The 72,089-nt window shown below is 43.6% G+C and overlaps 1 protein-coding gene across 1 annotated transcript; it reads left to right on the forward strand.

Annotated features, from left to right (window-relative positions):
- Positions 1-5,600: 5,600 nt before the first annotated feature.
- Positions 5,601-45,299, forward strand: CB4H12orf75 (chromosome B4 C12orf75 homolog). Its single transcript, XM_043564298.1, has 6 exons — positions 5,601-5,615; positions 6,719-7,233; positions 39,227-39,262; positions 40,315-40,394; positions 41,206-41,240; positions 44,428-45,299. Exons 1-5 carry the CDS (start codon positions 5,601-5,603, stop codon positions 41,208-41,210), a joined length of 651 nt encoding a protein of 216 aa, XP_043420233.1. The 3' UTR covers positions 41,211-41,240; positions 44,428-45,299.
- Positions 45,300-72,089: the final 26,790 nt, after the last annotated feature.

Consider the following 72,089-nt stretch of genomic DNA (forward strand, 5'->3'; position numbering starts at 1 on the left):
AGAGAGGGAGACACAGAATCGGAAACAGGCTCCAGGCTCCGAGCCATCAGCCCAGAGCCTGACGCGGGCTCGAACTCACGGACCGCGAGATCGTGACCTGGCTGAAGTCGGACGCTTAACCGACTGCGCCACCCAGGCGCCCCTAGATTACTGCCTTTAAAAACTACTCAGGAGGGGCGCCTGGGTGGCTCAGTTGGTTGAGTGTCCGACTTCAGCTCAGGTCATGATCTCATGGTTCTTGAGTTCGAGCCCCACATCGGGCCCTGCGCTGACAGCTCAGAACCTGGACCCTGCTTCGAATTCTGTGTCTCCCTCTCTGCCCCTCCCCCGCTCGTGCTCTGTCTCTCTCTCTCTCTCTCTCTCAAAAATAAATACATGTTTAAAAAAAAATTTTAAAAACTACTCAGGAAATGAACTCTCTCAAGTTTGGCGAAATCACCTGCTGTATTAGTCACGATGGGAAGCAGAGATCCCCACTTGTCTCTCAGCTGGAGGGAGGACAGCTTCTTTCTATCTCTGACCCTACATGGCATTTGGCCATGGCCCGTAGCTCAGTAAGGGTGGGGTTGGGTTTGTGACAGCAGCCGTGGTGGATCGAGGCAGTGGCAGCTGCAGTGGTGCTGATGGACAGGCACCGTGCACTGAGGCTATATTGTCCCCAGTGCCCAGAATCCAAGCTTCCTGACTGTTTCCCAGCCTTCGTATTAAGTCTGGGAACCATGCAACAGAACCAACGCCCGAGAGTTTTTACGAGGATTAAATGAGATAATTCATCAAAGTAGTCAGCATTGTGCCTGACTCATGGGAAGAGCTCAAAATGTTCATTATTATTGTTTTCAGAAAGATGATGCAAATTGTCTTGAAAAACCAGCCCTAGGATTAATAATGGCTGTTGGACAAAAAAATATTTTTATGATTCTGTCTCTCACTTCTCTCCGTTTACACCCACACAAAAACATTTTTACCTGCTTTCATTGTGCAGTAAGGAAACACACTGTGGAGGACACCATCCCTGTCCTCAAGGAGCTAACAGTTTAATTAGAGAGATACAACTTACCTACATTCAGCGTTGTCTGCTAAAACACATCATTTGTGGGCTGAACGATAGCCTGTGCCAGAAGAAAATGTGTTGAAACATGTTCAAATGTTAAGCATGGAGAATGGCGGGGGAAGTCCCTATATTTCAGACCATCACTTTCCACAGCCAGTAACTCTCTCCAAGACCATGGGTACATTTTAAAACGAAATTCATTTGGTAACACAAGCGTTCTCAATGACTCACGCATTAATAGATAATGGAAGTTACAAATTATAACTGAACAACAGTGAAATTAATGAAATATGAAAACTTTTGGATGCAACATAAACCATATTGAGGAAAGGAAGGAAGGAAGGAAGAAAAGAAAGGAAGAAAAAAAGAAAGAAAGAAAGAAAGAAAGAAGGAAAGACTTAAATGAGTTTGGTGTTTAACTTAAGAAGTTATAAAAATAGGGGCACCTGGGTGGCTCAGTTGATTGAGTGTCCAATTTAGGCTCAGGTCATGATCTCAGTTTGTGAGTTCGAGCCTCACATTGGGTTGACTGCTGTCAGCACAGAACCCCTTTTGTATCCTCTGTCCCCCTCTAGCTGTGCCCCCTCCCCTGCTCATTCGCCCTTCCTTCCTTCCTTCCTTCCTTCCTTCCTTCCTTCCTTCCTTCCTTCCTTCCTCTCTCTCAAAAATAAATAAACATTAAAAAAAGAAGTTATAAAAATAAGAGTATTCTCAAAGAATTTAGAAAAAAGAAAATAGGGGCGCCTGGGTGGCGCAGTCGGTTAAGCGTCCGACTTCAGCCAGGTCACGATCTCGCGGCCCGTGAGTTCGAGCCCCGCGTCAGGCTCTGGGCTGATGGCTCAGAGCCTGGAGCCTGTTTCCGATTCTGTGTCTCCCTCTCTCTCTGCCCCTCCCCCGTTCATGCTCTGTCTCTCTCTGTCCCAAAAATAAATAAACGTTGAAAAAAAAAAAAAAGAAAAAAGAAAATAATAAGATAAGGGCTGGAAATAAATGGAAAACAAAACCAAAAGAGATGGCCAAAAAAACTAAAAGTGGACTCTGAAAACTCCAATAAAATGGACAAATGTACAGCTAAACTAGTCAAGAAAGAAAAAGTGCAAGGAACACTATAGGAAGGCAGAAGGGGGCACAACCACACACATAAAAGAGACAAAAAAAATCACCGTGGGTAAATAATCAATCAATTTCGTGATCAGCTTCATGGCATTTAAAAGTGTCTAAGGAGCAGACACAGGTGCTACCTCATCTGCGTTATGATCCGTTATGAACCCTGTGCTCTGTTTTTATATGTTAATGGTTTGTCATGATAACACAACCCTAACATCTCAATGGCTTAAACACAATAAAAATTTCTTTCTTGCTCATTCTTTAGGTCCAGCACGAGTGTGGGTGGGGACCTGTTTGATGTAGTGACTTAGGGGTCCAGGCTGATGCAGGATGCAACCCTTTCACACGAGCTGCCAGGGTCCTTGAAACTGGAGAATCTAGAACTCTCAGTCAAGAGTGTCTTCCTGTGTGGACGGCTTGGAGATGCGCTGTTCAGATCGCCCTTCAAGAGAGAACTTGCTGTGAGGAGTGGGGTTGGCTCACTGCCCCCAGCTTTTGGCACCTTTGGATCTGCTGCTGTGCCCCAGCTGAGGCCAAGCTCTCTCTGGGCAGCTCACAGCCCAGCCAGGTCCCTAGGGCCTGGCCATCTCTGCCCAACAAGGGGGGCCCCCACAAACAATCTGCATTTGAAGTTCTCCCTGGCCTTGGTCAAGACTTTCTCAGAGCTGCATCGCAGTCTGGGGTTCTTCCTACCTAGTCCTCTTCAGTTATCCCTCTTTTTTGTTTTTTTTTTTAAGTTTATTTATTTTGAGGGAGAGACCATGGGACAAGGGCAGAGAGAGAGAGAGAGAGAGAGAGAGAGAGAGAGAGAGAGAATCCCAAGCAGCCTCCCAATTGTCATTGCACAGCCTGACGCGGGGCTCGAACTCATGAATCTCGAGATCATGATCTGAGCCAAAGTCGGACACTTAACCAACTGAGCTGTCCAAGCGTCCCATATACATATCCCTCTTCTTATTTCCCCCATGGGTGTTAGACCTCCAATGCAGCCTGAAGGCTTTCCCTGCTTACTTCTGATCCTGCCCCCTGGATCTTTCAGGTAGTACCCATAACAAATCTCTTCTACACCTGTCTACTAACTCCCAACAGACCAGAAGTCACAGAGCCTCTGACTCATATTTCACTTTTGTTCACACTTTATTGGCCAAAGCTAGTCATATGTCCGTGCCCATCTCCAAGGGGGTAGGGAGCCTAATCTAGAAGAGAACTAATCTAGAAGAGAGAGATAGTACAAAGGGACACATATGTTCTATCTATGACTACTACTGGTTAAGCAGCTACACTCTTACCCCCCCCCCCATGCCGGCAGAGCCCCAATTTTGTTCAGGTGTCTATCCTGCACTCCCTGTCATGACTCAGGGATAAATTGTAACTTAACCAGAGCCAATTACAGCCATCCTATTCACCTTCCCAGTGGTTGCATCAGGAAGAGTCATGTGATCCAAATCGTGGCCAAAGAAGTGGGAGAGGAAGCGTTCCCAGTGCCTCTCACCTTGGACCCAAAGGGGGAAAACAAAATCCCCCTTTTGTTGCTGAGTTCTGTTGTGTCCAGTGGCTGAGCTACCCAGAGCTGAGGCAGCTATCTTGCACCGTGTCCACAGGGAAAAGGAGAGAAACAAAAATAAAATTCGGGTTGCCAAACTTCTTGGTGGGGAACTCTTTACGGAAGAAAAACCATGAAAACAGACTATTTAGCTCCACATTCTCCTGTGTCTTGCTTTCTTTCCCTGGCCAGATCAATTTCAGCCATGCACATCTTCTCTCCTCCTCACACCACATCGGTTCTTGTCTGAAGAAGGAAAACAACAGCTCAATGGTGTGATTTAAAATTTTTTTTTTTAATTTTTTTTTTCAACGTTTATTCATTTTTGGGACAGAGAGCGACAGAGCATGAACGGGGGAGGGGCAGAGAGAGAGGGAGACACAGAATCGGAAACAGGCTCCAGGCCCTGAGCCATCAGCCCAGAGCCCGACGCGGGGCTCGAACTCACGGACCGCGAGATCGCGACCTGGCTGAAGTCGGACGCTTAACCGACTGCGCCACCCAGGCGCCCCTCAATGGTGTGATTTAACTGGCACAGAGAATTAAGCCAAAATTGACCGGTCAGGAAATGAGACATGTATTAATGATTTTCTTTTGACTCGTTGTTTTTGAAAACATCCAGATGCAATTAACTGTTATTTATAAAAAATAAAATAAATTCCTAAAAAGGAAAAAGGAGACACTAGACTTATTGATTGACATTTATGGGGCACTTACTATGTGCCTGACACTTTATCAGGAACTTTGCCTGTATTGTCTCATCAAACGACTTCGCATCGCCCTTTGAACACAATTTTAACTCCTTACAAAGCCCATCATACCCAGTGTGATCTGGCTTACCTCCCCAACTACCCCTCTCTATCTCTTCTCTAGACCTGTCATGCTGGCCTTTTGTTCTATTTGTGAACCATATTCAGCATGTTCCTGTCTCAGGACTCTTGCACGGGCCATTTCCTCTGCCTGGGATGCTCTTTCCTTGGTCTTTACAGGTTTGATTTCTTCTCTTCAATCACACCTCGGCTAAAATACCCCTTCTTTGGAGAGGTCTTCCTTGATGATCCTACCTAAAATAGTATCTCTCCTTCTACCCCTAGTCACCTATTTCAGTGCCCTGCTTTATTTTGTTTCCATCACACTTATAGTATCTAAAATTATCTTTTGTTTGATTCTAATCTGTCTCCTCCCACTGGCTTTTTCTTCTGTGCCTTGTTCACTGTTTCATCTCAAGCATTTAGAAAAGTGGTTAGCACAAAGGAAATACTCAATGGTGTTTGTTGAAAGAATGAATAGATAACACTCTCTGTAACCTTATAAGGCAGAGTACATATCATTCACAAGGGTCATTGTCCTCCAACCTGAGACCACCAGGAACATGCTGGTAGTTAGGCAAGTTGGGTTTACTGCTATTGCAGTGAAAGAGAAGCCACACCATAGGCAACCATCTCACTAACAGAATGTTAGGAAAGAATCCCTAGGACTTGGGTTCAAGTTAAATGATTATGGGTGGGATTTGAGAAAGCAGGACTTTTTGGGGCACCCGGGTGGCTCAGTCGGTTGAGCATCTGACTCTTGATCTCAGCTCAGGTCATGATTTCACGGTTCGTGGGATCGAGCCCTCCTTCGGGCGCTGGTATCACTTCCTCAGAGTTATAGAGTGTCCTGGTCTGATATTGGTGTTCTGTGTAACTGTGCTTAACAGAAGAACACAAAGGCCTGGCGTTGTCAGGCCGCTTACTAGATGTCAGGATCTGTTTTTCTCTTTGTTGCAAGTGTCCTAGGGCTGGAGTCCAGTGTCAGCACAGAAATAAACAAGACTGTTTCCTTTGGCTGTTTGATAGTTCTCCCCTCCTCCTCTCCCCACCAATTTTGGGTTTGTATGGGGGTAGCCACTGAACAAAGATGGCGGAGGCCAAGGTAGAGAAACAGTGCTTCTAGAAGTCAGACAACTCAGAAACACCTTTATTTGCCGAAGAAATTAGTTACCACCTCAGAAGGTGCCCAAATCTATTTAATTTTCAAATGAGGGATTGTGTATCCTGAATGAGATTACCCCATGTTTACCACTGCCTCAAAGGTCATGTTAATAGTCCACCAGGGTCTTGGTTCTAGTTCAGGGTTTTCTCTAAAGACAACTGTATTGTTTTAGAAAAGTGTTTCAACCAGGATCCCAGCATCCTCTGGGCTCCCGTAGCACCCTCTATTCCTTTGCTAACATCCCTGCTTATATTGTAATTAATCTGTTTATAATCTGTCTGCCTGGTTAGACTGTCTCCTACATGTTTGTATCACTGGAACTTAATTTTAACTAAGGACTTGGCACAGGCTACGTTCTCTATAAATATTAAATGGATTTAAAATGGAGATTTAATTCCTGGCTTGAATTCATCTCACAAAACATTTATTGTGTCTGTACTACGAGCCAGGAGGACACTATGATAAAACTGATAGTCCTTACCTTCAGGGAATTAGTATTCGATTCTAATAGACTTAAGAACAAGAAGAGCTGGCCTTTATTTAGGATTGGGCACCGGGTTACGCACCCGAGTGATTACTGCCATCTTAGAACAGCTGATACACTAATGGGTTAAGTAACTTTGATGAGGCCACACAATTATTAAGGGGGCAGAGCAGGGATTGTAAATCAGACAGTCTGACTCCTGTCACGCTTGCCCAAATGTTAGGCTGAAAGGTGCCAAGTACATTCAATTCTGTTATTAAATGAGTGGAGGTCCTTCAGGCTATCAACATTGCAGCAAATGCAATTAAAGTGGAGTAGGTTAGTAGCACCAAGCTAGGGAAGACTTTATGCTCTTTACCAAAGAGCTGCATTAGCTCTCTGTTTCAGCAGAAATGGATTTCGGTGTTGGCTTCGGATCTGAGTATCATTCAGTCAATAACATTTATTGGGCGCCCACTGTATGCAAATAGCTGTTTCTGCCACTTCCTTTCCTACCCACATCCTGAAGCAGGGAGGGGAAGTGGGGAAGAAAAGGCAAAGAGGGCGTTGAGGTCGGCAGGTGGGCATCTCCGGTCGCCTCCAGCCTCACCCCACTGCCGGCGCCGGCCACGCCCCCAGCCTCGCCCTAGCCCCCCAAACCCACTTTAAACTCCCGCCCCCTCTTAACGACGACCAATGCCCGGCCGGGGAGCCCGAAGGAGACCGAGGATTGGCCGGCGCGGCGGTTGCCGAGGTGACGGGTGGGTCCGGCGGGGACCCCGACCGCAGCGGGGGCGAGGGGTGCGGGGCGGCTTCCGCCCCCGGGCCCCGCCGGCTCCGCTCGCGCGCCCCCTCCCCCCGCGTCCCAGCCCGCACCGCTCGGCTGCGGGAGGGGGCGACCCGGCTCTGCCCCCTTCCCCCCGGCCCGGCGCGCCCCGCGCGCCCCCCGCCGGCCTCCGGCTCGGGGCGCACCGCCCTCCGCCTCCGTCTCCGCCCCCAGGACCCGCGGCCGCCCGCTCCCGAGCGCGGCTTCCCCGGCCAGCGGCGCGATGGGCTGCGGGAACTCCACCGCCACGAGCGCGGGCGCCGGCCGAGGTGAGCGGGGGCGCGGGCCGGGGACTCGGGGGCGGCGGGGAGGTCTGCGGGGCGGGCCGCCCGTGTGGGAGAGGCCGGGGTAGGGGTGGGGGGAGAGGCGGCGGGGCGGGGACCCCGCGAGGCAGGGCGCGCAGCCCCCCTCTCTCCCCGTCCCCATTTTCGGGCCGGGGGGCGCAGGCCGCCCGCTCTCGGAGGGACCCAAGGCAGGGCATTTCCCCACCCCGCGCGGGGGCGGTCTCGGCGGGACGCGGAGAGCCTGCGGGGCGGTCCTGCGGAGGGTGCGCGGGGAGGACGCGCGGCGGGGCTCCCCTGCAGCGGGTAGCCCGGCGCCCTCCGGGGGCAGAGGGCTCCGGCACGCGGTCCGCAGCCGCTCCCTCCGCGCCCCGCCGCCTCGCGGTCCTCGCCCCCAGCCCCTCGGACCCCTGGCGCTGCGACAGGCAAGTGCGGCAGAGCAATTCAGGACTTTCTCGGTGGTGCTGGTGGCGGCGGGGTGCGAGTGGGTCGGGCAGAGCCGCAGACGGGGCTCCGAAAATTCATCCGAGTCTGTCCTGACGCCTAAACCCGGCCGGGCTGCCCGAAGGATGTCTCCGAGAGGCTGCCGTTTCAAGGATGCTTTAAGACAAAGTGTGACAAAGCTTGCATATTCGCAGTGATCGCTTCATGTAGTTTTCACTGGAAAATCTATTGAAACTTCTTTTACTCCGCTTCATTTTGTGGATTGGCAGGCAGGCCACAGCTCCCGAGATTTGCCCCCTGTCAGCCACGCTTTCTTGTCGAGTGACTTATTCTAAAGCTCAACTCTTCTTCGCATTTAGCCCAGCTAGCGTCTCCCAGTTAAAGAGTCAGGATCTGTTTGGAGAAATGTCTGCTGGCCTGTTTTGGTAATTCTTCTGGTTAAAGAGCTTCTAGTCGCCTCCAGTTGAGATCAGTCAGATGCCACATCCTATCCCCACCGGCAAGTGCAAGCAGCAGTCTGATGCGGCAGTGTTTCCTAGCACGCTGGTGTGGGCGCCCTGTCAATAACTTGGTGACCTTGGGCCTGTCACTTCCCTTAACCCAGACCTCCGTGGAAGATGGAGTTTAAAATTCGAGCCCTGTTTGTTTATTTATTTTAAAGTTTATTTTGGCGTTTTGCTTAGTGGGATCAGATGTGGAAAGCTGCCCTGTTAACTGGCCAAGTTTGTTTTCTCCTGTTTGTGGGTAATCTCACATGGAATATTCCGTTTTCGGAGAAGGCGCTAAAATATGTGGGCTTCTAGTCTCAGAGCTGTGAATTAACCCAGGTGAAGGATTCACTGAAAGGTTGATCTGTTACAGGTGATCTTTATCATCTTGAATTAAATTCTTGTTCTTGGGATATGCAGAGAGCCACCAGGGACCAAATCTTTTCCATCCATGTAACAGTGAGACGGGTTAGTAAGCACCTTGTGCTAACGAGGACAAACAGGATTCTAACCTGAGAGTGGCCAGAATGTTCTGGTTGGAAACCTGGAACAGTGTCAAGGCCACATCCTGCACTATGCGTTGCGTCTCTCAATCCGACGTGCACCGGGACCCCATGCAGGCCACTGCAAGGTTAAGAACAGGGCATCTGGGTGGCCCTGCTGGTTGAGCGTCCGACTACTGATTTCAGCTCTGGTCATGATCTCACGGTTCTGGAGTGTGAGCCCCGCTTCTATCAGTGCAGAGCCTGCTTGGGATTCTCTCTGTCTTCCTCTCTCTCTGCCCTCCTCTCTCTCTGCCCCTCCCCCACTGGATCATGCACGTTCTCTTTCTCAAAATAAGTAAATAAACTTAAAAACTAAATAAAAATTTAAAAAAGGTCAACAATTATCCACATTAAAAAAAATCACAGGAAGGATTTGTAACATTTTCTTTAAAGTGGAGCTAGGGGCGCCTGGATGGCTCAGTCGGTTGAGCGTCCACCTTCAGCTCAGGTCACGATCTCGCGGTCCGTGAGTTCGAGCCCCGCGTGGGGCTCTGGGCTGATGGCTCGGAGCCTGGAGCCTGTTTCCGATTCTGTGTCTCCCTCTCTCTCTGCCCCTCCCCCATTCATGCTCTGTCTCTCTCTGTCTCAAAAATAAATAAAACGTTAAAAAAAATTAAAAAAAAATAAAGTGGAGCTATACGGTCAGTTAGTTCATTTGCGTTTTTACTTATTAATGAACTGCTTGTCAGATTTGGGGCCAGGAGGGAGGAATACCGTTGCTACATCAGAACAACCATAAGGTAATTTGGAAATGGTAATGTAAGAAAATGGGAAAACATGATTCTTTTTACAGATATTTGGTTGACCTTTTTTTTCCCTAGGTGCACATCCCTTATTACATAAAAGGAGGTGTAGTTCTATTGAACAGTACATGCAAAGTGCATGTCTTCTGGTTGGGTAGCCTCTCTTTTGTTTATGAAGAAGAGTTCACATAAGAGCATGCTGTTCTCTCCTCTGGCTTGCTCTTTGCTAAAAATTACTTTTCGTTCAGGGAAGAACAAGATAGCGAGTGCAGACCGTAAAACATGACAGAGAAAACATGATGAGTAAGGACTTACTGCATCACTTCTTTGATGGATCTGCCCCGTCTTTCACAAGGTCCTCCCCCAAACATTTCCTTGCTAGAGTCCAGCTGGCCAGCTTTGGCATTTGGTCATTGTTATTTTGAAATTTTCTGTCAGCTGGTGGCAGGACTTGAGTTTCAGAAAGGAAATGCATCAGGATGAACTATGTAAGGTTAAGAAAAATAAAACCACAGTGCAAAGGTATTTGGATATCTTTCAGTTGTGAACTTTGACATCAGCATCCAAAACGCTATTGGCCAAGTTGCAAAGTTGTGGTCCTGAACCCAAGTGGCATGAAATGCATTAAGTAGATGTTGTCCCTGCCCTCTAGGTACTTACCATGCACAACTCCTGAAATATCCCGGGGTCATACAGATCAATAGCTATCCTTGAGATTTTCAGCAATCCATCCATCCATCCGTATATACATAATATAAAAGTACAGAGAGAAGGTGAGAAGGGTGCTGAACTTGGAGACTGGGGACTAGGGCTCAAGCTTGACTTTGGTTCTGTGCTGGTTGCATTGCTATGGGTATTTCATTTCACTTTTCTGAGTTACAGAGTGAAAGCACTATGTAAGCTGTACTTTATTATAGAGTAGTGGAATATTACTATGTTGAAGGTAAAATGGCTTTCCCTGAGCATTTTTCTACAAGAGTGTGGCAAATCTACTTCCAAAGGGTACATTAACACCTAATAATAATACCCTTAAGCCTAAAATCTTTATTATAAGCCCTGTTTTACTCTCTAAGTAATTCAGGTAAAACACGATAATTGTTTCTCCTCTCCCTGATCTATCTGAACAACTGCCTTTCTTGGCTTTTGCCTGGAGAAATTGGTTAATGTGATAAATTGATGTTTAGTAGTGTACTTGTGTAAATTTGATTCCGTATGTCCAGTATATGGAGAAACTGATATGCAGTAAAATGATCAAACAGCCGTAAGGAATCAGCCCCTAGATCACTCAGGCCCTACGTAATTTCTCCTAAGGAGATTTCTAACCATAAACTTCTGCACAGTCCACCTGTACGTGCAGAGCACTGGACTTTACTAGGAGCTTTAAGGCAAAGACTGAGCAACCAGCAAAGGGTGATTGAATGAAATCAAACTTTCACGCCCTTGAGAAGTTGATAGTCTAGGTAGGAAGATGAACCATTTGAGAACATTTGCAAAGCAAAGTATGATAGAATGCACGTTGAACATCCAAGTGCCCAGGAGATGTTGAATAATACAGTTTAATCAGAGGAGGCTTCGGGGAGGAGTTGTGCCGCTGGTCCAAATGGGGTCATGAGAACCGTTGCGATTACACAAGAGCTCTCGCCATCGTAATGTTCTAGTAAGATCACTGTCTCAATGTAGGAGTTTGATTTTCCCCAACCTAGAACTGTGTTAGGTTTCTCGCATAGTCTAGAGTCTAGACCCTAAATGATAGAGCAACATTTGGATTAAATAATCCATTTTAAAAGTGCTGCATTTACTATAAAGCAGGGAGCTCTGATTGTTTCTCTTTGCTCCCCACCCCCACCTCTCTCTCTCAGCAATCAGATTCTCTGTCTCCTTGTTTTTCTTTGAGCATATATATATTTTTAAACTTAAGTGGAGAAAAGAGTAGCCCTGCATTTAGGCTAATGATCTAAACAGGTCAGCCATTCCCTTTTATATAATCATACATATAGATGGCTAAGCGAGTCTGTAATGTAAGCCAGACCGTCTCTTTTTAGGTAAACCAGAAAATCCTTAAATATTTGGATGGTTCCAAATATCTACAATAGCCTACTTCAGTGCAGGCTAAGGCTGTGGAAATTCTTTGCGGCAGAGGACTTATTTCAGATGTTTTCCGCTCATGGTAGTTGATTGAAATTTTTAGTTGTAGTTTTTCTACCAGATATATGTAATTGGTAAGTGTCTGATCATAACTTCGTGGCAGCTTAGTATCAGAAAGTTTCTGTAATGGTTCTTCTGCTCTTTATATAACATAGTCTGAAGAGGAGGAGTTTAATAATTATTTGCTCTATTTTTATCAGTGTACCCAGGGAGTTAATACAATCCTTTTGAGTCCAGTTATTTAGATTAGTTTTTTCCTCATCCTCAATTAGCCAGATAATTGCATTCTCTTCTTTTGATGTAGCTGTGTGGTCCAGCTTTAGTGTACGTGTATCAATGGTTCGGTAGTACTGAAATGTTGCCACTGTGCTTAGCGTTAGTGCAGGCCGTATGGGGGAATAACATAAAATTTTGTTGATAGCACCCAGGAAGTCACTTATGTCATAAGTGGCGTTTTCTTTTAATGTTTATTTATGTGAGACAGAGTGCAAGCAGGGGAGGGGCAGAGAGAGACGGAGGCACAGAATCTGAAGCAGGCTCCAGGCTCTGAGCTGTCAGCACAGAGCCTGACGCGGGGCTTGAGCCCACAAGCCGTGAGATCATGACTTGAGATGAGGCCGGACGCTTAACCGAGTGAGCCACCCAGGTGCTGCGGGCCTGGCTGGCTTTAGTAGTTCACGTTGGTTATAGGGTGTTGGGAAGGAAGGAAGAGTGGGAAGGAAGGCAGGAAAGCCTCAGAGTTGAGGGGGGCCTCTGGTGCCACAGGGCCCCAGTTCAAATCCTGCTTTTGTCATTTATCAGCTGTGTGACCTTGGGCAACTCACTTACACTGTACCTTAGTTTTCTCAACTATAAAATGAGGGAGTAATAATAGAACTTACTCAGGGTAAAATGAGTTAATGTAAGCAAAGTCCTTAGAACAGCGGCTCGTATATTGTAAGCACTCCCTGCGCTGTTTATTATTAATATAGGGAAAGACTTTGGTAACTGGTGTAGAAGGAAAGAGCGGGCATACAGCAGGGGCATACTTTAAAGCTGCTGCCTGGAGTCAGGGGAGTGAGAAGGGCCTGGAGTGTTGGAGGCATTGATGTCAGAGACCCCTGGGACAGCCAGGCTGAGGATGGGCTGCATGGGACGGAGAAATAAAAATGAACCCAAAGAAATGCCTGGGTCACTGGAAGATTCTGTCGCCTCTAAAGGGAAGGTAGGAAGGTGCGGGTGACTGGTATTCTCCTGGAGGTTGCAGTGAGAAGTGATGGTGAATGAGGAGAGATGCAGAAGTACTTCTGTCCAGGCATTTAACCACTCATGCGACAGAATCTGGACATCATCAGGACGTTCCCGCGTCCCGGCTCCCTGGAACTGATGTTGCTGTTGCGTGCAGGGTTTGCAAAGGTGACCTCAGCGAGTTACTCAGTTCTGCCATAAGCCACTTAGCGCTCGATATAGACATGGTTAAATTATGATATAGGAGCGAGATGCCAGTCCCTTACCTTATGTCTGTACTTACGTGGCAGCCTTTATTTATTAATTTTTAGCTGCCTAACGTGGAGCTGCTCAACAAGGACAACCTGCAAACAGAGAGGTTTTGTAAGAGCCTCCATATTCATGCACGTAATTTTATATTTCTAGGACACATTGACCTGGATTTTTTTCTCCCTTATTGAAGAGATGACTTACGAATCTAGTTCTTTTATTGGCTTCTTGAAAAAATAACATTGCTTTGGATGAACTATGAGCTGTTTTTCAACTTCTTTTGGCCAAACCGAGACTATGACATCGCTTTAGAACTATTATGGGTCAGAAGAGACATCACAAGCTGTCAAAATTAAAGAGAAGTTTGTTTAGTTTTTCTGTAGTTATGTTTATACAGTTCTCAGAGGGCCTTTTCTTTCCTTTTATAAAACAAATAAAGAGTAAGACATTCCTGCCTATTTTTTATTATTTCCCATAAGAACCATAGTCATTTATGTTTCTGGTCACTTATGCTGAAAGAAGAGTGATTTGTAAATCTTTAGTGCTTTTTTAGAAATACTTCATGTACACAATTTTTTTTTGGCGCGTGTGTTTAAATGATCACCACTCAGTTGGAAGAAGGAAGTATGATTTAATATGTAATTTAGCAATTTATTTACTTGTGAATATTTCGTCTGTAACATTTCTACACATAGAACATATTTATAACATAAATTCTATATGGTGCAATAGAACGGTGATGAAAAAAGGCATTAATAGGCTAGTTTGTCCTGGTGTCTGGGTTAGTCGGTTAAGCACCCGACTCTTGATCTCAGCTCAGGTCGTGATCTCCAAGTTTGTGAGATCCAGCTCCTGGATCGTGTGGGGCTCTGCGCTGACAGCATGGAGCCTGCTTGGGATTCTCGCCCTCCCTCTCTCTCTCTCTCTCTCTCTCTGCCCCTCCCCCGCTCACACTATCTCTCTCTCTCTCAAAATAGATGCACATGAAAGAAAAAAAGAAAGTAGAACCTTTCTCTAAAAATTAATTAATTAATTAAATAGGCCAGTTTTTGAAATGTAAAAATGTATGTAGCCTTTCTTTAAAAAAGATCGATCTTTTCTTTATATTAGCATTTGGCACATGGGAGGAAGCTTGTGACAATAACTGTATGAATCTGAACAATGTTGAGAACGTACCCGACTGTACAGCTCACTCTTCATTTGTAAGGCTGTTTAGATTGCGAAGGAACGTCTGTCTATAGGAACCAAGGTGTGACCATCCGTCTCCCTAAAACTGCTGAACCCATGTTGTGTCTTGTAGCTGGCTTGCTTTATCATTCACGAGGAGTAAGATTGTATCTGTGTTTCTAGAATGTATGACTGTAACATTAAATTTAATCCCTCCCCCTGCAAACCTTAATTTTGCTATATATTTCTTTTCTTTAAAAAAAAATTTTTTTTAACGTTTATTTTTGAGACAGAGAGAGACAGAGCATGAACAGGGGAGGGGCAGAGAGAGAGAGGGGGAGACACAGAATCTGAAACAGGCTCCAGGCTCCGAGCTGTCAGCACAGAGCCCGACGCGGGGCTCGAACTCACGGACTGTGAGATCATGACCTGAGCTGAAGTCGGACGCTTAACCAACCAAGCCACCCAGGCGCCCCTATATATTTCTTTTCAAAAGAGAATTTTGGGTTTTAGAGGGAAGGAGGAGGACAGGGGTGAGAGGTGTAGTGGGAGGAATGGTGGCCTCTAAAAAGATATGGCTGTATCCTAATCCCTGGAATGTGTGAATTATCTTACTTGGAAAAAGGGTCTTCGCAAATGTAATTACGGTAAGGATTGTGAGATGAGGAGATCATCCTAGATGGTCTGGCTGGGCCCTAAATCCAGCGGTAAGTGTCCTTATAAAAGAGACACAGTGATGTGGGGACGTGGGTGGAGTAGAGTGCACACGCTATGAGGTCACAAACCAAAGAATGCCAAGGAATGCTCACTGCCACCAGATGCTAAGAGGAACATGGAAGTTTGGACCTGTTGATGCCTTAATTTTATGCATCTGGACTCCAGAACTCCAAGAGCAGTATTTCTGTTGTTTTATGCCAGCCCGTCTTCGGTGATTTGTTAACAGCCATACAAAACTAATACAGAAAGTTTTTCTGCAGTTATTCGGGAATGGGATATAACTAGAAAAGAAGGAAATACAGTTTACAAACCATACCTTTTCCCTCCTGATGCAGTCCAGTTTCCCAGTTCTCTGACACCAAGTGGGAGCCCTCAGATGCAGTTCACTTCTGACACTGACCACCTGGAGTCTGTGTCCATCACCACAGATTTAAGGGCAAGGTGCCATAAGATGTTCTCAATTCTTTTTTTTTTTTAAACTTTATTTATTTATTGTGCATGCACGTGTGCAAGGGCACATTGGGGAGGGGCAGAGAGTCCCAACCAGGCTCAGCGAAGAGCCTAATGCCAGGCTCGATCCTGTGAACTGTGGGATTGTGACCAGAGCCCAAATCAAGAGTCAGACGCTTAACTGACTGAGCCACCCAGGCACCCCCAAGATGTACTCACTTCGGACACCAGTCGCAAGTACTGGGTCCCCATTACTCCCACTTCTATCCAACTTGGCAGCAAATTTGGGTGTTCCCACAGCTCTCCTCCTCAGATTTGATAATTTGCTAGAATGGCTTAGAATCCAGGAAGGCACTTTACTCACGGGTTTAAATTTACCAGTTTATTATAAAGGACACAAACGAACAGCCAGATGGAGAGGTACATAGACTCATGTCTGGAAGGGTCCCGAGTATGGGAATCTCTGCCTCCATAGAGTTGGATTGTACCACCCCCCTAGCACATGGATGTGGTCGCCAAGTCAGAAGCTCTCGGAACCTTGTTGTTTAGGGATTTTTAGAGAGGGTTCATTACATAGGCCTGATCGATGGAATCATTGGCTATTGGTGATTAACTCAATCTCCAGCTCCTCTCCCCTCCCTGGGGAACAGGGATGAGACCAAAAGTTCCAAGCTTCTAACAAGGCTTGGCTTTCCTGGCGACCAGTCCCCATCTCGAAGCTATCTTGGGTCCTGCCAGGAGTCCCTTCATTAGTATGAAAGAGGCTCCTATTACCCTTATCACTCAGGAAATTCCAAAGGTTTTAGAAGTTTTGTGCCAGGAACAGGGGATAAAGCCCAAATATTTTTCTATGACCCCACAATATCAGATTAAATTTTTTAAGTGTTTGAATAAATTGGGTTTGCTATGCATTTTCAAGTGACTGAGGCTTTCGACTTTGAGACTCATGAATAAAATATTAGTCTTTTGAAGTGTGTAAAGTAAGGTATACACAGTCTTGGTGAAGCGAAGTGATGTTTGAAACAACCAACAATGTTTAATTAACTGTTTCGTACTTTTTTGTCTGTAGGGAAATGTTCTTCCCTATAGACCCAAACCATTTATAATAACTTTTTGTCACTGAAATTGCATATAGTACTTGTCTGAGAGCAAACCTTAGACCCTTTCTCTTTTTTAGGAAGGTACTTAAAATTATCATCCTTTATACAGTTTTGGAAAATAGTCATCAGATCTCTAGTGTATATATTTTGTGATGATTTCATGCCACAAGAAGCATTGTTACCTTTCCTCCGTCTCTGTTTCTTCTGAGGCCATTATATTAATGCGTCAAGGCTATGTTTAAACGGTAAAGAGTCATTTTGGCAGGAAATGAGGTGGTGCTAACAGGAATCAATGTTGTATCCCAGGGGCCAGGAAAGAATTAGATACCATTATAAATATTTGTTTAGCAAATAATAAATCACATGGACCATAAACACAATTTAAAGCAAATGGGATTTTGCCACTATCTGAATTGTTCTAGGTAATTTTTTTTTTTTTTTTTTTTGTGGCATAAATTCTCTAGAGATCTCCCTCTGGTTAATTAAAATCAATATATAGGTGAAGTGTGAATACAGTGTTGTGGTGAGGGTAATGATTTTTCTTCTATTTAGTTTTACAGTTTTATACTTTTTCAGAACAAAGATATTTTACATTTTATGTACCTGCATATTCTGATAGTTTTGCCAAGGTTTGCAACAATAACACATTTTTTATTTATTTTTTTTTTACTCTGAGAACTTGTGTTTTGGGGAGTCATGTTATACCTGTTCTGGTTCTATAAAATCATTACTACCATGTTCCCTTGCTTCTAAGATGCACATTTTCTTCCCTTAAAACAAAAAATGGAGCACATATTATGATCACGTGGATACCTGTAGTGTTTCTGACTTCTTTGCCCACCCCGCCACTGCACGTATTAGACAGATGGTGCCCTTTAAATGAGGGACATTTGCAAACAGGAAAAATGATGGGCTGACTTCCTTTGGGAAGGTAATACCAGGCACCTGCATGGGGCCTGCAGCCATCAGGTGAAGTGAATGGAAGGTTCCCGGTGGCTGATTAAGTACTCGTTAGACAACATGTTGCTGTTTTGAAACTAGTTTCGCACACATTGTGCTTTGTCTTCTCAGCTGCTTTTAATCTGCCCAGTATTAGCAATTGAAGCAGTGATTTAGTGACCTTGGACGGAATGATCAGAGCAGGGACTTTGCGTGGGTCTCTGCCTTCCCATTCCACACTGTTCTTTCCCTGCCACCCTGGGGCCATCCCCGAGATGGAGTGAGGTGGCTTCTGTCCCCTCTGCTCTCTGTGTGGATTTATCAGACGGCCCTTCATCTCTCTGCTGAGGACTCATGGTCCACACTATGATCTCTGCTTTCTTCTCTCTGGAAGACTTTGCAGAATCAAAGTTTCCCATCCCTCTGGCTCTCCTGACCACAATAAACCCTCAAAACATTCCCTGTGCTTTTCCATGAAAATGAAAATACGAAAATCAAGATATTATTTTCTCTCTAGACTTTCTTCCAAATTCTTACACTCGTTTTGACTCTGAAATAAAACATTCATTTACACAGGTTTTTGGTGGCACTAATCCTTTGCTTATTTTTTCTATCAAAACATCCAATGTTCTTAGGTTAAGATGGTTTTTTTTTTAATTTTAGGAATTTTTTTTTGGTTTTATGACTTCAGATTCCAAACCAACTTTTATTTCTATAATTTTAATGATAGTTGTGACATAAAAATGTTACTCTTCTCTAAAGAAAGGAATGAAGTTTGTTACAAAGTTAGGGTTTGGTCAGAACCTGAAAAGAATTTGTTTGAGACACAGTCTTGATTATCTTTATGCTCTGCTTTGAATGTGTATTATTACAGATCTTAAATTAATATCACCGGGGTACAGTTCGTGCAGTTTTGGCAATAACTTTTCCTGCAGGTTTATTGCTTACTTTGTAGCACATTCTTTATTTTCAAATCTCTATGACTTGGGCAGAAATTATTTTAATTCCCATTTCATAGGTATGGAAATTGAGATATTAATTTCTAATGAAATTGACTGCTAATAATAACACCTTAGCTATTTTTATGTAGCAGACTTTATTCTAGGTGTTGACATGCATCTTTAAAAAAAATTTGGGGTGCCTGGGTGACGCAGTCAGTTAAGTCGCCGACTTCGGCTCAGGTCATGATCTCGCAGTTCACGAGTTTGAGCCCCACATCAGGCTCTGTTCTGACAGCTTAGAGCCTGGAGGCTGCTTCGGATTCTGTGTCTCCCTCTCTCTCTGCTCCTCCCCTGCTTGCACTCTGTCTCTCTGTCTCAATCTCAAAAATAAATAAACATTTAAAATATAAAAAAAAAAATCTCCACAGTAGCATCAGATAATGAAAGATGAAACTGAAGCTGCAAAATAAAATATGGGCATCTATTTGGGGTCTTAGGGATTGCAATCTGGGAGACAGGAATTTGACCAAAGTTGAAAACATACTCTGAAAAGACAAAGGAGGTTAGAGTTTTTAGAGGAAAGAGAAGGTGTTCATAAATTGTTTTGAAGAAAAGGTGTTTGGTGGTGGCTTAAGTACAGTTAAAGTAATCTATGTGTGATTGGTTGCTAGTGTGAGAAAGCCCGTTTTGGTCCATTATAACATAAGTAGATGCCTTAGCTTTCAGCTGAGTTCAGCAAAAGGATTCTGAGAATTTGGGACAGAGTATGTGCATGAGCTGGACCTGCCTCCTCACTGTCCTTCCTGATGCTTTTTTTTTTTTTTTAAGTTTTAGTTCTTTATTTTGAGAGAGAGAGAGAGAGAGAGAGAGAGAGAGAGAGAATGAATGAATGAATCCCAAGCAAGCTCCACGCTGTCAGCTCGGAGCCCGACACGTGGCTCCATCTCATGAAAGTGAGATCATGACCTGAGCCCAAATCAAGAGTCAGATGCCCGCTCAGCTGACTGAGCCACCCAGGTGCCCCCCACCCTGTTCCATTTTAAATGGAACCATAGCTCTTAGCTGTGGTTATTCCATTTTATTCTCTATTCTACATTAACTTTTGAGAAAGATACTCGTATTACCCTCATTTGACACAAGGGAGGGAAGTGAGGTGTTAAGAGATTAAAAAACACTACCTAGTATAGTTGGAACCAAGTTCTGTGTTGCTCAGATGAGGATCCTGGGAAGAGGCAGTGTGTAGATGGGGCTGGCCATGTTGGGGAGAGAATCTGTGCTGAATGATAGGAATGGGGTCTAGAAGAGAGGGGTTGTTTTTGGCATGTGGGTGGGAAGCCAAGATGGGACAGGGTTCAGTAGCAAATAGGAGCAGAGTTAGAAATGCATGTAACACCCTTGGGAGCTAGGCTGGTGTCCTTAAGACCCGTAGTTTACTGAGGCTGTCCCTCCAGTTTGTCTTGTGCTTTACTTTGTGACTAGTGCATGGTGTGACTTAAAACAAGGCCATGTGGACACCAGCTTAGAACATGTGTGACTTAGAAATGAAAATATTTCTCAAATCTGTCAGCTTATCTGGAAAATGAAGGGATCGGATTAGGTGATCTGTAAAATCCTGTCTAGAACTGACACCTTAGAGTTTATAGAATTGTTAAAAGTGGGCAGAAGAAATTCAGATTTTAATATTTGAATATAATGATTTTCTTGCTCTCTTTTTTCTTTTTGAAGTGATCTTTTTAAAACATATTTTCAACTTGTCTCTTCTAGAACATCATTTTGGATGGGTATCGGGATTAATATTTTTGTAGCAATTCTATCACAGTAATGCAAACCTTTTTTTCCCCCCTAGGCCCTGCGGGAGCAGCTAAAGATGTGTAAGTAGTTAATATTATGATTTTCTAAACTCTTTTTGAGGAAGACACTGTTTTTCATGATCATGGCTTTTCAATATATGTAGGTATGCCTGAAAAGACATGGGAATACTGGCTGTATTGTGTAAAAATCAAGAGTTTCATCTGGTGTATAACTAAACTGGTATTTGAAGGATGATACTGTGTTATTAATTATTCCGTTTTAGGGGCGCCTGGGTGGCACAGTCGGTTAAGCGTCCGACTTCAGCCAGGTCACGATCTCGCGGTCCGTGAGTTCGAGCCCCGCGTCAGGCTCTGGGCTGATGGCTCGGAGCCTGGAGCCTGTTTCCGATTCTGTGTCTCCCTCTCTCTCTGCCCCTCCCCCGTTCATGCTCTGTCTCTCTCTGTCCCAAAAATAAATTAAAAAAAAATTGAAAAAAAAAATTATTCCGTTTTAGACTTTCAGTTACCCTAGCACTGTAACTCAGAACTTTCAGGAAGGGAAACATTTAATTGTGCTTCCTTCCCAACTTATGCCAAAATTTCTTCTACTTGAAAGCAAGTGGTTATGGGAGAATTAATTTAGCACGTAGCTCCTATGACTATGCTGTAGAGTTAGCCAGTGGGGCGAGGCTGGAGCGAGCATTTATCAAATGCACACTGAATTTTAAAACTAAAATTGAAAATTTTCTTTAAGTTTATTCATTTTGAGAGAGAGAGAGAATGAGCAGGGAGAGGGGCAGAGAGAGAGAGGGAGAGAGAATCCCAAGCAGGCTCTGCACCATCAGCCCAGAGCCTGATGCGGGGCTCAAACTCACGAACTGTGAGGTCATGACTTGAGCTGAAATCAAGAGCCAGATGCTTAACGGACTGAGCCACCGGGTGCCTCTGATAATTAGATATTGGAGCGAATGTATGTGACCATTCAACAGAGTCAATATTGAGTTGATCCTTTACACCACAGGACATTGATAAAGGGGCGTGTATCTCCCTGGGAGAGGTTTCTGGAGCTCAGGAACCCTGCCAGTGTTTCCATCATGCCCCTTCTCTGCGTCTTAATACCTCTCATCTAGGACAGAAGGGACGTTGCCGTAGTGAGTGTTTGTGGTTACTCCATGGAGAGTGGGATGGACCCCACCCCCCAGCCAGTTTGGATGGTAATATTGATGGAACCACACACACACCAAGGAGGATAGGAAGATTTCTTCCTCTACACACATAATGAGGCTTTCTGGGGGAGAAGAGTAGGCACCCACCTGGCCCATCAGCTTGAGTGAAGGAAGAGGGTGGCGGTGAGTGGCTTTGGTTTTTATTGGGGTTGGGAGTGGGGCTGGTTGAGGGGCTCGTGTGCAGGGGGAGAGGCCTGCCTGATTTTGTTGTCCTCACTGGCACTAAGGAAGTAACGTCCCTGCTTTCTCATCCACTCGCACTGGTGTGAGGCGAAATGGGGAGTGGTCGGACTTGAAAGCTGTCAGTGGTCAGACATCAAAAATAGAGTCAGACTTTTTTTTGTTTAATTATAGGGAAGATTCAGAGAAGACTGGAATGGGATTGTTTTTCAAGAGGTTTTTCAAGAGTTAAATATGTATCTTATGTGGGACTTCAGGTGCCCAAGAAGGAGTCTACATTGCTTCAAACTCCTGATTGCAGCGTTTGAGTTTATTCCCACAACTTTTAGCCACAACAGCTTCCGCATCCTGACCTTATTCCTGTCATTGCTGTATCTTGGTCTCCCTCAGCCCCTCCCTTCCGTTTCTATACATTCTTGCCAGATTCATTTCCTCAGGCACTCCCCTGCCCTTGTAGGACCTCCGCTCAAAAATTTGCAATTATTCTCCATTGCCTGCTGGATTGAGCCCAGAATCCTTTGGGAACAGGAAGGCCGTTTATGTTTTAGCCTTTATTTGACAGACTCTGCATGAGGTGGAAGGAATCACTGCAGTCGGGGTGAGCAAGGCCAAGGATGGGAAGTGAGCTAAGTCCTGCTCTGTGAGGCCTCTGTCAGGGGCCCCTTGACCTCCTGTGTTCTGCCTCTGATCCTTGTGTTTTGCTGTTCCCTCTGCCTGGAATGGCATTTTTCTCAATTCTGTCATAAAAAATGCTATCTCTTCTTCAGGGCTTATGTCTTGTTTGTGGGAAGAATTTCTTGGATCTCTCAACTGGATAGAGTGTCTTTTTCTTCTCAAATGTTATAGCATTTTGGACCTTTCTAATGACACATCGAATTGGGCTTATATTGTAGCTATTCATCTTGTCCTCCTCGGGCAGTGAGGGAAGTGAAATGTCTTACCCATCTGGAACGTCTCCCATAGTTATTAGTATTGTGTTTTGAAGGTGGTGTTCAATGAACAGTTGCCGAATGAATGCCGTCATTTCTGTTCCAGGAGAGAGATTGACAGCTTGACTTTTTCTTTCTTTAAGAGGCATGGAAATTTCTAATAAAATTTAGTGATGCTTTTGTCAACAGAATTAACTATTCTAGCTATATGAGATGGGTAATTTAATTACTTTTTGAAATCCTAACTTCTCCAGATCTAAAATTTCTGTGACTATGTATATATACTTCATTATATGTCCTAGAAAGATATAATTTTAGTTAATGGTTGACTCTTTTAGAAATTAATGTAGCAAACTGGAAAAAGTTAACGACTATTATAGTATTAGTTTTTCTTGCACAAAAGGTATATTTAAAAGTGTTCTTTTGTTTTTTTTAACTAGAAGGTAAATATTTATAAATATTGACTATGAATGAACAAGGAGCTATGAAATAAAGACACTTAAAACTTTTTTTTTTTTTTAAAGCATGGGGCTTGAACTCACGACCCTGAGATCAAGACCTGAACTGAGATTAAGAATCAGACACCTAACCGACTGAGCCACCCAACAATTTAAACTTTTTAATATGAAGATTTAATTAAAAAAATTTAATATTTATTTTTGAGAGAGAGAGAGAGAGAGAGAGAGAGAACGAACAGGAGAGGGACAGGGAGAGAGGGAGGGAGACACAGATTCTGAAGCAGGCTCCAGGCTCTGAGCTGTCAGCAAAGAGCCTGACACGGGGCTCGAATTTATGAACCGTGATATCGTGACCTGAGCTGAAGTCGGCTGAGGCACCTAGGCCTAGGCCCCAAAGATTTAATTTTTTTAGGTTTATTTATTTACTTTGCGATTGAGAACATGAGTAGGGGAGGGGCAGAGAGAGGGAGAGGGAGAGAGAGAATCCCAAGTAGGCTCCACAGTGTCAGTGTAGAGCCTGATGTGGGGCTTGAACTCATGAACCATGAGTTCGTGACCTGAGCTGAAATTGAGAGCCGGATGCTTAATTGACTGAGCCACCCAGGCGACCCATGAAGATTTAATTTTTTAATCTAGAGAGACTGATCCCAAACGAAAAGAAGAGGCCAAAATTATATAATGGGTGCTAAGAGTACAGAACTTCATGTAGGGCAACCATCATATTGGTATGCAGAGAACATAAAAGTCTTTTGGGGGGATTATGGTTTAGTTTTAGAAGTGAGAAATACTATAATCTTTCTCTTAGTATAACAAAAAAACCCATTCTCTAGGGAAGGTTTGCCTTTTCTTTCCCGTTTGCCTCTTTTCTGTAGACAAGAAGCCAGGATACAGTAACAAATAAAATGATACTTCTGCCTTTTAGTAGGTTATTGTCTATTGGGGACCAAAATAGAGTGATAGGTGCTAATTATTAAAATAGTCAGAATTTAATGCTGGTCTGGGTCTTGAGGGATGAATAGGAGTTCGTGTGGAGAAGAGAAGAATGGCAGCCCAAGCAGAGGAGCATGACAAGAAGCACATGGGTGCAAGAGAGCCTCAGCTCTTCTGTGAGGAGCCCGTCAGTTTGTTCTGGAGCCTGGAGGGCATGCTCAGCAGAGATGCAAGACGAGGCCGATGGCCTGAGCTGGCTTGTGAAGGGCCTTTGGTGCCAGGCCAGTAATTGCATTTGATGTTATATGCATTCAGGAGCCATTAGAATTTTAAGGTGGGGAATTCAAAGATTGTGTTTGAGCTTTTAGGGTGATAACTCCCAAGACAGGGCAGTTTGTGAGCTGGGGGAAGAGTGGACGCATGGGGAGTTAAGGGGGTGAGGGAGTTAAGAGGGAGGCAGACGGAGGGGCAGACTGCAAGCAGTAGCCCTGGGAAAGAGAAGAGCTGCTCTGAGTTCAAAGTATCTTGGAATAGGATTAAGGTTTGTTGACTGACAGAGTGGAGAAGGAAAGGAAGGGCAAATCTGAGGGTCGTGTTGTGGTTTCAAACTTGAGCCAAGGGAAGGGATGGCTAACAATCCAAATAGGTAGATGGGCTAAAGGGGGAAGGGAAGCCATTGGATGTGGCGTGGTGGCCACATGGGTCACCTGGGGGACTGTAGTTTCACTGAGTGATGTTAGTAATTGGGTCAAGGTGGAAATGGGCGAGGAGCGGGGAAATGGTGTGTGGTCTTTCGTTTTAAAATGTTTGCCAGTAAGGGAGGGAAGGCTGGTGTTAGGTTAAGAGAGGGTGATGAATGGAAGCGTTGAATTACTGTATTGTGCACCTGAAGCTAATATACACTGAATGTTAGCTAACTGGAATTTAAATAAAAATTTTAAAAAAGGTACAAAAAAAAAAAGAGGAAGCATATTTTTTAAAAAGTGTATTTCCATTAAAAATTTTTTTTTTTTTTAACTCACAGAGCATGAGCAGGGGAGGGGCAGAGAGCGAGAGAGGGAGACACAGAATCTGAAACAGGCTCTAGGCTCCGAGCTGTTAGCACAGGGCCCGACGGGGGCTCGAACTCACAAACTGCGAGATCATGAACTGAGCTGAAGTCAGATGTTTAACTGACTGAGCTACCCAGGTGCCCCAAAAGTGTATTTCTGTTATAAAAGGAATACCTAGAAAATTTGGAAAGTGCAGAAAAATATTTTTTTTAAAAAGAAAATAATTAGCTATGATCCTACCACCAGAAACAGCCATCATGAACACTTTACACAATTTTCTTCAATTTCTTCATTTTTCTATTTCTGCTCGGTTGTGTGTGTGGATGGAAGTTTGTTTTGCTTTTTGTTTATTTTCTAAGTGCCCATGGACGGAAGGGTGGAAACCAGAGGAGTGAGATGTGCTGAGGGTGGTTTGGGGAGGGCGTCATCTCTGATAAGGGGGACCATCTGATGGAAGTGAATCCCAGAAGAGGCGGAAGGGCTAAACAACTTAGAGAGAAAGTTAACCTTAGTAACTTGAGATGTGGAGGGAAGCCTGGGTGAGGATATACAGGCATACCCTCCTTTTATTGCATTTTTGCTTTACTGTGCTTTGCAGATACTGCATTTTTTACAAATCGAAGGTTTGTGTCATCCCCGAGTCAAGCAAATCGGTGGGAGCCTTTTTTTTTTTTTTTTTTTGGCAACAGCATTTGCAACTTCGTGTCTGTGTCACATTTGGTAATTCTCAATATTTCAGCCTTTTCAATGTCATATTTGTTATGGTGATCTGTGATCTGTGATTATGGCTAACAATAATGTACTTTTTGATTAAAGTCTGTACATTGTTTTTGTAGACATAATGTTATTGTACACTTAATAAACTACAATATAGTGCAAACATAACTTTTATATGCACTGGGAAACCAAAACATTCATTTGACCTGCTTTATTGTGATACTTGTTTTATGGCCGTGGTCTGGAACCTAGCCTGCAATATCTCTGAAATATGCTTGTAGAGAAATGTAATCACCATAGCACAGATGCATGCGTATCAGTGAGTGAGACTTTCTTTTTCTCTCTCCCTCTGTCTCTTAAAAATTAAATCACAGTGCTGTAACATGCAAAACAAAATACATGTGGATTCCATGTGATGACAGTTGGCTGCTTTCACAAACCTGCAAAAATCAACCATGCTTTTTGCCTTATTTCAGTGAATTTTCTTAGCTATTTGGCACAAATAGGTTGTGTTGGGATATTTTTGGTTGGAAATGGCAGAAGCCCAGCTTAAACTGACCTAAACAAACAAACAAGAAGGAATTTATTGGCATGTGTAATGGAAAAGCTCCAGGGGTTTGGCCCTAGTCACAGCTGGATCCAGGTGATCAAATGACAGGAAGAAACTCATCTCTGCTTTCCTGTTTTAGGCTCCATTCTTAGGAAGCTTTCCCAAGTAGTGATGGAGATGGCCAACTTTTTATCTTATCAGATTAATAATTCCTGTGGAGGGGCGCCTGGGTGCCTCAGTCGGTTGAACGTCTGACTATTGATCTCAGCTCAAGGCATGATCTCGGGGTCATGAGTTCAAGCCCTGTGTTGGGTTCTGTGCTGGGTAGTGAAATACTTAAAATAATAATAATAATAATAATAATAATAATAATTCCTGTAGAAAAAGAGCTTTTCTTTCCCAGTAGTATGATTAAAAATCCTAGGGCTAGGACTCTCCCTGCCAGTGCATGGAGTCATGTTCCTCTCTCAGAATCATCCCTTGAGCCAGGGAAATGTTGGCTTCTCATTGGCCAGGCCTGGGTCATGTGTCTACCACTGGAGCCAATCAGCATCATTAGCTCCACCTGACCATATATGGTCAAAGAGTGGGAGAGTGGTGGTCCTCACACTACAGACAAATTGGGATGCTGTTACCCAAATGGGGCAAACATACGCAAAGTACATTCTGCACTAGGTCAATTTCCATCTCTTCAAATTTTAAGCGATATTTATAAGAATATTACAAACATATTTTAGTAAGAAACAGTATTAAAGAAGATGACACTAATTTAATGTTTGCTACTGAAAATAAAAGATAATAGCCACTCAGCTTAAATGAGGTATTTCAAATACTTGTTTTGCTTAGAACTTGTATGGTGACCTTTCATGAGGATTCCGTTCTTGACAAAGCAATTTTATTGCTCTGGAAGGTAGCAGCTACAGAGGAGAATATCTCAGAATGAGTTAACAGAAAATACATTGAAGCGCTGCTTTTTAAATTAAAATGAGATTATGACTGTTTCATCTCGAGTGTCCTTGGAATCCTTTATGAATTTCTCATGTCTAATGCACCTGTGTCAGCTGAACACTCTCTACTCCTAGTTACAAACCTGAGTGTATTGGTGAAGAAGCAGGAGGTTGAGGTGCATGGTGTGGAAGTGACAGTGAAAAAGCATGCATTTTGGAGGCAGAGAGACCCGCGTTTATTTATTTTTATTTTTTATTTTTAACTTTATTTGTTTTGAGAGAGAGAATCCCAACCAGGCTCTGCTCTCTCAGTGCAGAGCCTGAAGTAGGGCTTGATCCCACGAATGATGTGAGATCATGACCTTGGCCGAAATCAAGAGTTGGACGCTTAACTGACTGAGCTACCCAGGTGGCGGTGTCCTCCGTAATCTTAGCCGTAAAATTGGGATGATGGTAAGTGTACAGGGCAACCATCTTCATCATTATTGTCATCATTGTTCTCAGTTCCTAGAGCTTATCTTTATTGAGGACTGTATGCCATATAGTGATTTCCAGCATCTGTGTTATCCCATTCTGTACCCGTGATGATCTGATGGAGACAGTAATGCTGCTTCATTTTACAAATGAGGATATGGGGCCCAGAGAGGTTAAGTAACTGCTCAAGGGTTGTGATGGTTATTGGTACAGTATATTTAGTATCCCAGGATGATACTTGGCATTATGCTTTGCTGCTGCCTATACATGGGAGTTAGAAGTGTTTGATGTTTTAAGTGTCACTGAAAAGACTTGGCAGAGGCTCTGTCACAAACACTTGGCAGTAGAAGACCCAGCGCAGAGCTGCAGTTCAGAACCACGCAGTCCCGCTGTCTGCCTGTCGGTACACGGTTCGATTCTCCTTAGGTAGGGCAGTGCAGTAGGAACAGGAAGACAGAAAGCAGATGGGTGGGTTCATCCCGGGACACAGAGATTGGTGTGACCAGCAAGGGTTGATGAAATGCTTGGCTGCAAGGCACATGCTGGAGAGGGGGAGCCTAAGGGGCTGATGAATGGGGAGAGTGGGCGGATGGCTGGACTGGAGGCTTCTTGGGGATGCGGGGAGAGGGGAAGATCGGAATAATGATTTTTTCCCCCTCTAGGGAGTGAGATTGTCTACTGTAAAATGTCAGAGGTGAAGTAATTCCAGGAACTAAGCTCTTCAGAGCAGTCATGGAGGGAGTTATTAGAGTAGCAACAAAAGTTGTTGGAATAGGGGAAGTCAGCAAAATGTGAAGCAAAGGTCGATTGGGTGATTTTCATGGAATTTAAAATACTCCAAGATAATGATGGTTCAGAAGAAAACCTCTGGGTCAGGGCCAAAATCTTTAGTGTATTTGGGGCTGCCGTAGCAGGGTTCCAGTGTCCAGAGGAGAGTGTTTGAATGAAGGTGACATTGGCCCTATCTGAAAGAGCTCTGCGGGGAGGTTGGGAGCCTGCTGGCTTCATCTCCTGTTTGGAGACACTGGGAGATTTTGAGAAAAGTGATACCATCAGGGAAAAGCAAGTTTTCTTAAGATAAGGAGGTGGAGAGAACATTCCTGTCTTTAACAAATGATGCTTCTACAGCCATTGCCAAAATAATCCCAAGCACTGTGTGTTTCTTAGAAGGAGAGCAGAAGGAGGGGAGGGGAATTGCAATTTGGCTCTCAATCCATTGCCCTTATACAAAGAATGAATGTTATTCATGTTTTCCAGTAATACATTCTGGAAGAAAGGACAGGACCAATATTGGCCAAGGGGGTCATACAAGAAGAGAGATTTAAAGATAACTCTTCAAAGAAGTTTTGAAATCTTGAAGAAATGAATGAGATTACATATATTCCAAAATACGTAATTAAGTGTTTGGTAGAATTGATTGGAATCACACTTAAAAAGCAGGAGTCATCAAAAGAACGTATTATAAAGAAAATTAAATGATTTTACTTTATCCAGGGAGCTGTAGTGTCAGCGGGAAGTCAACATTGTCAATTAATAAACCTATTCCAGAATATTATCATGAATGGCAACTAAAAATAGACAATTAGAGCTACGCACATGGTCTCCAGAGGTTTCCATATTAAATCTTATTGTTTACAAATCAAAATAAGTTTGGCCTCTTTAGCAACACTGCAAATATGGAAAAAGAAGAGACTGCAGGCTGTTTTTTCTACTTGTTAGATTATCGCTAATAAGAAGCTCTATATTTAGAACATTTTTCTTGATAAGTAACTAAAAATATAAATCATTTCCTTGCCACACAACTGTGTTCGTTCTGGAAGGCTAGGGAAATGAGAACTTTGTGAATTTTAAGGCAAGCTGTGGCGAGGCTGAAACAGTAGATGATAATTGGAGTGGCTCGCTTGCTGGCTAATATTTATCATCTGTATTTGTTCTTGAAAGTGAACATCATGTATCCATGCCATGGTTCCATTTATTTTATCTTCGGAACCTTTTTTTTTTTTTTTTAGGTCACTTGGGATAGCTATTCTACACAACCCAGAAACCAAGCAAATAATAGTGACGAAAATATTTTGACTACCAGGTATTACTGAGGATGAAAAAGTAGTGGTTTTTATTTGATAGAGTGACTCTGAATAAGGTTTCTCTTCATTAAAGTGATAGTTATTGATCGGGTTGAAATCACAGTAGAATAAACTAAAAGATTGAAGTGTTCTATGCAGATAGTTGGTTTTAAATAGGCGGCTGCAAATATGTTCATGCAAAAAAGGACAGGCAGAAGGGAGCCAGCCTGCCCCAAAGAGTGACCACAGACACGTAGCTGGTTTTGAGGCAGCTCGTTTTCTGGAATCTTGACTTTAAAAAAGTCAGAGCTTATTTATGTTTAGGGGGAAATCCAGTCTCTCTGGTTTATTTAGGAAAGGTCCTCAAAGCTAGTATGAAGCAGATGGGGTGTGCCATTACCTAGAGAATGTGGATCCATATAGACACTGAATCTGAGAAGGGTAGGAGGGACCCTGTGCTGGCTTTAGCAGGTTCACAGGAAGTAGGCTAGAAGTATATGATGGAAATGCTGAGATAGAAGAAAGCAGTTTTGAAACTGTGAGCTCAGTTGTGGTGGTTGCCGTTGGTCGGTTGGGTTTTTTTCTTTTTTTTTTTTCTTCTTCTTCTTTTTCTGCCATGCCTGTGGGAGGGTCTTGGGCTGGGTCAATTTTGGTGAGATAGAAATCAGTAACCAGTCTACTAGTCTGCAAGGGTGTGTCATTTTTAAACTAACGGAGGAGTTATCTTTTCAACAATTCCCAAAGTGGGGCAAATGTGTTCACCTGTGGTCCACCCTCAGTAACCCTGGTCTTTGCAAACATGGTGGTTGATGCTGTGACCGAGAATCTGAGTCAGAGCCTGTGAGCCTGAGTCCCAAGGGGTGGCTTTACCCTCGACACATTCTTTGCCTGCAAACATCTATCTATTCTTTGATAAAGGAAGCTGAACTTTTTGTTAACAGACGGACACCCATTTTTAATTAAATCCCCAATGTATTTCTTAAACCTGGTCCAAAATTGTTATGTTCCATATGTTTGTAAGAAATGTTCTTGTGGTTTAAAAGGTTTTCCTCCTAAAATGGGGTGTGAGCTTGTGATTAAAAATGATTTCATTATTACATTTCTTCAAATATGACGTCACTTTCCACACATTTTCAAATGCCGTCTATGATTAGAAATAAAGCATTGTCCTGATACTAGAGGAAGCCATTTAGCAGCAGGCTTTCAGTCATGCCCCCTCTGGAGAAAACAAGCATATCCTGCAAGTGCACTCTGCATAGTAGTGGCTCACACGTAAGCAGAAAATGGAGTGCCTTCTTGTTAAAATTAATGGAAGGCTGTTAGTACTATTTTGTTCCTTTGCTCTTTGCACGACGGAAGTAAGTCTTCCTTCTAAGGCCGTCCTAGGCATGACTGCAGAATGGACCATGTTTGTACCCGAACCCCTTCCTGCAGGTTCTGTTCCTTGAATCTCTCGCCTGTGCCTCTCCCTTCACTGACACTGAGTGGGACACACGTCCCTGCTAACAGAGGACTTGAAGTTGTAACTTTAGCCGTAAATTAAACTGCGTTTAAATCTTGGCCTTTCCAGACCCTTAAACGTATTCAAATACGTGTTTGCTTACACCACTAAGTAAAAAAAGCCAGCCTATGTGCCTCTCTACACGTTTCCTTCCCTCCCTTTACTCTTGATTGAGTTGGGGAAACCAGGAATCAAGAGGGCCCTGACTTTTTTTTTTTTAATTTTTTAAAAAAGGTTTATTTATTTTTGACAGAGAGAGAGAGAGTGAGCGAGCATGAGTGGGGGAGGGGCAGAGAGAGAGGGCGACACAGAATCCGAAACAGGCTCCAGGCTCTGAGCTGTCAGCCCAGAGCCCAAGGCGGGGCTTGAACTCACGGACTGCGAGATCATGACCTGAGCCGAAGTTGGACGCTTAACTGACTGAGCCACCCAGGTGCCCCGAGGGCCCTGACTTTCTTGCCTTGTGCATTAGGGCAAATGGCAGGGGTGGGGGGGTAGCGCCTGGGTGGCTCAGTTGGTTGAGTGTCTGACTCTTGATTTCAGCTCAGGTCATGATCTCCTGGTTGTGGGATTGAGCCCCACGTTGGGCTCCACGCTGAGCATGGAGCCTGCTTGACATTCTCTCTCCCTCTGTCTCTGCCCCTCTCCCAAGCTCTCTAAACAAACAAACAAACAAACATTAAAAAAAAGACAGTCTGCCTACCTCTTCACACTTTTCCTTCCCTGTCTACTCTTTATTGAGTTGGGGAAACAAGAAATGAAGAGGGCCGTGACTTTCTTGCCGTGTTGTGTTAGGCCATTGAAACGGTGTCAGATGGAAGGGCTTTTTCTGTTACTGTTTTAGATTCAGTTCCACGTTGAAGGAGTACTTCATAGCTTTTCAGTTTCCAGTTCTAATAGAGACAGCTGTTTGAGCCTCTTCTGTTTCTTACTTCTCTGGTTAGAGCACTAGATTGGCCTACATTAGAATTGACGTGAAACAAAGCTGACTTTTCTTTCCCCATCTTTGCCAGACAGAAACTTCTGGTTTTCCTGGCAGTGCCTTTGGGAAAGGAATAGCCTGGCTATGTGGGGAGGTGTGGAATAGGGTCCCCTCATCTGGGGAGGTGGTTTGGTTAGGTGCTGCTTGTCCTCAAGACCTACTCCGTCCACCTCTTCTTTTCCTCTAGACACACAGATAGAGTCAGAGCTCCATGTGCTCCCAAGGGACAGACACAAAGTCTGACCTGACTTTGTGTCTTATAGGAAAGAGCTTATACTACAAAGTAATTGCAGGATTGTGTAGTTTATATTACCACGAACTGAAGGAATGTGTGTGGAAATGGATCTAAGGGTGTGAGACCAAGGTGGAAGGAATATATACGGGGCTGGTATTGTATTTAACAGAGATTTTGTATTGAATAATTTAGGTGCATGGTGGGGACTCTAACAGTTTATTAACCTGGTTGGCGAGACTCTGCATCATTGAGCTTACTCTATTCAGGGGCAGAGTAGGTCACAACTTCCCTGGGGTCTGGAGAGGAAGGAATCCAAAGGCTTAAGGAAATTGGGATATTGGTGTGAATTTCTCAAGTATGACCTGCTCCCCACTGCAGAGGACACCGCCCCTCATCCCCACTAAGCTTTGAGTAAATTGGGGAATGCATAGTGAGAGGGTGTACCCAATAAGCACTAAGGGGGTGGTCCTCTGCAAGGTGGCTGTGCCCCTGAGATGGGCTCTTTATCTCATGTGGTATGACAGAATCCCAGAGGACAGGATCGCATGTCTACCAAGTGGTAGTGGAACTTAACCACAAGGTGGACACACTTACCATAATAGATAGCAGGGTTGGGATGACGGGGCACAGGGGCTCATCCTGGAGGGAACTCTGATGATAGCTGGTGGATTACAGCCTGTCTAGGGATAAATTAGAAGGATAGCCTTCTAAAGGGTCATTTTCTCCCTCTCTGTATTTTTTTATAAGAGGAAAACTTCTGGTCTATGAGCCAGAAACCTAATTTGAGTCATTACAGTGGAAGGGCATAGCCACTTAACCCAGTTTCCCAACCCAAGTCAGACTCCCAGTGATTGAGGCCATGTTCTCTTGAGGGAACTTTTGTCACTGCCACCTGTATATACTGTAGGTGTTTCTCCACACCTTCTCAAGGGACCTTTGTCTGTTTACTAGAGTAGCTATGTCCAGAGCAAAAGGAAGTACCTGGACCTTTTAGAGCTTTCTAGATACTGACTCTAAATTGATGTTAATTCCTGAGGACCCCAAAATGCCACTGTAGCCCAGAAGTCCATGTGTGGGCTTATGATAGGAAACTTGGCTAATGTTCAAATTATAGTGTGCCCAGTAGCCTGGAGACCCATGCTCTGGTTTTTTCCTTAGTTCTTGAATTCATAATCAGAGGAGACATATTTGGCAACTGGGAGAAGCCACCCATTGGCTCCTTGACCTGCAAAGTAATGACTGTCATGGCAGGAAGGGCCAAGTGGAAGCCCATGGAATTTTCCTTCCCTACTAGAATAATAAACAAAAAGGGATACAGCATCTCTAGGGGGAACTGCAGAAATTAGTGCCAGCACCAAAGACTTGATAAAATGATGGCACGGAGATACTTCTCACATCCCCATTTAACTTGCCTGTTTGGTCTGTCCAGGAGGGAGGTTTATTTTAGAGAGTGACTTTGATTATTGCAAACTTCGTGAAGGGGCAATTTCAGCTGCCATTCAAGGTGTGGTGTCCTTATGAAAAATAGTTAGCGTAGCCTCTAGCCCCTGTTATGCAGCCTTTGGTGTGGCAAATCCCTTCTCTCTGCACCAGTTTGCAAGGAGTACAGAAGCAGTTTGCTTTTACCTGGCAAGGCCAACAGTATACATCACAGTCTTGCCTCTGTTCCATAGATCCCCCTGGTTCCCCTCATCCTCTGTTCTGTAATATCCTGATCTTACTGGTATCCTTCAGCACATCCTAATGGTCCCGTGCATTGACCTGGATAAACAGCAAGTCACAAGTGCTTTTGATGCTTCAGTAAGACATTTCAATTCAGGAGGTGGGAGATAAACCCCTCTTGCCTCCAAGTAATGTATGGGTTAGCATCCACACAGAGAAAAGGTAAACCACATTAACTATATTAACAGAAAGAATTCACTATGAGGAGTTGGTTAAGCGGGTCTTGGAGGATAGGGAAAGCTGACTGATCAGGGGTGGGAATAGCAGGAAGTGGCTACCACTTCTCAGGCTGGAGTGACGAAGGAAGGAGGTTGGGGCTGTCATAATCTGGGAGTTGGAGGAGGAGGAGTCTGTGGGTTGGGACCCAGGCTTCTGAGGCAGTGGGGGTGGGGGTGGGGTGCGCACTGCCAGGTCGGTGCTGTCACATCTGAATGTTGTAATCCGGGGCCTGTTCTGGAGACTGGAGCCAGCTGCTGGGCTGATGCAGACAGGGACAGAGCACAGCTGGAAAGAGCAGCCCTCTTTCCCTCCTTTGCATTTATGTCTCTTTCTTATGTCCCTCTAGCATTCCCTTTGGTGGAACCTAATAGGGAGACTGGCGGCAGAGGAGAGCATTTTGTCAGAGTCCCAGCCCCACAGCCCAGGGTGTGGGGAGGGGCAGGATTTGGAAGCTAGAGGTCACAGCTGACAGGAGACAGAGTCCTGCACAGGTGCCCGAGCAGGAGCAGAATTTGTCTTGAAATGCCATATAGTTGTCTCCAGATCACTCTTGACCTCTTGGTAATCTGTGCTGGTTTTCCCTCCCTCTCCTTGACCCCAGCCTGTGGCTCCATGGAGGGGAAAGGAGTCAGTAAAAATTACCTTTCACTTTTTGTTTGTAGGTGATTTGGTTATGGTAGCTGGTCCCTTACCTCTTATAACTCCGTGTTTGGGTCTCCTAGTAGAAACCTCATCCTCAAGGATTCTTCCCTGTTTCTGGTACATTTCCCAGTTTTCAGTGCCTCTGCTTGTAGCTGTCTGGGCGTTGAGTCTTGAACTGTGTTTCAGAACTATTCTTTAGGAGTGGATTACCATGATGGGGGATTTAGCCTGGTTGATGTATGTGTCCTTGCTCCTTTTCTAAGGGAACAAGATTATGGGTAGGCTGAGTTTGTAGAGATATTGGGACCAGTTAGCACCTGAGGAGGGTGGCGCTTAAGTGCAGCAAAGCAGTTTATCCTCTTTTCCAGTTTGTCTGCCATGAATTGGCCTAGGTTTCACTCTGTTGATGTTTTCTAGCAGGGAACAATTCAGGCTTCAGGCTCTTCTCTCTAAGGTTCGAGGCTGGAGCCGTCTCATTCTGTGCCCTTACCTCTCTGCTTTAGTGCCGGCAGCGTATAGGGTAGTGCTGAGGACCTTCTAGACCATCTGTCCATGGCTTGCTGTTCACACAAAGCTGGGGGAGGTGTGGCTCCCTCCACTTCCTTCATCGGTTGGGGGACCAGATTTAGTACTTGAGCCACATTCACAGCTGCAGGCCTCACAGTAGCTACTGCCCTCCCACTTAAACTGTAGTGACCAGAAAAGAAAAATAATCAAGTCCTCAGTGGAAAATAGAAGTTCCTCCATGGTGGGGGTGGGGGTGGGGGACGCTCTGGCCTGAGCACAGTTCCCAGCCTGGTGTTCTGGATCAGTGGGACTGACAGACGACCACAGACTATTTTCATGACTTCGGAAACCAAACAGAAATCTGCATGTGTCCAAAAGGATATGGCACAGGCTTACCAAAATGTAAAACTGATTTGCCTTTGAGTCAGAGACACAGGCTGCCCCTGGGTCATCCTGTGCTCATCAGAAGCTCTTTTGGGCACCTGTACGTCTGAGAAAATATCTGCCAATGAATTATTAAGGCGGGTTGATAACAAAATCTTTCCAAATTTTGTTTTACAAGGAGACAAAACCCAGTGATTCCTTAAAATGGTGTACATGTGGGGCAGCCCAGATATTTAAGCAGTAAGGGCATTCTTCAAAACTTAAGAATTTCCCCAAGGATTAGAATTCTGAAAGCTTGGTAAGTGCTTAGCAGTATATAGTAAGTTCAACCCCAAGTTTTGGACTGCTCCAAGATAATGTCCACTTCTCTTCAGTAAGAAATGACCTTTCAGGAATCTCTGCTGCTGCTTGATGGACCATTTCTTCTTCTAATGCAGTTGGGTCAGGACCACATTATGCCAGCTGGTAGGATGCTGTCCACTTGGCCACAGGCAGGGCAGCATTTGGTTCCCAGGCATCTGACCACACTGGCTCGGACCTGTCAGTTCACAAGGAGATTGGACTTAGACCAACCACCATTTTCTGATTTAACCTCAGTCTGGATCTGGCTGTTCAGATGAATAGACTCTAACATAACTGTCCATCAGGACAATTTTTAAACTTGCATAAAAATGAGTTGTATAGCAATTCAGCAAGTTCTGTGAGGATTGACTGCCCCTGGAGCTGTTAGAAGTTTCTCCGAATGCTAACAAAATGTTGACTAAGACTCTTTTACTGTCTTACTTTTTCCTCTTTCCTTAAACAGAGTGATAAAAATTGGAGAGATCCAGGTTGGTGGATGGGGGTGTTTCTCTGATACACCCGCGTATGGGCTCACAGTTTCTGAAACAGGAGTCGGAATCACACAAACTGAGATTTGAATTCTGGCTCTGTTACCTGGCTCTGTAACCTTGGTCATTGCTACTCACTCAGCCTTTCAGAGCCTCAGGTTTTCATGTTGAAAACTTGGCTAAAAGCCACCGTGTGATGAGGAGGCCATGTAATAGCACGAGCAGAATGCCTGCACAGTTCCACAGGAGGCTGTGAGAGCCAGGTGATGCTCAAAAGCTTTTGCAAGAGCGGTGTGGAGGCAGGTCCCAGCTCGGGAGTGGCCACCTGCTGTTTTGTCACTGGCAACGTTCTGACTTTTCCATCTTCCTATTTGAGAGACAAGTGATGAATTAGAACACGGAGCACGGTTTTTGGTGTCAGGCGGGGTCTAAATGTCAGTCTTGCTTGTTGGTCTCGCGTATTTATTAATTGGCTCACATATTTATTAATGACACAGCTCTGTGAACCTGCTTCCCCAGGTCCAAACTCGCAGAGCTGTTGTGAGGTGCCCTGTGAGATGCCTGTGAAGTGCCCTGCCCTGTGTCTGACACACAGGAGAGACTCAGCGATGCCGCCATTTTTACCCATGTGGTCTTTGTATTGTAGAATAATTGTGTGTGGAAGGAACAGATGAAGGAGCGGCCTCGCATGTGGGGGCATATATACAAAGGCAGGCATTGTAGCGTATTTGAAGGCTTAAAAGAGTGGGTATCTAATAAGTCTTTATAAATGGTATTTTTAATGACTTAGTAATTTGTGTGAAGCTTAATTTATCACCCAGTATCTGTGGCAGCTGCATTATCATTTCCTGCAAGTTAGATGTACAAGGTTGTTGATTAATTTTATAATGGAGAGCACAGAGTGGGTTTCAGGATATTGAATACTTTATAAGAGACAGTAGATTAAAAATAATTTACTATTTTCTTATATTTGGGGGAGCTAAAATATATTTTAAAACTTTTAGTGTATCCTTAAGCAGAATCAGGCAAGGGGAGAAAGAATTAAGAAAGAATTATCCAGAGTTGGATATGAAAAAAAAAAAATCTGTGCCAGAAAATGAGACATTGTATTTGTCCAAACCTACCAGTAGCTTCAGAAACAACATCATGATGGGATTAGCCATTTGGGACCAAGGTAAACAGTTCTAATAATCTCGAACCAGTTAGTCACCATCATTGCCCTATTATCTATACTAACGGGTTATAAATCCATTTTAATTAAAAGTGGTGAACAACACCTTGTATACCACTTCCCTAAAGCTTAACACCATTTCTAATACAGTATGACTTTGACACCTTTGAATTAAAAAACGATCCAGCTTTAGCAAGAAATGAATGAAATTGACGGTTATCTGGCAAATTTAGGTTATGTGCTCAATCTGGATAAATTAGATCTCAAGATGGATTTTGCATTCCCATCGGAGTAGTAGCTGTGGGCATGGCCAGTGTTCATCGGATGATTTCCAAATCTACACCTCCCTTCTGCAGAGGCTTGAGACTTACTGGAGGTTGCAATGAAGCAAAATCTCTTGTACATATTCATTTGAAGCATTCCCAGCTTTTAAATGGATGAAACCACGATCAGACAATCCCTAAAATTAGAAGATTCAGTGATTCATTCTTTCTTGTTGAAATCCTAAAGCCCTTTAGGATTACATGTTGGATTCAGCCAGATACATTTGAATCTTGGTTTTTTGCCTTTAAGAAAAGTAACTTATGTATGCTAACTAGTGCTTGAGGGAAAGCTTCCCTGTCCTCTTAGAAATATGCCAAGGAGTATCAGTAGAATATGGATTCCTCTCATGCAAGGAAAGATGCTGTACATTTTAAAATTGTGATCCCCTCTAAAAGTCACCTTTTAAACATTTCTTCCTTCTCTGTGCAGTAGATCATATGTAAAATGGCCCGTTTATATAGAAGGAAGTCAAACTAACATAACACTCTTCTGCACTAAAGAAATCTCTCATACCTAGAGAGAATTGTACCACCGAGTGGCATGAGAATCACAAAATCACAGTACCTTAGGACTGGAGGGTGGGCACCTTAGGCATCTGGTTGGCCACTTAATTTACAGATGAGATGCAGGCTGGCAACTTGCCCACAGCCCGTCTGTGCTGGTGGCACACCCATGACAAGAGGCCAGGCTTCCTGAGGCTATGTTACTGTGCTCTTTCCAATCTTGGTTGCCGTCCATTTGTCCTTTTGTTAGCGGTTGGACTTTTTGGCATTTGCTGGATTTGCACATTTTGTTAAGTAGAAAATGACTTTTTTTTTTTTTAGTGCATGGATGATTGAGGTGGAAACAAGAGTGTTATAGAAATACTTGATGGGAGAACTTGAATAAGCAAAATTGACTTTAAGTCAGTAGCCCTCTTCTTTTTATAACCAAAAAATAAAGTCTGTGGCAATGTGACCAAATGGCTCATAGCAAATATTTTTGACCTTTCAGAACGGAAGAATCGATAACGGAAGATGACAAGAGGAGGTATGTTTGATATGGAATCTGGCTTTAATTAAGTGAATAATTCTGGCTGTCTTTCATGGATTAATTTAACTCACGGATGTAATTTAACACTGTAGTGCATTGCCAATAGCATTGGTTACACCCAGAAAACTTCTGGCACAGAGAATACAGGTAGGAGCATGTGATCTGAAAAAGAACTTGCCCAGAGTTCATAAGCCTTGCTTTCTTTTTTTTTTTTTAATTTCTTTTTTAATGTTTATTTTTGAGAGAGATAGAGTGTAAGTGGGGAGGGGCAGATAGAGTGGGAGACACAGAATCCGAAGCAGGCTTCAGGCTCCGAGCCGTCAGCACAGAGCCCGACGTGGGGCTCGATCTCACAAACAGCAAGATCATGACCTGAGCCGAAGTCGGACACCTAACCAACCGAGCCACCCAGGTGTCCCACGGGCCTTGCTTTCAAGCATGCTCGATTTTTGTCTTTTACACATGGCCTGTCATAGCTGTTTTCCATCCTGTGGCCTTTGGATGTGCTATTTCTCCCTAACTGATGACTTCCTTCATTGTCGCAGCAATGAAGGAGGTGTTCACCTCCACCCTCCCTCTTCTCCTCTGGTTGGCTGCACCCTACTCTCATTTCTCGTTAGCTCTCCCCTCCTTTTATGTTTATATGTACCTACAGGGAATTATTTCTGTGTGTCCATAGCAACTACCACATTGACCACTCCAAATTCTTGACGACTGTTGACTCATTAACTACCATGTCACTCTATGGATATTTATTACTGTACTAGATTACAAAAATCCCAACTTCTTTTTTTCTTTTCCATTCCAAGTTAAATATCAAAAAATTCCATTGACATAGCTTTCTTTTCTCATGTAGAGCTTCTTTTTAACATAGAAAACATTGTATTTCCAAGGGCAGTTATATTCTAAATTCTACTTTTGAAAAGTCACGAGTTATTTTAATAATTCTCTAATTGTTGGCAGTATCCCAAGCTTCTATCACTTTTCTGCAAATATTGAGCTCCCTTAATATTGGTCTAATTTTTCTGTATCTGCTTCTTTTCACGAAGAAACTATGGAGGGGTATATGTTGGTCTCCCATCTGAAGCTGTCAATATGGTATCCAATCAAACAAAGACTGTACGAAAAAGTAAGTAAAATTGTGATATTTACTTTCTCTAAATATCTGCTCGTTTTGTGGGGGAAAATATGAAATTTATGTTTCAGCTTGCCCAGCTCAACCTACGTATTACTTAGTTGCAGTTAACCATGTAGAAAAGCCATTATCTGTTCATTGTAATCATTGGTTGAAATTGGCACCCACATCGTGAGAGTAATTCCAGGGCAAAATTTAGCGTCTATTTGTGGTTATGCTCCATGGGTTAAATTTTTTTTTTCCCACGGATAGTTTAAATTTATTGTTAACCTCAGTGACGATTGGCGTGACAGTGATAGCAAATGATTCAGTAAGTTTACGGAGTTCTTCTAGAACATAAAGGTAAGTTCTTGTAATATATTCCTTTTATATGCTGATGGCAGTCTGATGATCGGATGAAAAAACAACTGCCTATTGTATAAGTAAAGGAAGCGAGGTCCCTTTTTCTGTTTTAATAAGTAGTAATGGTGGGGCTAATGATGTCTTTTTCATGATAGCGTGCATAACAGCCGCCTCACAGCTAGCTTGTTAAATGTGTGGCTCGTGGTGAAGAATGCTCATTATCGGCCACCGTACAGTTGTCTGGGGCATAGTTTGAAAGGATTGTTAATATGTATAATTTGCACACAGGCTATGTTACCTTATTTGTAACATACTATAGTTGTTTGTTTCTCATTGTTATTTCTCTGCTTTATGATCTGGACTAGCACATACATATATGTCACTAGTATTCATCATTTTATAGGAAACTAGAATATGTTCTTTATAATCTGGTCGTTTAACTTTTCTTAATTTTCTCTTTAAGATTAGAAGAAAATATCATGACTCAATGATCAAGAGGTACTGTATGTTTTCTAAGTAATTGTACATATTTAGCCTTGATGATGAGTGATATTGCTATGTATATACGGATGAATAGATATTATTGCTATGTATTTCTAAGAAATCTTGAACTTCAAGATTAGGTAGGCAGGATCACATCTTGGGGTTAACTCTGAAATGGAGCATGTGATATTGTAGAGGGGTCTTTGATAATTAGATCAATTTTCTTTGCAGTTAATTTTATTTTTCATTTCTTTTTGTTTCAAATGCAACTTAATTCATTTAGTAAGAACAAGCTAAGTGTTTATCTAAAACACAGAGGTGTCACTTTTCGTTACCAAAAACTGAGGGGCTGAGACTTTGGAAATGACAGGTAGGGAGAGACCAGAGAGGCTGGGACTGGGAATTAGATCAGGATCAATATTAAGTGTTCGGCAGTAGCCAGGGTTCATACAGAGCAGAGATGTGGAGATGGGCGGTCCTCAGTATACAGAGATGCCCTTATGCAGGTGGGAAGAGTAAAACCATAGACCAAGTTTACAGGTTGGGTATTACAAAACATGTCCAGTATGCACAGAAGCAACCACTGTGTAAAAGATGAGGCATTGTGGACCTGCTGTCCTGGTGAAGAGCTTAGAGTTAGAGTTATCATAAGACAAGCAAGAACAAGGACAGGAAAATTTTCCTTTATTCACTATGTGTGCCGGTCTCTAAAAGATCCCCAGTAGCATTTCCATAGAGGCAGAAAGTCTCACTCCACCTGTCCAATGACACATATGATGCTTAGATCCCCGCTGCCTCTCAGTCTTGCTGAATGACATCCAGCCTCTTGAACATCCTGTGATCAGGAATGCCCTCTCTCCTGAGACAGCCCATTCTCTTTGGGAGTAAGACAACCTTGGAATTGGATTCAGGCTCTTTCACTTATTAGCTGGGCAAGTTACTTTCCCCTCGTAGCCTCTGTTTTATAATCTGTAAAATGGCACTAATGCTTAGCTTGAAGGGTGTTGTTAGGATTCAGTATGAAATAAATAGTTTCTGCAATCATTGTCATCATTAGCATCATCATCATCATCCTCCATCATACTATTTTTTGTAACCAGAATCCAGCCTTTGGCAGACCCAGAGCACAACTGATTTGAGACTGAACCAACTTCTTGCTCATGGCCAGTTACTGGAGTTGATGTTTGAGATGGGGAGGGATCACAGAATAAGCTTACAGGTGCAGACAAATGAGCTTTCCCACTGGGGGACAGGGACACAGAAACCGTAATCAGTTTCTCCCTGACAAGATATACAACAATCTTGGGTAGACACTTCTTCAAAGACTTTCTCCTCAAGGCAAAAGCATCATGGAGCTTTATTCCCTGGTGCCCATGACCACGTCATAGAGTGTTGAGTTTCTTTTTGGGAATTGGCTGGAGATTTTCTATTTCTAGTATTTTTAAATATTTATTTATTTTTGAGGGAGAGAGAGATAGAGTGAGCACGAGCAGGGGAGGGCCAGAGAGAGAGGGAGACACAGAATCTGAAGCAGGCTCCAGGCTCTGAGCTGTCAGCCCAGAGCCCAATGCAGGGCTTGAACTCATGAACCACGAGATCATGACCTCAGCTGAAGTCAGATGCATAACCAACTGAGCCACCCAGGCGCCTCTGTTTCTAGAATTTCTAATAGAGTTCTAACCCTCTAGATTCCCTGCTAGTTTTCCCCTGTGCAGAAATGCTTTTGTTATTTGCTTCGAGTAGAAAAGAATCTAATTGCAAGCAAGCATATGTTATTCTCCTCAAAATGGGTTGTATTTCAAAAAGTACAGGAATAGAGTGCAAAGAGGTGTCTTGAGATGGGTATCAGGAGATTCAGGAGCTCTGTTACTAATGCACAACCTTAGAGGAAGCCCTTACCTTCTCTCAAGTTTTCTCAATATCTGTTTTCTCATGGGACAGCTGGGCAAGGTAGATGGTGGTTCGACTTTGTGTGTATGAAATTCCCTGATAACAATTTAACAATCTTGCTGGTAAACCAGCCCACGACTTCTAAAATACCTCTTTACTGCTCATGACTATAAACACATACTATTTTATTGCCATCCCACTCTCTTTGAATCGCCTGAGAAGTTTTCTAAGTTGAAAGGCTCTCCTTTTTCCGTAGTTGCTAAGCATCACTTCCCTGTGATATGTCTGAGTTCATGGCTCTCTGGGCTTAAGTTATTGTTCATAAACCCCGAGAAGACTGTCCTTTGCAGAGAAAAATACTTCATGGAAAGGGTCGGAGACTTTTTTGACCTAGCATGTACAGAATCTCTCGAAATAACGCCACTCTGTGACCAGAGCTCAAAGTTAATTTGGTTACTTTTTGAAACTGTGGAACGATTTCAGAATCTCCTGCAAGACTTCTGTCTTGCTACAAAAGTGTAGTTTCTTCTACAGATGAGTCTTGGGTGAAAGTTGTGCCCATCTAGATGTGTGCAGTACTCCCAGCCCAGACAAGCTTGAGTGATGCTCTCAGATGCCCATGGAGGGCCTGGCTGAAGCAGATTCCCCTGGGAGAGCTGGAGATAGTGCGGATGGCTACACCTCTGCCAGCAGGGTTTGGCCAAGTAGGAAAGAAACGATGTTATGGCTGAGCGGTCTGTGTCTTTAATTTGGGTGATGTTGATGTGCAGCTGGTCTGGGCATTATCATATCATATATATATGGGTGTGTGTGTGTGTGTGTGTATTTTTTTAATGTTTATTTTTGAGAGACACTGAGTGAGAGCAGGGGAGGGGCAGAGAGAGAGGGAGACAGAATCTGAAGCAGGTTCCAGGCTCCAAGCTGTCAGCACCGAGCCCGATGCGGGGCTCGAACTCACGAACCGAGAGATCATGACCTGAGCCGAAGTCAGACACTTAAACTACTGAGCCACCCAGGCGCCTCTTATCATGTCATATTTTAATTCTAAGCCCGTAAGTCTCTTTCCCCACTGCTCTTTGTCTCTTTATATATGTGTCATCAGTGCTTTGCGCTGTGCTGGCCACATATTTAGACTTAAATAAGTATTGAGTGAATCTTGAATGTGTGTTTTACTGAAAGGAAGAATAAGTAAATAATTTAGCTGAAATTATCAGCTAAAAAACCAGCTTAAAGCTGATATTTGTTTTCCCTGAGTTGTACTTTTTTTAAGCTCGCTAACTCTTTCCCCCTTTGACGTTTGTTGTCTTCACAGCTTGCTCGTTAAGATTTGGAAGGAATTGCACCCCATGGGACATCATAATGTGCACAGAAATTCCCAAGGAAATTCTAAATAGTCACCTGCTTCGCCTCCCCTCCCCACCCAGATTCCTAAGTCTGTAGTTGAAACATGGGTACATGTTGAACATCGTGGTGCTAGACAGGAAGTGGGTGAACAGTACATGGGCAGATGGGACTTTCTGGGGTCCACCTGCGGAAGACAAGCTGACACAAGCTGGTGCCTGGAGCCAGCCTGCTATGCCTGGCAGCATCGTCACCTTGGCCACTCAACACAGCTCATGAAGATCATGTCTTTTCACTGATACTTTTTTGATAGCTTTTATATAACAAAATCCTTATTCTAGTTATGACTTCAGATACTAAGGCACTATACGTGAACTCCCTAAAGTAATATATTTGTGTGTTACCTTTCACTATTTCTAGGTCACGTTAATTTTTAGCTGTAATAATGGTTAAGTTGATTCTTACTGTTACCTCTTTCCCTTTTTTACCTTTTGGTTTTCAGCTTTATTTAAGCATCAGAGAATTTCTTCAGTTAGGAACGGTGTGTCTTATGTTGCAATATTTAAAAATAAGCCACTGAAATTTGCATGCCCCACGTGCGTTTCGATTAACTTTCTGTTTTCTTTAGCCGAAGGCTCATGTCACCCTGGATCCTTCGTATCCATCGATTCTCCCGTTCTCATCATGTTAATTCTATACTCTCTTCGAGGATTTGTGACTGATGGTTCGTGGGGTGTATGGAAAGTTCTTTATTTGGGGATGTGTGGCCACTTAGTACTGCAATGTAGATTACTCAGTTTACCGATGTATTTCAACAATTAAAACATTTTTAATCCCTCTTCACCTGGATTTCTTAATTGTTTTTTAAAAGATCACTTTCAAAGAAGTCACACATGGCATTGTGATATATAGATACTGTATCAGTGTATAAAGCTAACAATGTATATAACCCGATTGCCATGAAGAATCAAAATTTTTCATAAGGAAGACATTGTCTCACATATCTGGTCTATGTGACAACCGCTGGGATGTCAAATTGATAAATATATATCGAAAGTGCTTTTCTGAGCATGTGGCCAGAGCGGAGTCTTGGATCTTGCTTCGAGTGGTTGCTGGCTGCATCTGGGGTGTCATGAGCCATGGGACCTAGCTCTGAGGAAAGAGTAAATCAGACCTGGGAGATCTGCGTGGTCCTAATAGCTGTTGTCAATATTTTATCAGGACAGTTTATTGGGAGGAGGTTCAAGATGGCAACGTAGAAAGATCCTAAACTCGTCTCCTCCCACGTGCACAGCAGACTACATCTCCACGTGAAGCAGCTCCCTCTGCAAAGGACCTGAAAGCTAGCTGAACCGCGCCTCCACAACAAAGGATAGAAGCGCCACACGGAATGGGGAGGAGGGGCACAGCCATGCTCTTGCAAGCAGCTCCACCCTAGGCACAGAGACCAGCAACTGGGAAGGGTCTCACTGATACAGAGCTTGTCCCTGAGGAGGGAGGGGTTTTGCTCCACATCAGGTAACCCAGCCCTTGGGAACTGCGTCAGAGAGATGAACCCTCAAAGCACCTGGCCTTGAAAACCAACAGGGCTGACTTCCAGGAGAACCAGAGGGCTTTAGGGAATGAAAAATCCCCTCTTAAAGGGCTTACACACAGACCCACTCATCCCAGGACCCAGCACAAAAGTAAGTGTAAAAGATGCTTAGATCATATGCGTAGGGGACTCATTTGTTAATTTTGCAGCATCTGCCAGAGAGACGGGAACCTGTTGGGAGTCTCTGGGGACAGACGTGCTGGCAGACACCATTTTTGCATTCTACTTCTGCCTTGTTGGGACTGGTGCTGACGGTCGCCATTTTTGTACCCCACCCCCCCAAGCCTGCTAGCTCTGGTGGAAGTATCCTGCCTGCAGGTACGGCAGCCAAAGCCCACCCAGCTCCAGCTGAGTGCCCTGCCCCCATGGCCCACTGTGCCAGCCACAGGGCATGTGCAGCCCACACAAGGGTCACCTTGGAGCACCTGGCTTTGGTGGGAACGGGCGATTGTGTTTCTAGACCCGTTGGACAATCAGTCCTTGATGGGTTACCACCCCCCAGGGCACTGCACAAGCAGAGGACTGAAACCTACCTCCAGGGTTCATGTGAAAAAGGAGATTTTCTTGTCCTGGAGCCTCAATCCGAGGGGCAGGCTTCTAGGCTTCTGGTTTGCCACATATTCTTAGGCTACAGAGGTGCCCCCAGGGAAGATGGGCAGGAAGATAACCACATTGGAGCTCTCCCTTGGCCTCCTAACAGCTGGCTGATAACCCCCCAGAAAGCCATGAGTTTTGCAGTTGTCCCCCTGGGGACGCCTCCAGATTTCCTGGTCTGGAAAGTCTGCAGGGTTTAGGATTGCAGACCCACAAGACTGTATATGTGATACACCTTGAAAGGTGCTCCCTGTGGATCTAGATGGCTTACTCTTACGTAAAAGAACTAGAAAAAGAACAAATGAAGCCCAAAGGAAGGAAATAATAAGGTGGAGATAAATGAAATAGAGACTAAAAGGATAGTAGAAAAGATCAGTGAAGTGAAGAGTTGGTTCTTTGAAACTGTAGATAAGCTAACATATAGGCTAACATACCTAAAATCAAAAATGAAAGAGGAGTTACAACTGATACTATGGAAATACAAGGATCATAATAGGCTACTACAAACAAACTACTTCTATATAGTAGTTTAGTATACTACAAGCATACTACTATATGCCAGCAAACTGGACAATCTGGAAGAAGTGGATAAATTCCTAGAAATATACAATCTTCCAAGACTGAATCTTGAGAAAATAGAAAAATCTGAATAAGCCAATGGCCAGTAAAGAGATTGAATCAGTAACCAAAACCTCCCAACAAACAAAAGGACCAAATGGCTTCACTGGTGAATTCTATTAAACATTCAAAGATGTAATACCTATTCTTCTCAGACAAGGATCCCACAGTGTAGAACGTTACAGGCCAGCACAATAACCCTGATGAACATAGATGCGAAAGTCCTCAATGAAACAAATACTAGCAAACCAAATTCAACAATACATTAAAAGGATCACACACCATGATCAAGGTTGGTCTATCCCAGAGATGCAAGGATGATCAACATCCACAAATTAGTCAATATGATACACCAATTTAACATTTGTATGTGAGAATAAGCTGTTGTGTGGAAAGAAGCCTGAATGAGAGGCAGGGAGACTCCAAAGCAAACACAGAGAACTGCCAAAGTTCCTAAGGACATGATAGTCCTGGGGCCATTGTGCCACGGGGAGTGTGAGTTGGCTTCTGTGAAACAAATTCGTGGCCCTGTGATCGGTTCTCCCCTTCTTCGCTTTGGCTTAGGTTGCTGTCTGTCCCTGGATGCCAAGACACATTCTCACTTTTCCATTTACACTGCTTACCACCCTGGTCTCGTCTCACACGAACCTAGAATTGTATGAAAGCCCGTTGAACTTTTAACATGACAAAAGAACATTGAAGGTAAGAGTAAGACATGGTCATAATATCCATCCCCTTGTCCCCTAATGGCATTTCGGTGGAACAGCAGCAGTTTATCCCATTAAGGATAACAGATTAACTTTGTGAAAACGTTTAATTTTGACATAATTTTAGCTTTATAGAGGAGTGTAAAGTTGGCACGGACAATTCCCATATGCTTCCCCTAATGCTAACGTCTTACACAGATTTGTCAAAACTAAGAAATTAAATATTGGTACAATCTACAGACTTTAGTGGGATTCCGTTAGTTTGGGCATAAAGGTCCTTCCTCTTGTTCCAGGATCCAATCCGAGGTTCCGTTGCATTGCATTGTATTAGGTCCTCCTGGCTCCTTAGTCTCCCCATTCCGGCAGTTCTCTCAGTCTTGCCTTGTTTTTTCATGACCTTTACACTTTCGGGGCCTCCTGATAGATATTTTGTAGCATGTCTCGCAATTTGGATTTGTCTGTGTTCTTATGGTTAGACTGCGGTTTTAGATTTTGGGGTAGAATACCACAGAGGCGATGCCCCCCCCCCCCCCCCGCCCCCCATCACACATAGTATCTCATGATTTCACCACAGCTTGTTGCTGGTGATAATGACCATGATCACTTGGTTGGTAAGGGGGGTATCTGTCAGGTTTTTCCACTGTAAGGTTTCTAATTTTTCTTTTCCAAACTCTGGTCCTTATAAAATGAGTTACTGTGTTTAGAACATACTCAAAGGAAAGGAGAATAAAGCTCTACCTCCTGGAGGAACTTTTAGACATTTGTTAACAAGCACTACAGTAGTAAGTATTTTGGGGGAGATACTTGGAGACTCAGAATGTCCTGTTTCTTCTTAAAGGTTTGCCCACTAATTGTAGCATTCACTCTCAGATGTTGCCTGTAGCATTTATTACTGTGGTGCTTCGGTGCTGGTTTTCTACTTTCCTCATTCCGTCAGGTGTATTATTTGGAATTCTTCTCTAAGGAATATTTGTCTGTTCTCCCCTATTTACTTATTTGTGCAATCACTTATATAAGTATTGATGGATATTTATTTTGTTCTTTAGATTATAATCTGATACTGTCACTATTTTATCGCTCAAATTCTTTGAGCTTTGACCATTGGTAGTTCTTTAGGTTGGTTCTTTTCTTTTTCTTTTTTTTTTTTAACGTTTATTTATTTTGAGAAAGGGGTAGGGGCAGAGAGAGAGGGGGAGAGAGAGAATCCCAAGCAGGCTCTGCACTGTCAGGGCAGATTCCAACACAGGGCTCTATTTCATGATCCCAATGCGGGACTGATCTCACAAAATGTGAGATCATGACCTGAGCTGAAATCAAGACTCAGTTGCTTAACTGACTGAGCCACCCAGGCACCCCCAGATTGGTTCTTGACATGGCTTATTTCCCCCCCACCCCCTTGCCTTAGGTTGACTTTTAGTAGCAAGCTGGCCTACAAAATAAAAATCCCAAGTCAAAAGTTAAAGCATACTCCTAAAACTTCACCAATTTTATTATAAATGAATAGTGTTTTCCATATTATGACAAGTCTTAACATTTTCCTTCAACTAGACATTACTTAAATTTAGAACCTTGTGATTCTCACATGCTAATAATACTTGCCACCCACTTACCTCTGTCTTAAGGCGAATGATTATAATATTAAGGACTGCAAGAATCTTGAGTGAAAGACTTAAAGTAGGAGATCTATTAACATTAAGATCTTTCAAAAGAAAAGTGAGAGATTAGTGAAGCCTTAAAAATGCCTGAAAGCTAAGAGGTAACATCTTTTCAAACAATATATCCTGGTTGTTTGCAAGATTATTATTTAAAAATATTAACAGAGAGATGAGTTTCAGAAACTTTCTGATTAATAGATTAGAGAAGGCTTTCTTAAGAAACTTTCTGAGCTAGGACACATTTACTCCTAGACTTAGTTAAGAAAGACCACTAGAGTTTACTTTTGGAAGAAACTGAATCTGGGATGTAGGAGTCTGGTTTTGGCAGGTACAACTAACTTCTGAGGTGTTACTGAAGAATGGCTGGCCTGATAAATTGAGTTCTCAAAAGTGATCTGGAGTAAGACTTGGGGGAGAGAGGCAGAATGATAGAAGATGCTAAGTTAGCATGACGGGCAAGCTGTCTCTGCATGTTTGAATTGGTAAGAGCTTGAAGAAGAAGCGAAAAGGTTCAGTTTTGCAAATGAGAGCTTTGTGTAGTCATATGGTATCCATGTCCAAGGTTGTGAGGAATTTCAGGGGTGAAAAGTTCTGTAAGAGACTCATTCCCAGGAAGACATTTGCTTATTTGCTTATTTTTACATAATGCATGCGATAACTTCAAGCAGTACAAAGTGATGTGCTTTTCCATAGATTGTGTTCTAGTACCCAGTTCTGATTTTCAGTTGCTCATCAGCCGACATCAGTCAAGTTCTCGCTGTGCCCCAGGTGGGTATTAGTTGTTAACAGTATGGTTGAAAGTCCCTGCATGCTAGGCTCTTTAGACTAGTGAGGATATACCCGGTAACCTGCAATGTACACAGAGCCATGCCCAGTGCTGGCATGGATTACTCTGGGAGCACAGGACAGGGGCAGCTAAGTCAGAAAAGATTAGAAAAGATTCCCAGAGGGCAGTCCTCTGCAGAACCACATGAGAGAGGGTGAGCTGGCCAGCCAGAGGTGGGAGAAGAAAGAGGCTTCAGGCGCAGAACCTCAGGTACGAAGAAGGCACCGAGGGTCCTTGGCATATCCTGGGAACTGCTAGGAGTTCATCTTGGCTGGATGGGAGCTGATGGTAATGGGGTGAGAGGGGCGATAAGGTGAGCTTGTGAGGCACTTCATAAGCCACACTAGAACTTCTAAAAGCTGTGGGAAGGCACTGAGGGAGAGAAGCAGTGGTGGAGCTTGTGTTCTGGGTCCTTCCATTTACCTGTTGTGTGGGGGCCGTCGGAAGGTTTGGTCCTGCTGTCTACCCCAGCTCCGGGTTTGTGGTCTCTCTGTGGGAGGTATGAATGATATTATTAGGTCTAGATGGTGAGGGTGGGGCTTTCCTATTTAACCTGTCATACAAAATACTTGGAGTTTTCAGATACAGTGCAATTTGTGGAAAGGTTTGAGGCAACCAAGAGTTTGATAAGGTTCACCCCTTACACGAGACCATACCTTCAAGACTGGGAGAGATGGCTGTTTATCTAATGCATAGAAACCAACACGGAGAAAATGAAGAAACATAGGAATATGTTCCAAATGAAAGATTCCATCAAGAATATCAGAAACATTGCATTAAGGCAGGGTCATGCCCCTCCCAGCACCAAGTATGACCAGGTACTTAGTAATTAGGTGTTTGAGAATGTTGAAATCATCCTGTTGTTTCATTTATTTCTTCCATATCTTTTTCCACAAAACCATTCTATTAAGTGAAGACAAGCTTCTTTGTCCAGTGGAGACTTTATACTTAGATAACTTAGCACTCGACCGCGTATTTTGCTTATTCTCTACATATGTAATATTGAAGTACTCAGACTCCTTAGAAGGCAGGTATATTCGTGTATATTTGTATACAATTGTATATTCTTTTCCATTCTTAGAATTGGGTCCCCTAGACCCACTATGAAGAAATGGCCTTATGTTGGTAGGGAAAGCAAAATAATTTGTGGCTCTCTCCCACACAAGAAGCAACTATGGTGTCTTTTCTACAGTAGTCATACCTTTGAGACAATTTTAAGGTCTTTGGCAAGTCATTTGGGTTTTCTTGCACCTTGGCAAATTGCAATGAATGGTACAAAATCTATTCTAGTTCTCTTCTAAGATTGTTAGCAGAATTCATTCATTCATTGATTCATTTATCCAACAATCATTTCCTGAGTGTCTACTCTGCCTGTCATTGTTTCAGGCATTGGAGATGCAGCGGTGAACAAATCCTATGACATCGCTTATGTTTTACAAAGGAGACACACACTAAAAAAAAAAAAATATATATATATATATATACACACACACACACACACACACACACACACACGCATTATAGTTTGTGAGCGTAATAAGTTCAATGGGGAAGACTAAACCAGAGAAGAGGGAATAAAGAGTTAGTTGGGAAGGTGGGAATTATAACTTTAATGTTTTCTTTTGAGAGAGGGAGAGAAAGAGAATGAGCGGAGGAGGGCAGAGAGAGAGAGAGAGAGAAAGAGAGAGGGACAGAGGATTGGAAGCAGGCTCTGCATTGACAGCAGCAAACTCGATGTGGGGCTCGAACTCATAAACCATGAGATCGTGACCTGAGCCAAAGTTGAACACTCAACTGACTGAGCCACCACTCAGGTACTCATGGGAATTGTAACTTTAGTCTTAAATAGAATGATCAGGGAATTTTTCACTGTAAATATGATGCTTGAATCAAAGACCTGAAGAAGTAGCTACTACCCATGTGGTATCCAGAGGAAGAGCATTTTATTTTATTTAAAAAAAATTTTCTTTTAACGTTTATTTTTGAGACAGAGAGAGACAGAGCATGAACGGGGGAGGGGCAGAGAGAGAGGGAGACACAGAATCAGAAGCAGGTTTCAGGCTCTGAGCCATCAGCCCGGAGCCTGACGCGGGGCTCAAACTCACAGACCGCGAGATCCTGACCTGAGTTGAAGTCGGACGCTTAACCAACTGAGCCACCCAGGCGCCCCAGGAAGAGCATTTTAAAGAGAAGAGAGGGACAAGTTAAAATACCTCATGCAGGCATGTGTCTTCAGTGTTTGAAAAGGGCAAAGAATTCAGTGTGGCTGGGCAAAAATCGCAAATGGGAGAGAAATAGGGGAGGCTAGAGGGCTGCTAGGGAAGAGATTTTGGAGGAAGATTAGGTTTGTTGTTGACCAATGGCTTTGTAAGTTATTCATATATTTTAGAATAAAAATTGTATATATTTAAGATATACAACACAATTTGATATAAATACAGTCAAGCCAGTTAACATATTACCTCCTTCATATAGTTCCTTCTTTGTGTGTGATGAGATCACTCAAGATCTCTCTTGACCTATTTCCAGTATTTAATGCAATATTATTAAGTATAGTCATTATGCTGTACATTAGGTCTCTAGACTTACTCATCCTACATAACTAACTTTATACTCTTGACTAACATCTCCTCATTTCCTCCATTCTCCCAGCCCCTGGCAGCCGTCATTCTACTCTCTGCTTTTATGAGTACAATCTTTTTTTTTTTTTTTAGATTACACCATAAGTGAGATCATATAGTGTCTATCTTTCTCTGTCTGTATTACTTTACTTAGCAAAATGTCTTCTAGATTCATCCATGTAGGTATCAATGGCAGGATTTCCTTTTTCATGGCTGAATAATATTCCATTATATCTATCTATCTATCTATCTATCTATCTATCTATCTATCTATATCTATATATAACATACAATAATATAAAAATATAACAGCATAATATATATCTATAATGGAATATTATATAAACTATATTATTATATATCTTCTTCTTTATGCTCTCATCTGTTGATGGACACTTGGATTGTTTCTGTGTCTTGGCTACTGTAAATAATGCTGCAATGAGCATCTCATTGAGATACTGATTCCATTTCCTTTGGATATATACCTGGAAGCAGGAATTACTGGTAGTTCTGTATTTAATTTTTGAGGGATCTCCATATTTTCCCATAATGTCTATGATAATTTACATTCCCATCAACAGTGTAAAAATGCTTTCTTTTCTCCACATCCTCACCAACACTTGTTATCTTTTGTCTTTCTGATAATAGCCATTCTAATAGGTGTGAGGTGGTGTTTCATTGTGTTTTTGATTTACAATTCTTTGATGATATTGAGCATCTTTTCATTTATCTGTTCAGATATCTGTTGGCTATTTGTGTGTCTTCTTTTGAGAAATTTGTTTGGCTTTTCTGCCCATTTTAAAATTGGGGGGTTATTTGCTAGTGAGTTGTTTGAGTTCCTTATATATTTTAGATATTAACCATCTATCAGGTATATGGCTTGCAAATATTTTTTTTCCCCATTCTGTAGGTTCTCTCTTCACAATGTTGATCGTCTGCTGTGCAGAAGCTTTTTAGTTTGATGCAATCCCATTTGTCTATTTTTGCTTTTCTGTGTGTAGACACTTCATTCTATGAGGTGGGAAGCCCCTGGATGTTTTGGAATAGAGATGGTTCAAGTTTTAACTGGATTACAGGTTGATGTATTGTGTGTGGTGAGGAGGGAAGCAGGGACATCAGTTGGGAGGTGATGGAAGTAATCTAGGAGAGAGAAGAAGATAGTTTGGAAGAGGGTGATAGCATTGGAAGTAGTCAGATTCTAGATGTATTTTGAAGGTAGAGCAGATAGAATTTGCTGCTGCATCAGATGTGGGATATAAGAGTAAAAGAAGAATTAAGGAGTGCTCCAAGGATATTGGCTGAGCAACTAGGAAAATGGAGTTGCCATTTGCTGATATGTGAAAGATCGTGGGAGGAGCAGGCTTGAGGGATAATCAGGTGATTGGGTACATTAGCTTTGAGATGACTCTTCAGTTTCAAAGTGGGTACATAGGAAAGGAAGGTAAGATGGCACACACATACATACCGTGTACAGATGGAATTTATAGCCACAGGGTGATGGGATTGCCAGCAGAGTGAATAGATGGAGGAGAGATTGAAAGGCTGAGTCCTGGTCACTCAGTGTTTGGGTCTTGGAAGATGGGGAAGGACCAGCAAAGGGGAGTGAAAAGGAGTAGAGAGAGAGAGAGAGAGGGAGGGAGAGAGAGAGGGGAAATCTGGGAAAGTTTGGCGTCCTGGAGATCACACGCAGAAAGCATTGAATGGAGTACCATATTAGAAGGGCCACACAGTGGTAAATGGTTAAGACAACCATACCCTCAAAAGCACAGATTCCCATAGAAACAAAGCCAGTGGGAACAGAGAAGAGAGTCAGGAGACACTGATTTTGTTTTAGGCAAGTGGTCTGTTAAAAAAAAACAACCCTCTTTAGGTCTATTATAATTATTGGCCTAGGTATATTTTTGACTGATTTGGTTCTGTTTGGAGCTAATGAATGGAATCTGTAGCTCTGGATTTCCTAATTCTCTACACGAGGGTGGTATATTGAGAGGGAATGCTCAACGGAAGTTGTGCCTTCTACGGACAAGTTATTGTCTTTCTATAATTGCTTGCAGCTTTAGAGGAGTTACAGTCATAAAAACATGTAAACTGGGAAAGTGATGAGTAGAACAGGAACATCTCTCCCCAGATCTCGGAGCACTAATAAAGCCACAATAGCCACAATAGGGCTGGTACAGGATTAGATAGATTGATGGAACAGAAGAGAAAATATATAAATATCTATTTTTGCATATGATGATGTCATAAATTAGAATGTAAAGGATTTGTCCTTTTTTAAAAATTTATCTTTAAAAAAATTTTTTTTCAACGTTTATTTATTTTTGGGACAGAGAGAGACAGAGCATGAACGGGGGAGGGGCAGAGAGAGAGGGAGACACAGAATCGGAAACAGGCTCCAGGCTCTGAGCCATCAGCCCAGAGCCCGACGCGGGGCTTGAACTCACGGACCGCGAGATCGTGACCTGGCTGAAGTCGGACGCTTAACCGACTGCGCCACCCGGGAGCCCCAAAATTTATCTTTTTTAAATGGTGCTGAAAATAATCTGCTGATTGGGTAGACAAATGGCAAGAGTCACCAAATAACCTATCAATGTATTTGAGAGGATGTGAGCATAACATAAATGATAAAACCATAGAAAAGGAAAATATCGTTGACTATTTATCTGACCTGGATCGGAAAAGAGATTTATGTGAATGACACATAATGCTGAATCCATAAAGAAAAGTATTGTTAGATTGGACTATGTAAAAAATGAAAGCCTATGTAAGAAAAAAAAAAAACAAGCCTGGAAACATTTAAAAAACAAATAACGGAAGAAACAAACAAGATTTGTGATAGAAGGTTAAAGTGCTTTGCAAAGTGCTCTTAGATGAACGGCCTATGAGAATTATGGACAAAGGAACCAAAAAGGCAATTCATAAAAGGGATACAAATGGCCAGTGAATCATTGTGGGAAAAGTTCAACCTCATTAAAGTCAAATGTTGCAAAGAAAAGTCACAGTTTTCACTTTTCAGACACTGCTCATCACTGCATCTGCTGCCCTATTAGGCGGGCCCCTCTTGGTCATGTGACTCCAGTATTATTACTCTTTGCTTTCAACATCCATGAGTGGGAACCTTTCAATTCCCTGGCCTCAAAACTCCTTGACCTTATCTTCCCCAATTAACTTGTTCTCTACCCAGCCTCTGACACTCACTCCCACTGCATGCCCCAGCTCTTGTTATTTACACATTTTTTAAATGTTTGTTTATTTTGAGAGAGAGAGACAGAGACAGAGAGAGGGAGAGAAAATCCCAAGCAGGCTCTGCGCTGTCAGCACATGACCGTGAGATCATGACCTGAGCCCAAGTCTAGTCGACCGCTTAACCCACTGAGCCACCCAGGCAGGCGCCCCAGCTCTTGTTATTTACGTAACTATAACTTTTTACAGTGACACTTTCTAACATTCCACACTGTTGCTCACTATCCCCTCTCTTTCCATCTCCTGACTCCAGCAGTCTTTCAACCCCAGTGGGACCACTCATTGATGCTTTCACTGCTAATCCGTCTTGTGCCCTCATGTCCTTCCTTACCCAGTTCAAACACTAAGGTCAATCAATATCATCACTCCATTGCACACATCATCAACTCGCTTGCTCCTGTTTTCTGCTGCAATCACTTGACTGACTAATGACCCTGGATGGAGCCATTCCCCTGCCTGCACATGTGCAGCTGAATAGAACTGCATAGAAATAGACAATCAGCTAACAGAGACTTCCAGTGGGTCCACGGTGCTGCCTGGCCATTACCTTCTATTTTCTTAGTCCATTCATACTTCCATTCTCTTAGATGGCTATGTCATATTTTCTCACTTCTCAAACATCTACCACATCCCCTCCCATCCTCACTCTAAGCTGACACCATTGCTTCCTATTTCACCAAACAGAAATAAAAACATAGGAACAATCAAGCTCCCCCAACCTTGGGTATCCCATTTTTCCTTTCCTTGCAAACTCCAAATACTGCAACTGGGGAGCATTGCATCATGTCCTCTTTGACCCAACGAGGGGCTTTGCTCCTGTAAGTTCTCCAGTTCTCCAACAATTCCCAAATCAATTCCCCACCCTTTACAGTATAATTTCCGTCAGCATAAAAATGTGCTTTTATTTCTCCTACCTTAAAAAAAACCCTCTCTATTGACCTAATACCCCTTTATTTCCTTCCTTTGCAGCAAACCTCCTTACAATATTTACTGGTCTATACTCACTGTCGCCAATTTCTCTCTTCCTCTTCTTGAACCTACTCCATTCAGGTTTTCACTCCTCTTTCCACTACAACTGTTGTTCTCAGGGTCACCAATGACCTCCTTGTTGCTAAATCTCATGGTCAGTTTTTGGTCTTCATCTTGCTCTTGATGTTTCCAGCCTCCCTGAAACACTTCTGCACTTGACCTCCAGGTCACCAGGTTCTCTCGATTGTCTTCCAGCCTCTCTAGCTGCTGATTCTCAGTATCCTTTGCTGATTCCCTCTGATGATCCAAACCTCTATACCTAGGTGTGTCCACCAGCTTGGTCTTTGGACTGTTCTTCTTTTCTATTTATTCTATGCACTGCCAGTTCTTTTTTTTTATTATTTATTTTTATTTTTTCTTTCTCTCTCTTTTTCTATAATTTGTGGGTTTTTTTTTTTTTTTTTTTTTTTTTTTTTTTTACAATTTACATCTAAGTTAGTGTATGGTGCAACAATGATTTCAGAAGTGGATTCCTTAAGCCTCTTACCCATTTAGCCCATCCCTCCTCCCACAACCCCTCCAGCAACCCTGTTTTTTCTCTATTTAAGAGTCTCTCATGTTTTGTCCCCCTCCATGTTTTTATGTCATTTTTGTTTCCCTTCCCTTGTGTTCATCTGTTCTGTGTCTTAAAGTCCTCATATAAGTGAAGTTATATGCTATTTGTCTTTCTCTGACTAATTTCACTTAGCATAATACTCTCTAGTTCCATCCACATAGTTGCAAATGGCAAGATTTCATTCTTTTTGACTGCCAAGTAATACTCCATCGTATATATATACCTCATCTTCTTTATCCATTCATCCATCGATGGACATTTGGGCTCTTTCCATACTTTGGCTATTGTTGATAGTGCTGCTATAAACATGGGGGTGCATGTGTCCCTTTGAAACAGCACCCTTGTATCCCTTAGATAAATACCTAGTAGTGCAATTGCTGGGCCATAGGGTAGTTCTATTTTTAGTTTTTTGAGGAACCTCCATACTGTTTTCCAGAGTGGCTGCACCAGTTTGCATTCCCACCGGCAGTGCAAAGGAGATCCTCTTTCTCTGCATCCTCGCCAACATCTGTTGTTGCCTGAGTTATTAATGTTAGCCATTCTGACAGGTTTGAGGTGATATCTCAATGTGGTTTTGATTTGTATTTCCCGGATGATGAGTGATATTGAGAATTTTTTCATGTATGCACTGTCAATTCTTAAGTGTTTGTCCTCAGTCTCGACCTCTCTTGAAACTTGAGTTCTCTATGCAATTGTCTGGTCTCTATCTCCATTTGGATGTCTTAAACCATATCTCAGATTTAACAAGTCCAAATCTTTGTTCTTTTTTTTTTTTAATTTTCTTATTTTTAAAATTTACATCCAAGTTAGTTAGCATATAGTGCAACAGTGATTTTAGGGGTGGATTCCTTAATGCCCCGTACCCAGTTAGCCCGTCCCCCTCCACAACCCCTCCAGGAACCCTCTGTTTGTTCTCCATATTTAAGACTCTCTTAAGTTTTGTCCCCCTCCATGTTTTTATATTATTTTTGCTTCCCTTCTCTTGTGTTCATCTGTTCTGTGTCTTAAAGCCCTCATATGAGTGAAGTCCTATGATATTTATCTTTCTCTGATTGACTAATTTCGTTTAGCATAATACCCTCCAGTTCCATCCATGTAGTTGCAAATGGCAAGATTTCATTCTTTTTGATTGCCGAGTAATACTCCATTCTGTGTGTACACACATACACCACATCTTCTTTATCCATTCATCCATTGATGGACATTTGGGCTCTTTCCATACTTTGGCTGTTGTTGATAGTGTTGCTATAAACATTGGGGTGTATGTGTCCCTTTAAAACAAGATACCTGTATTCCTTGGATAAATATCTAGTAGTGCAATTGCTGGGTCATAGGGTAGTTCTATTTTTAATTTTTTGAGGAACCTCCATACTGTTTTCCAGAGTGGCTGCACCAGTTTTCATTCCCACCAGCAGTGCCAAAGAGATCCTCTTTCTCCACATCCTCACCAACCTCTGTCATTGCCTGAGCTGTTAATTTTAGTCATGCTAACTGGTGTGAGATGGTATCTCATTGTGGTTTTGATTTGCATTTCCCTGATGATGAGTGATGTTGAGCATTATTTCATGTGTCAGTTGGCCATCTGGATGTCTTCTTTGGAGAAGTGTCTATTCATGTCTTTTGCCCATTTCTTAACTGGATTATTCGTTTTTTGGGTGTTGAGTTTGATTAAGTTCTTTATACATTTTGGATACTAACCCTTTATCTGATATGTCATTTGCAAATATCTTCTCCCATTTGGTCAGTTGCCTTTATTTTAAAAATAAAAAAAATTAAAATAAAATTAAGAAATTAAAAACAACAACAACACACACACAAATCAAATAAATGATGCTAGATCCTAGGTGTGTTTTGGTCTGGGTGTTGAAAGGGGCTTGATAGATTAGAGAAAAAAAAGGAAAGAAAAAAAAAAGAAATAGTTTGAAAATTTGAAAAAATGAATACAGTGAAATAGAATAAAATGAAATGATGGAAGTAAATAGAATTTGAAAAAATTTACACAAAAGTAAAAAATATAGTAGAAAAAATTAAAGAAAAATATTTTTAATAAAAATTGAAAATAAAAATAAATTTTTTCTTTCTGTATTCAAGAAAAAGAAAAGAAACGAAAAAGAGGAAAAAAAAGAAAATTGAATAGATGGACCAGCAAACAGAAATATGATTGAAATTACTTGGTTTTCCCCTAGAAGTCAAACCATGAAGTGCTTTATGATCCATAAACTAAGCAGGCGGAGAGACTTGTGTTCCTGAAGAGCGAGGTTGGCCCAGTTGGGCAGGGGTCAGATTAACAGCTCCGCTCTCCACTAGATGGCGCTGCTAGCCTACTGGTGTGGATTGTTGCGGCGCTCATAGGTGCATATGCTCATGCGCGGGAGCAGTGAAAATGGTGCCACCCAGCTGCCCAGTCTCTAGTATCGGAACTCTGTTCTCCCTGCTCAGCAACCGAGTACCAGTCCTTTGTCTTCGGCTTCCGTCCACTCCCCTCTTTTACACTGTCTGTGACCATGCTGTCAGAAGGCACCTCCCTCCTGAGTTTTGTCTCAGATGTGTCTGTGTTTCCTGGCCCCTTACTTCTGAGGGGCTGCGGCTCTGACCCACTCAGATCCTCTGGGAGACGGTCTTACCGAGCAATGGTTGGGTGCCGGCTGCACCCAGGAACGTTCTCGGGACTGTACTGCTGCCGATGCTCAGAGACTATGGCTGGGTGCCAGCCCGCCCCAGAGAAAGATCACACGATTGTGTAACGGCAGCATTTCAGGGATTATGGAAAATCACAAAGCGCATCTGACACCAGGCTTCACCCCAGCAACCTTGTTCCAGCACCAGTGAATGTGGCTGTTCTCCCAGGTCCACTGGAGCCTTTGCCTGTCAAGCGGGGGGCACACAGCCTCTACCCCATGTCCTTCCAGCAGGGGAACTGCCTCTCCCGTGTGGCCCAAAGAACCCCAGACTCCACTCTGCTCCTGGGAATTCACCCTTCCCACCAGAGCACCACCAGGTATAGAGCTGCAGAGTTTCAGAGTCTGCATTCCCCCTGTTTATAGAGTCTTAATGGAATTTAAACCCTCTCCGTTCTTTCTCCCTTTTTTAGTTCAGTCCCTGTGGCTGTTTCCACTTTTCCACTTTCTCTCCAGCTGCTTTTGGGTGGGTGCTTTTCCCGTATTCTTCCCCCACCCCCCGTCTCCATCCTCTCTCCGTAAGCAAAACAGCTCCCTGCCCTCTGGGGCTTCTCTCTCCCCACGCATACCTGCTGAGTTCTGTGGTTCAGGTTGTGCAGATTGTTGTGTTAATCCTCAAATCAGTTTTCTAGGTGTGCAGGATGGTTCAGTGTTGGTCTGGCTGTATTTCATGGACACGAGATACAAAAAAACCTTCCATGCTGTTCTGCCATCTTGGCTCCTCCTCTCCCAAATCTGTGTTCTTTGTCTTCCTTCCCAGTTTTTCTCCTGTTGTGGAATTCTCCAACTCGGTAAAGGGCAACTTCATTCTTCAAAAAGCTGGGCGTCATCCTTAATGCTTCTTTTTCTCCTCTGTCTTCCACCTGCTGTATCAGCAAATCTGGTAGGCGTAGGAACCACCTTTGTGATGTGCCTACATTTCTGTTTCTTCTCTCCATTGTCATTACTGCTATCCCACTCTATACCATCATCTCCCTCCTGGATTACTGTAATAGCCTCCTGAGTCCTGACACATCTCGTGCTTCCTCCCTTAACCTACTCCAGCCTGTTGTGAGCACAACATTCAGACGGTTCTGGTTAAATGTCAGGTCAAAACCGTCCAGTGCTTCCTCTTCAATTTCAGTGAAAGAGCTGAAGTCCATACAGTCCTGCACAACAGGTGTCTTACACCACTCCTAATTCCAGTAACCCTTCTGACTTCTCCCTTTTTGCTCTAGCTACACCGATTCTGCATTTGAACTTGCCAACCAGGCTCTTGTCTTTCATTTTTTTTTTAATTTTTTACTATTTATTTTTGAGAGAGAGAGAGAGAGAGACAGAGAGCAAGCAGGGGAGGGGCAGAGAGAGAGAGAGGGAGACACAGAATCTGAAGCAGACTCCAGCAGAGCCTGACGTGGGGCTTGAACCCATGCACCGTGAGATAATGACCTGAGCCAAAGTCGGATGCTTAATTGACTGAGCCACCCAGGCGCCCCATCGTCTTCCATTTTCATACTTGCTGGCACACCCATGCCTGCACCCAGCTTCCTCTCTCCTTCAGGGTTTGACTCAAATGCCCCCCCTTAAGGCTTTCCTTGCCCACCTCGTCTAAAACCCACCTCCTCTGTACCCATGCTTCTAGTCCCACTTCTGGGTTTGTATTTTTTTTTATTTCTAACTTTTCTCCCTAGCATTTATAAGAAACACATTCTACACTTTACGTATTTTCCTTCCTGGGTGTGGCCTCCTTCACTGGGATGGAAGCTCCAGGAACAGGGATCTTTGTCCTTCTTGCTCACTGCTTTATCGTGGCACCTAGCACCTGGCACATAGTAGATGCCTAATAAATACTTATTTGAGTGACAAAGATATCAAATGCAAGAACACTCAGCCTTGGCATGGTATGGTGAAGTGCATGCTCTCATCTTTGCTTGGGAGCTTCAAGTAATAAAACCTTTCTGAGGCCAGTTTGGCAGCTTGAATCAAGAGCATTTAAAAATGCCCATATCTGGGGCACCTGGGTGGCTCCGTCGGTTAAGTGTCCAGCTCTCGATTTCCGCTCAGGTGATGATCTCATGGTTTGTGAGTTCAAGCCCTGGGTTGGGCTCTGAGCTGACAGTGTGGAGCCTACTTGGGATTCTCTCTTTTCCTCCCTCTCTGGCCCTCCCCCGCTCATGCAGGTGCACACCTATGCTTTCTCTGTCTTTCAAAATAAATAAACTTAAAAAAAATGGTCACATCCTGGACTCAGACGTTCAATTTCAGGGATTTATTTTAAGGAAATAATAATGGATGTACAGACTTACATGAAAAGGATGTACATCAGTTTTTATAGTAAAGAGAAATTGGAAGCAATATGATATTTTAAAATAAGGGAATGCTTAAACATTATGAATCAGCTATACAGGAATATTGCATACTCATAAAATACATTTGAAGAATATGTAATTTAATGGGAATATGTGCACAGTACATTTCAGAAAGCAAAGACACAAAATTATATACAGAATTATCCCACATATTATACACACACACACACACACACACACACACACACACACACACACAGTTTCCCTGCCTATCCAAAGGTAGAGCGTTCTTATGAAAACTTTTGTAAACTGAAATGGCATAAAACAAAGAAGCAATTACCATCAATTTATATGGAAAAATCTTTGAGTGTTCCCAAACCCAAAAAGTCACCTCTCTTAGACTCTTCTGATACCTTAGGACACACCTTGCTGATGGATGCACAAAATAAATTGAGATAAAGCACAGATGCTCAAAGATATAGCTCACAGCTATGGTGGCTTGATGCTGATCTAAATGCTGAGTGCTGAGTTTGGTTCCCAGGAGAAGGAGCCTGTTGGCCACCCTCACTGCTCGGGGCACGTGTTGCCTCATACTGGCTCAGCTCGCTGCAAAACAAATGATTAGTGCTATTTTCTCTTTCCGCCTCTTCTTTCTCCCCTTTTAAAAAAAATGTTTATTTTTGAGAGAGAGAGTGTGAGCAGAGTAGGGGCAGAGAGAGAGAGAGAGAGAGAGAGAGAGAGAGAGAGAGAGAGATACAGAATCCAAAGCAGGCTCCATGCTGTCAGTGCAGAGCCCAACTCAGGGCTAGAACTCATGAACTGTGAGATAATGACCTGAACTAAGGTTGGACGCTTAACTGACTGACCACCCAGGTGGCTCTCTGCCTCTTTTCCTAAGAGGAAACATTTTCTTTGGGTTTCTTTTGGTTAGCAAAAACAGGTACTAATGTAGATCTTCTGTAAAAATGAAGTGGCATAACGTAAGCTTTCAAAAGGCAGGGGATACCTGCATAAATATAATAATATGTCTGTAAGTGAGACAATAAAGAAATCCTGCTTTTTGTGAGTGATGAAATATACATTCTTTTTTTTTAATTTTTTTAACGTTTATTTATTTTTGAGACAGAGAGAGACAGAGCATGAACGGGGGAGGGGCAGAGAGAGAGGGAGACACAGAATCGGAAGCAGGCTCCAGGCTCTGAGCCATTAGCCCAGAGCCCGACGCGGGGCTCGAACTCACGGACCGTGAGATCGTGACCTGAGCTGAAGTTGGACGCTTAACCGACTGAGCCACCCAGGCGCCCCTGAAATATACATTCTTAATACATTTCCCAAAAATGTGTGTGAGACTTTTGTGATCAGAAATACATAAACCTTATTTTTCAAGGTAGAATATTATTCTTCCACCTGTCTTGGGTGTGTAATATTCTGAGTTGGGGGCAGCGGGATGGATATCTCTCCTCCTTTCCCTCCAGCTCATCCCACAGGGCTTGCTGAGCACCCTCTAAAGGCACAAGCACCCTCCATGCTCTGCAACCTTTATTCAGAGTATTTCTTCTTCTTGGAATGCTTCTCCATTTCCCTCCGTCTGACTTGCAAGCTCTTTTTGATCTTAATACTGAATTCCAATGTCATCACCAGGCAAAACTAGCCACTCCCTCTCCTGCGTTCCTGTTGGCATTTGGGCTCCAACACAGCACCTACCACAGTGTTTTCCAAGTTCAGTTTTGTCCAGTTGCCCCAAATATATGCTGAGCCCATGGGCTGCCTTCTCTGGGCCACCACTGCCGACCAAAGCACCGCTATCATGTGTCTGGACCACTGCCATGCTCTTTTCACTCAGGACAGGGGTGGGTGGAGAGTGGTACAGTGGCGTGGCTGGTCCTTGTCTCTCCTTGGTCAGTGAACGTCACGCCTGGGACATGCTGACCCCCAGCAGCAGGGCAGTGCCAGGCTCATCAGAGTAACAATGGTTTATTGAATGCTGATGGAAGGAGTCCTTTCATTTGCTTGACAGTTTACCAGACACATTATTTTTAATCCTCACAGAAGGATTCTACTCTTTAATAGGGAAATAATTTGAATCAGTTTCTTCCTTAACAATCGGCATAAATATCTGTGATAACACTTTCAATGTTTAAGGTCTTAAAACCCCCCACAAAATCCCTCGGGCTAGCGTCATGTCTGTGTAATGCACGCGTCTACTGCCCCCTAGTGGACCTAGCTTATAATAGCCGTTTAATTCTCTATTGTCGGCGGAAGTAACCGGTATCTTTCCTTAATATATTCATGGATTCCAGAATACAGCAGTTTCTTCATAACAGCAGGGAGTTTATATCCTGGCTTTGCCACCTATTAGCTGTGTAGCTTGGGTAATTTACTTAACTTCTCTGTGTCTCAGTTTCCTACTTTATAAAATGGAGCCAGTGACAATGGTAAGTCATTAAAAACTAATATGTACTGAGTGCTTACAATGTGCCAGGCATAACTCATTAAATTTCTGCAACAATCATAGTAAATAGGAACCATATTTTATTTCAAATTTTATTTAAATTCTAGTTAGTTAACATTTGGTAAAATTGGTTTCGGGAGTGGAATTTAGTGATTCATCACTTACATGCAAACACCCAGTGCTAATCATAACAAGTGCCCTTCCTAATACCTATCACCCATCTAGACCATCCTCCTGCCCACCTCCCCTCCAGCAACCCTCAGTTTGTTCTCTATAGGTAAGAATCTCTTGTGGTTTTCCTCTCTCCCTGTCTCCCCCACCCCTTTCCCTGTGTTCATCTGTTTTGTTAACTCCACATATGAGTGAAATCATGTGGTATTTGTCTTTCTCTGACTTATTTCCCTTAGCATAAGACACTCTAGCTCCATCCACAGGAACAAATGTTATTTCCACTTTACAAACAAGGAAACCAAGAGCCCAGAGAGAAATAGTTCCTACCTCTCAGAGAGATGTGAAAATTAAAGTAGTTAATACATGTAAAGTGATTGTAAGAATGTTGAAGGTGGAGTAAGAGCTCAGTCACATCATCATTAGTATCATAAGATTCTGTCTGTGACAAGGACACTGCTGTGGACCACACGGACCCTTGTTTGCATTTGGGTTGCTCTCATAATGCATGGCAGTTACTTGTGTAATGAAACATATACTATATCACATGGCAAGCTATGTTATTTATACATATTTTTCTAGACATTTTATTTTTCTTTTTTAAACTTTTTTTTAACATTTATTTTTGAGAGACTCAGAGGTGGAGCATGAGTGGGGGAGGGGCAGAGAGAGCAGGAGACACAGAATCAGAAGCAGGCTCCAGGCTCTGCACTGTCAGCCCAGAGCCCGACATGGAGCTCAAACTCACAAACTGTGAGATCTTGACCTGAGCCCACCCAGGTGCCCCACTAGATATTTTTCTTAAGCCAAGACATAATTCCTTCTCATTTCTCCATTTCTGATATGAAGTCAGCCTATTTCATTCTTTTTCTTTAACAACTTTAAAAACACTTTTCAATGTTTATTCATTTTTGAGAGAGGCAGCATGAGCGGGGGAGGGACAGAGAGAGAGAGGGAGACAAAGAATCCGAAGCAGGCTCCAGGCTCTGAGCTGTCAGCACAGAGCCCGATGTGGGGCTCGAATCCACAAACCATGAGATCGTGACCTGAGCCAAAGTAGGACGTTTAACCAACTGAGCCACCCAGGTGCCCCTGTTTCCCTCTTGACTGCACAGAAGAATCACTGGAGAAGGGAAATAGGAAGAAAGGGGCAGATTTAGTATTTACTAGTTTGCAGTTGTCTGGAAGTAAGTGGATCCACACATATTTCCCCAGGGGAGTGGGGATGAGAGGAAAAAGAGGGTGCCCAAAGCTATTCACGTAGCTCCTTATGGTGTCCACTTCTTCATCTACTCAAAAAACATGAACCGAGCCTCTGTGTGTTCTACAGAGTTCTACACTGTTCTAAGCACCAGCCTCTCTCTCACTTCTACCTTTTGACATCATGCTTGTGGCTCCAACAGAAATAAAAGAACCAGATTAAGTTGGGAATACAGATCATATATGGATTTTCTCATAGATTTTTTTCCATGGCATTTCAGAAAGAAAAAAACAGGTATTGTGTCAAGTGATTCAATAGTGTGAACAGTTTGAATTCTCAAGGTCTGGTAAGAAATTTGATGCTTCATCAGAGGGTTAATCGTGCAAAATTATTGAAGTTCTAATGAATTAAATTTGAACAATCAAGTCCAATATTGATGGGGGCAGATTATTGGGGGTGGGAGGGAGTCCAGTTTGGAAATCGATCTAAAAAAAATCGAGCACTAGATCTAAAAAAAAGAAAATGTATCTAAAACACAAAACAGGGCATGGAAAGCTGAGGCAGTATTAGATGATGGGCGCCAGGGAACGGCCAGGACACAGGGTGTTCCGTGTAAAGGTGGGCGTGGTGCCAATTTCAGTGCCAAGATTAGTGGTGTGCGGGTGGCACCGGCAGCTGTCCCACGGCGCCTTTTACCTGAGAGCACCAGTCTTCGCCGATGATGCTGTGAACGTGCACACTGCGCGCAGTAGGGGGCAAGTCGCTGCCACCCAGCATTCTCCCCAGTACAGAGTATAATTTCATCCTTGCTCATTTCATTTACCTGAGCGTTTCAGAACCTAAGTTCCAGATACCATTCGTGTTTCCATAGTGTCTTGAGAGCAATGCCCAAACGCGTAGGATCGCCAGCTTGTTCAGGGGCGCCACACCACGAAATGTCAACTGGAAAAGATAGGGAACTGCTGCTGAATTTCTCCTCCACAACTTGAAAAAGAACAGTGGGTCCTTTCATGCAAGAGTGTGATGAAAGTCCAGCAAACCTCTGCTGAGCACTTACTCTGTGGGTCAGGCCTGTGTTAGATCCTTCCACGTACTATCTCATTTAATCCTTGAAGCCACGGACTTATCAAAGTTGTAGAGGTTGTCATAACGCAGCACGGTGAGCCTTCTAGGCAAAGGGTGAGGAAGAGTAAGCTGTCACCCCTGTTAGTGACAAAGCTGACTTTAGGGATTGTGGCTTGTATCTCGGGGCTCGTAGTTTTCTTAATTCTGAACCCCACCTAGAACTAGAGATGCTCACTCACCCGGCCACAGGCAGTGCCGGGCCACGAGGGGCCTCCACTCACGCAGGCCCCTGCAGAGCCTCCAGTGTGGAAAGGGGACCAGAAGGTAGATTTCCGGTGGGCAGTCACATCCCAACAAGAAAGGGGCACAAGGGTCGGTGTTCCTGCTCTCACGGTGTGCCGGAGTTGGCCGGCTGGGCTTGTGTACATCTCTTCCTGACTTCATGCTGGTGGCTCAGAACGGCCAAGGTGAGATGGGCATCTTTACGCCATGGGGATCGTCAAATGCGACACACCGGGGCTTCGGCCCCACAGAGCCAGTTGTTAAACATTTACCAGCACACCACTGCCTGCTCCCCAGTTTTTCCAATCCGAGGTGTCTCATCTTCCTCAGCAACCAGGAGAGTGAGGAGGCTAGACAAAGGCTGGGAGTGTCACACTAGTGGATGCCTCCCACATGGAAGGAATATCAGGAGGTTAAGTAGAGTTCAATTGATCTCAAGGGTTCCGAACTGCAGCAGGCTTGAGAACCACCCCTCCAGCTGGTGCTGCTTTGCCATTCCCCTTTATAGGAAACTCTTCAGAGGTGCCTACACTCTTTGTCTTCTGGAACTTTCCTTTAGGCCAACCCATCAATGAGGTGCCAGTGATTGAGCTGCTTACCCTACTGGAAGGCACTAGGCACTTACAAATGGTGGATGTGTAATCCTTTTTATTTATTTTTTTCTTAATTGCTGTGAGAATGCTTAATACTTTTAGGTAGGTAGGAATGAAGTGGAGACCAGGATCCATTCTCTCATCCATAGTCCTTCAATTCATGGTCCATTACGCTGTTCAAGACCGTGGCCATGTGCCCCGCATCCCCCCAGCTTTACAAGGACATTTTGTTTTAAGAGATAACAGGTAATAATTTAATTGCTGGATTTACCCATGAAATGCCCTGTGCTGCCAGAGTCCCATCCTCCAATTTCAGCTATTTTCTCTTGACTTCAGACCGAACCAGGCCAGAGAATCCATTCTTGAGTCCCGCGTCCTTGAGTGTCTGCTGCCTGGGACCATCCTGATACTAATCACTGTAACAGGCAGGGCTCCTGTGGAAACAGATTGGCTTTAACTAATTTTAGCAGCAAGTGCATTTACTAGAGGATGTTAAGAGCGCACGACTCTGGGAGGAGAAGGAAGGCAGAGAGTGTCGGGCTCGGAGGCCATTTTGGCCGGAGGGAACACCCACACTGTCTCACAGGGGCTGCCCCAGTGAAGATCCCACCATGCTCCTGCTGCTCAGCACAGACACTGGTGTTGATTGTGGCTGGACACCCCAGACCCTGCCTGTGCTGCCCGTCATGGGTTTCCTTGTCACCAAGTTCTCAAACCAGCTTCTCCCGTTGCCCGACATGCTTGGCTCACCTCATCACTGCTCCTTCATCTGCGTTACCCTGAGGTGGCCTTCAGTGTCCATTATCACCTCTTCTGGGAAGGCTTCCCTAGCCTCACAAAGGCCTAGACGCATATTGTCCCCCACCCCACCTTCCCGCCTTCCCTGGAAGCTGTGTTTACATGTTTATGTGGCATTCATCATCATGATGGGTCTCTACAGACACGGTGCTCCTCCTGCGGAAGCTTCCCCAGGTTCTCCCTCACACTGTTGCTTTGCTCTTCTCTCAGGCTCTGATGTTGCAATTACATCCATTTTCTTCTTGCTTATGCCTTAATGGAGAAGGATCACTTTCAAAAATAATACACAACTTCATTTGGGAGCAACACATACCAACCAATTCCTACGTCAGCGGCTTTGGTGAAGAGTCAAAGTGTTTCTCAGGAGTGCTCCAAGTGCTCAAGACAATAGCACCTAGAAACTTCATGGCCAGAAAAGCAGGAGGCTAGGGCCTGTGTGTGGGAGTGTAGAGGGTGCTGTGAAACAGGCACTCAGGCAATGGAAAAGGAGAGGGGGAAGAGAGAGAGAGAGGAGAGGGAGAGGGCAAGAGATAGCATGAGCCTGCTGCAGGAGTAGCTCCTGGTGTTGTGCCTAGCCTGAAAGGTCTTCAGGGCTGCCCCATTTATTATGGTAACGCTATTGTGGGTTCTCTTTATTTCTAGAACCATTCACCAAGTGACATTCCTGCTTCCTTGGTCTTGCCCTTATGGAACTGTTATTTCATGATGACTTGTCTCTTTCATCAAGCATAGGGGTGTTCCACCTGTGATGTTTATTATTACTTCCACATTTCTGATGAGGAAACTGAGATACAGGAGAGCAACGCACCCATCTCAAGACTTCTCATCTAACAGCAGATTCAGTCCACATATTTACTGAACACTCATAAAGAGTCAGGTCCTAAGGGCTGGTAGGTGGCAGGGTGGGATGGGAATCCAGGTTTGTACAACCCTAAAGCCTTTCCACTACAGCATGGCAATATCTGTCAGAGACCTAACCAACACAAGAGTGGTTAAGGAGCACAAAGATAGAGAAATGATAAGAGGAAATGGCAGGGAAGAAGAGAAAAAAAGGATGGAGGGGAGAAATGCACCTAATTATGGTGCAGTTTAAAGATTGCTCATGGACAGGGCACCTGGGTGTCTCAGTTGATTGGGCGTCGAACTTTGGCTCATCTCATAATCTCGCGGTTTGTGATTTCGAGCCCCACATCAGGCTCGCTGCTGTCAGTGGAGATCCTGCTTTGGATCCTCTGTCTCCCTCTCTTTGCCCCTCTCCCTGCTGTGCACGCACGGTCTCTCTCTCTCTCTCTCTCTCTCTCTCTCTCTCTCTCTCTCAAAAAAAAAAGGTTGCACACTGCTAACATCCATGAATGTTGAATATGGCTGTTGGAGTTTGAGATAAAGAAACAATATTTGATTTGCTGGAGAGGTCATGGGTGGGGGTGATGGGCTAAGTGGGCGATGAGCATTAAAGAGGGCACTTGTTGGGATGAACACTGGGTGTTGTATGTAAGTGATGAATCACTGGGTTCTACTCCTGAAACCAACCCTACACTATATGTTAACTAACTTGGATTTAAATTAAAAAACAAAAAACAAAAAACAAAAAACTTCTGGGGGGAGAATAAAAAGAAACAGTAGCCCTTGTTTTCTCTCTCAAATGGAACCTTTTTGGAGACAGATGCCGGAATCAGGTGGAGATTAACATGTAACTCTTTTTAAAAAAGAACCTATTCTGTTGTGTTGAAGAGTGTTCCTTTCCTCCCTGCCGTCCCCCCAAATTCATGTCCACTCAGAATGTGACCTTATTTGGAAAAAGCATCTTTGCAGATGTAATTAGTTAGGATGAGGCCATACTGGATGAAGTGGGCCCTCATCCAACATGACTGGTGTTCTTATAAAAAGAGAAAACAGACACAGAGACGCACAAGGAGAAGGGCAAGTGAAGAAGAGGGGGACCCTGGAGTGATGAGTTGCAAGCCGGGGAATGCCAAGGATGGCGGGGAGGCACCGGAAGCTGGAAGAGGTAAGGAAAGATTCTTCCCAAAAACCTTAGGAGGAAGTACGGTCCTGCTGACCCCTTGATTTTGGATTTCCAGCCTCCGGATTTGTGAGAGGATATCTGTCGTTTTAAACTACCCATTTGGTGGCACTTTGGTATTGCAGTCACAGGAAGCTCATGCTCTGATAAAGCAGTTTGGAGAACTTGGTTTTCTGTTCTCAAGGAAGTGGGTTTGTGGGCGCCCCATCCTTGAATAGTTGGGCTTTCCCACCCAGCCTGAGGGGCACAGGCTGTGCACTCCCGGAAGCCACGCTGGCTCCCAGGATGGAGATTCCCGGGCATGCCCACTTCCTGTGCCAAAGCTCACCAATCAGAGGAAATGGGCGGGAGGTTGGGGGTGGTCTGGCTAAAGTTCCTCCCACGGGAAACACAATAGTGCAGAATCAGAGTTCCGGCCTAATGGGGAACTGCAGATGCCAGTTTTTCGGCCTGCACAATGTATTTCAAAAAGTGTTTGAATCAGTGCCCAGCATTTAAAAGTTGGGACATTTAGTATAAAGTCCAAGATTACAAGCTTCTCTTTGAAACTGGAAACTGTGGCCACACTGGCCCACATTCCCTGAAGGCTCTGACTGGCTGTTGCTGCAATTGGGCATCCTCTCCAGATGGGGTGCAGGCTTT

The sequence above is a fragment of the Prionailurus bengalensis genome, chromosome B4, assembly GCF_016509475.1.
Source record: "Prionailurus bengalensis isolate Pbe53 chromosome B4, Fcat_Pben_1.1_paternal_pri, whole genome shotgun sequence".
Lineage (NCBI taxonomy): Eukaryota > Metazoa > Chordata > Mammalia > Carnivora > Felidae > Prionailurus > Prionailurus bengalensis.

Coding starts and splice junctions, on each gene's coding strand:
- CB4H12orf75 (XM_043564298.1), top strand. Junction 7,234..39,226: donor GAGCGCGGGCGCCGGCCGAG/GTGAGCGGGGGC, acceptor TTGACCTTTCAG/AACGGAAGAATCGATAACGG. Junction 39,263..40,314: donor ACGGAAGATGACAAGAGGAG/GTATGTTTGATA, acceptor CTTTTCACGAAG/AAACTATGGAGGGGTATATG.